General features: G+C 39.6%; 1 protein-coding gene across 2 annotated transcripts; it reads right to left on the reverse strand.

The window, feature by feature from the left end:
* Positions 1-2,555: 2,555 nt before the first annotated feature.
* On the reverse strand, positions 2,556-48,638 carry KCNJ16 (potassium inwardly rectifying channel subfamily J member 16). 2 transcript variants are annotated; one of them, XM_058675944.1, is made up of 2 exons: positions 48,504-48,638; positions 2,556-3,924 (listed from the first exon to the last, which is right to left on the reverse strand). In XM_058675944.1, exon 2 carries the CDS (start codon positions 3,827-3,829, stop codon positions 2,570-2,572), a length of 1,260 nt encoding a protein of 419 aa, XP_058531927.1. In that variant the 5' UTR covers positions 3,830-3,924; positions 48,504-48,638; the 3' UTR covers positions 2,556-2,569. The 2 variants fall into 2 exon arrangements, with proteins under 2 accessions (XP_058531927.1, XP_058531926.1); XM_058675943.1 differs by lacking the exon at positions 48,504-48,638 and adding an exon at positions 8,691-8,830.
* Positions 48,639-72,089: the final 23,451 nt, after the last annotated feature.

The following is a 72,089-nucleotide window of genomic DNA, read 5'->3' on the forward strand; positions in this document are numbered from 1 at the left end:
ATATTGTTCCAAAGATGATGGTCTTTAAAAAAACGTATTTCTTTCTCTCCTTCCTCTCTTCCGAAGCCACGGCATACAGTGAATCAATGTGTTGATGCCACAATTTGGTTTTCATTGAATTAACTCCACTAAATAGTTTCATATTTTTAGCCACAAAGTAATTGGCATAAGGAAAAAATATTCGATCCTATTATCAGTGAAAAGGCATTTGAAATTGGAAATGCCATTTTGTACCGGGCTTTCTGTAATGCTTACATAAGCAACTAATTGTTATTTCAGCTATTGCTGTTCTACAAGCTGTTAAAAACAGATAAACATGGTTTAAAATGCTACCTATGTTCTAACTCTATGAAGCAGCAATCTCATTTTGGGTGCGCTATCCTCAGTGCTGGTTAGATGAGCTGCAAGAATTTATGCCACAGGGATAGGAGTAGAGACACACATCTTCTGCATTGTTTTAAAACCCTTTATTAAGTAGCTAATTGGGAGGTATGTTATAAAAAATACTATGCATCTACATAGGAAATGGAAGATGAGTATTGTGAGTGACTGCTGATTTTGCACTCTACTGGTAGCAGGGAAGTGGGTGGTGGAGGCACTTAGCACAACGGGATGTGTTCAATTCAGCACTGGTGCCCTTCTCCGATATTGACAAGGCAAGCATGCTGGAGAGCAAAGCCTCAGGAAGCAAAGCAAATCCATGATGAAGCTAGAGGTGAGGGAACAGCCAACCGAAGGCAGAGAGCCTGCTTGCTTATGGTCATGGCTTGTGTGACTGCCTGGGAGATTGCAGTACTGTTGACTAACAGCATTTCCTATTGAACTAAGTAATTGTTCACAGACCATCTAATTCTATGCATGTATCGTTTTTGAAAATGGACTCAGAATTCTTGCCGACAAAAATGCAGATCTGCGGTATTAATCTTGAAGACATTTTAACAATCTATGATCCAAATAAATCTCTTATTCGTGAAATAGTATGAAAAAGATGTGTAGACACGCACACACAGTGAAATGCAACTTTATTCCTGCAAGGCAAAAGAAAGGGGGAAAAATAAGAAGAGAGAAAGGTGGGGAATAAAGAAGATGGAGGGGTTGGAGCTGGGGAAAGAAAATAAAAATATAAGTGTTTTTATACCCACATATTTTACTTTTATTGGAAATCTTGGACTATCAATTCAGTTTACTTGTGTGGTTAATTTAAATTAACAGGCATGCACACAAAGAGAGAAATTTTCCAGAAAAAAACAAACACCTGCATATGTGCTTGTGTATATTTAAATAAAACAAATAAAAACTACAGCATATAATTACTTCCAGCTTGATAACAGTTTCAAAAATGCACCAATAAATTTCAGTGTATCTAACAATACCTTGGTTTAAAAGCTTAAAGTGGCTAATGATTGATTGGATTTTTTTGCTTAAACAATTGATTATCACCTCTTGATATTTATACATATTTATCTCAAGTCCTATAATTTAAGCAATTCTATCATGCTCAGATTATCCAACTAATATACGTTAAAAACTCACTGATTTTATTACAATTCACAAAATCACCACAGTTAAATTTTATTTCAAGTTCAGAGTTTTTCAAAATCTCAAACTCAAGTCGTTTATGTTCTCTTAGGTGAACCAAGATTTAAAGTGTAAGTCATTGCTTCTGGGTATAAATAAACGTCTCCCTGGCCCACCCCTCCTCAATTATTGAGCACATAAGAACATTCTATCCTTTATTTCAGAACACAGGAGAATAACATTTATTTTATCAAAGGGTCTGAGAATGCTGATTGCTATCTCCAATCCCCCATTCTGCCTATGTCACCCTGCCTCTTGGAAGTGTGGGAGGTGAACACAGACAACGGATAAAGGTTATCTTTTCTCTGCAGTCCATTTCTTGGAGCCCACGCAGACTTTTAAGGGAGAAACACTGCTCTAAGCAGTGATGCCGACTTCTCCTCTCCTTCTTGGATTAGAAAACGAGGGGAAAAAGCAGCTTCCAGAAGTTATTGAGTGCAGTGTGGACAAGAGGCAATGGAAACTCACCTGGTGACACTGCCAGTTTTACATAATTACTACCTCTTTGCTGCTAGATAATGTAACACTCGGAAAGGGAAACCGAATTGCTTGAATTGGCCGGTAGCTTTTACGCTTGCGAACCCCCACGCTATTAGCTACCAAATGTATAATTTGCTTATCTTGGTTACAAGACATCGTGCTTTCTGTGGGCTATCACTCATCATATTATTAATTTTGATATATTTAAAAGTTTACTATTTATACTTTGTTTCTCATGACTCAATATTGCATCTCTAACTGAAGATACATATATATCCAGGAGATAATAAAAAGAGCTGAAATTTAATCAGTTAGGCTTCTTATTATGATTCCTAATATAAAATTTGCTAGCCAAAGCAGATTTTAGTGATTGACAATCATACAATTTTAGATGACATTTTACTAAGTTTAACCTGCTCTATGTAGCCATCATCCCAATAAAACATAACATGCCTTAAAATGATTGGCAGGAAGGCAAACTGATTAAGAGCCCGCAAAATGATCATTTAAGCTACATTTGGGATTCTACAGAGATTCTATTTAAAGTCAGGACAGCTTTCTGATAAGGTGGTTCCTTACATTCATCCGCAATAGAGGTGGCGGTCTCGTCTGGGTTTTCACAGCTGCTGACAATGGCCACTGCATTAAATGACCTTCGTCTGACCTTGGTGTCTGTTGCGCAAGGTGCTCGCGCTGGAGGGGATTTGGCCATGTTGTTGAGCTGTTGGTCTTTCCAGTCCAACTGTTTGGCACTGCAGAAAGGGGCATATACTTCAACACTGCCCTCAAACTGTAGGCAGTTCACCTTGTAATACTTCCTCTTAACTTCCAGGACATCATGAAACCGATGGCCCCACAAGATTTCTCGGGGGACATAAGAACTTCTAGACTGGTGGGATGTGCCGGTGGAATCACCAGTATAGATAAATGTCACTAAGATCTCAAAGTTATCTTTGGCCACTGCTTTTCGGTCCAGGGCATACAGAGGACTCTCCTGGTCAATTTCATGAACGATAGTTACTGGTGTGACCAGGATAATCTGGTCATTGACTAACTTGAGATCTTTAAATGCCATTGTCATCCTCCCTTCGCTGTCTTCTGTGTAGCGGAGAAGCTGGGCTCTCACCGTCCCTTCTACCACATGGTTTGGCCGGAAATCACCAATTCGCCACATGAGGCACAGCTTCCCGTCTCTCATACCTATGAGCGCAAAGTAACTGAAACGAATGGTCTGGGCTCTCTTCCGAGCAGTTGCCATCTTGGCCAAGGCAGCTCCGATGATGAAGGTGTTAATGATGCAGCTCAGGATGGACTGCAGGATCACCATGAGCACGGCCACAGAGCATTCCTCCGTGACACAACGGTATCCATACCCTATGGTTGTTTGGGTCTCAAGGGAGAATAAAAACGCTGCCGTGAAAGAGTGGACGTTGTCAACACACGGCGTGATGTCGGGATCATTTAGCAGATCTCCATGATGAAATGCTATCAGCCAAAAGATAGAGCCGAATATCAACCAGGAGAGAATGTAAGACAAAGAAAATATCACAAACATGTGGCGCCATTTGGTGTCCACCAGAGTGGTGAAAATGTCAACCACGTAACTCCCCCACTCCCCAAAAATATGCTTGAAATACACATTACAGCTTCCGTCTTTGTGAAGCAGTCTTCTCCGCACCCTCCTCTTCTGGGCAACGATGTGCTCTGGGGGATAGCCTGGGTATTTGGGGTCCACGTCTACCACATGATAGCTGCTGCCGTAATAACTCATGCTTCCTTGTGCCCTCTGGGCATCAGGCTAGGTTTGGTATCAGGAAAAACTCAGGGTGTGCTGGTGTTTGCGAACCTGGGCTTTTCACTTAAAACCTACAGAATAAAACACATAACAAATTAACCGCACTTTCACATTCAGTTTCCATCTTTGCAACAATGTGCCAAATTTGGAGTAATCTTATGCCATCTAAAAGAGCTAAGACTCCATTTGAACCATGGAAACACTCAGTATTGATTGCTCATTTCAGTTTAGAATGCAACTCAGTCATTACAGAGACAAAATATGCAATTAGAGAAAAATAACATTTTTTTCTATATGCATAAGGCTTGAGTAAACACTATCATTATCCCAAATGATGCCTCACTGCCTTTTCTGACCTGACATAAATAAAAACACTTGCTTTGCTTTTGTAGACTCATCTCGTGGGAGGCCACCAGGAAACATAGTAATCTATAATATAAAAAGGCAAAATAAGATCCAGCTCATTCTCTAACATTCATACGGACTTTCTGATCATGGAAGCTAGATGGTGTTGTGTCAGAGAAGGCTCCCATCAACAGTTTCTGCCTCATGCTATAAGGGAACCTATATACTGGTTTCTATGACAGGTGGTCCCTCACCTTGAGCACCTGCTGGTTCCTCGCTCATCTGTAGAATCTTCTCTGTATTCTCCCGAGGACAGCAGAGAACACATAGCAGTACTTACCCCAGAATAACTCCTTTTCACCTGGCTCCACTTTTAGAATTCAGTGGAATACTATCTTTCTTAATCCCAGAGGAGTTAAAACCACTCCCATGTAAGTTTTCAATCAGGTGTAAAATTGCATCTGTCTTTGTGTCATGCCCATCCTTTTTCTACTTGATACTGGCAACTCTTTTCTTTCTCTTTGAATAGAAGCCTAAAATTTGCCAAAGTTGCTAATCTTGTTTTGCTCTTAAAGGGAGCATACAGCAATTGGACCCTTCGCTCTGGTTCTTCAATGTTTTCTTTCAGCTCATGTCTAGGCAAAAACAATTTCTCCCCATTCAAATTCAGTCTTGAAAAGTTGAGGCTAAACCACACATTGCTTTTCATGTTTAGCATCCTCCATACAGGTTAACAATTGCCTAACTTAAGTCTAAAAGTAAATTTTGAAAAAGCAATGTCAAAATCATCTTTAATCACTTCAAGGCAAATAAGAGAGAAAAGTAACTACATCCCAATTTTAATGGTTTTGTAATGATTAAACTTTCATGTCCCGCATACTCTACCTGTGCCAGACAAAAAAAGAGGAAGATAAAAAGGAGAATTTGGGCTATAGGATCCTACTACTCTGCTGCATAGAAAATTCTGACATGGAAACTCCCTAGAACCAGCTAGGGAAATTAATGACTGAATACTTGTCCAGCACCTCCGTTGATATGAATGGGCAGAAAGAGTTAATTTTTCTCTCCTGTGAAAAAGAGTCATTTTTCTCCTCCAGGGATCAGGCCCCACTTTACAATAAGCTCTTTGTTTAATGGACCACTTGCCAGGCTGGACTCTGCTTACAGGCAAAAAAAAAAAAAAAAGATGTCTGTGGAGCATGGGTGGATTTCTCTGTCAGGCCTCCTACCCTGAGGCCATGTCACCTGCCCATCTTCCAGTTGGGTTTTGAGCAATTGCAGCCCCTCTTTCATCCATACCTACACTGTATTTCTAGGATATGTCCCACAGCTGCTGAAATGCGTACTAGATTGAGGAATAAAAAAATATTCCCTCAGAGTTGTCTATGACAATCATTCATTGGAGGTTCCTATACATCTTACTGAACAACAATTGACAATTGGAAGAAGCTGTAGGAGGATTCTCAGTCCTCACACTTTGCACCAAATTCCGCAAGGCCTGAGAAAGGTACAAATCATACTCCAAGACAATATGACTTTAGACGAGGAGGCAGATTTGGAGATAAAATTGGCTTCTTGTGAAAGTCTTCCAGCCCAGGTTCTCAAAGAGAGCCATACAATAGTGGGAGGCAAAGTTCGAAAACACATTTCGGAAATCAAAAGCTACTGTGTGACTCTGGTCTTTCCCATGCCAAGAGAAAGAAGTTTTTCTTTGAAATAGCATTCAGTTGGCATCATTTTGAATCCCACTGGTGCCAGCAAATGTTAGAAGCAAACAACTTTTATAACACCTTCCCAAGTGTGCTAATCACTGAATGAATCTTCAGTGAATGTCAATCACAAGGTGAGGAAATTGGAGTATGTGGAAAATTTGTCACCGACTAGTATACCCACTCCACAGACACAAGTCACCACTGTGACGATTCTGCCTTCAGTTCATCACATCTTCTGATGTGTTTTATTGTCATGAACATTAATTCCAACTTATCCAGAGACAAGAATTCAGGTTCTGTACAGCGTCAAACACTTGTATCTATTCTTTGAATCTCCAACCACGTAAATCTTTACAAAGCAAACTCAAAAATCTTTTAAAAACATCAACTGTCTTTAAGCTACATGCTAGATTATAATCCAATGTATCATCTTACTCATTTTTCAGTTTACACAATGAGAAGAATTTTATAGAAATCCTTTTGTCAAGATGGCCATCCATAAAAAGCTTATTAAATTATACTGCACTAACACGTGCACTTTTTCAACTGTTTGCCATTAATATATAGAGAGTAGTGTTTACGAGTTCACTGGAATCGTATATTTGATGTCTATATTTCTTAGTATTAAAACTCAGTCTTAAAAGTATCTTAGCACTTTCAAAATCAACTTCTCAGCACCAATCACAGCAGGGGAAAACTTTGGCAGTATTCCTGTTTCTGGTTGGCACTTTACATGTTGTTTCCTAGAAATGATGGGTAGCATAGATTGCAAAATTGCTTTTTAAATTCAGAAGGAAAGTTGGTGAGCTCCAGTTACAAAGTTGTGGAGTATAAAGTAAAAGGTAAATGCTGAATCCGCTAAAATCCATTTTTTTTTCCAGTTAAGAAAATGACAGGGCACAGTGATTCCTTCACTGTGACATGGAGTTTCTTTTACAGGTAGAGTTAAAATCAGAGGCAAAGTGTAGCATGATGATGAACCCTCAGCATGGACGCTTATTAAAATGTCCCAACTCGCCTACAAAGTCATTCAAGTTCCCCTGGACATCACTCCCCAAGGAGAGACTGAAACAGGAAAGGTCAGAAGGGTTCTCCAACCACTCTAATGATTGTCACATCACCCTTCTCTAGCCATCATATGAAGTGCAGATATAAAAGCATCTAAAACAAAGGACTTCAACTTGCGGGATATGCTTTTAAGTTTTGGCTTTGTAGGACTAAGTATGGATTCAGGGAGAAAGTTTTACTGATGTAGCACATTTCAAAAAACAGAAAAGAACATTTTGCAAAAAACCAAATCAGCCTCAGATTCCACGTTTTTGTCCCTGTTTCTTACTACATAAAGCTCGGATTCATCAATTTTGAAGCACTTCTTTTGCCACTTTGCAACATCAGGTATGTATCAGGTAAATTACTCCTGTTGATAGCAAGCTTTGCATTTTCATGTGGAAGGTAAATACTTGACAAAGTTTTGTGCCAATCATGATAAGATTCAATCTTTCCTCTAGCAGCTACTTTTCATATTCATGTATATATATATATTTTTTTTTCATGTATATATATATATATATATATTCATTGTCAACCTTGTATAAGTTGAGATGCATCAAAAACGAATAGCCTAAATTATTTCCGGTAGAATCCAATTATTCATGTGTACAGATTAGGAGGTTAAACAGTTCCTTCTTCACCATGTAAAAGACCTGAGGTGGTTAACACATGAGGTCATCAGGAATCAAGTTACTTGCCTGGTCGCTGAGATAAGTTTTGAAGGAAATGTGAGAGCTGATGTGGCAGAGGGAAGAATGGTCTAGTTCCATAGGCAGGCCACTATTCTGGAGGACGTTCTTGGTGTGGGTGTCTGTGCGGAGCAGAAAGGAGGTGGTGAGGAGTGAGGTCAGGAGAAGATAAAGTTGGGTGGGCTCTGGAGAGAGAGCAATGTTAACCTCTCCCTAAGTTAGACTATTTTGCTGTTTTGTGCAAAACCTGTTCCACAACGTCTTGTCTTGGAATTATACTGGAGCCTTATCTTGCCTGGAATCCTCTGAAGATATTCAGGTCAACTTAGGTGGAGCTCAGCATTCATCCAATGACCTCCTGTTTTACCCAGAACCTGCCAAGTGCTTACTGTACTTCTCCAAATTCCTCTGACCCCATAACTCCTAACAGGTCCTCCTTTGTTGGAGAATCTCTGGCATTCTCAGGTTTCCCTCTCAGCTGCTCTATTTCCAGAACAGGCCTGGGGATACCTACAAGTTTTCTTTCTCTTATGTTTTTTTTTTTCTCACATGAGCCTACTCCAACATCTCAGTGATAGCAGAATTTGCACCTGTCTGACGATAGTCTTATAATTTCTCCTCACATATCAATGTAAGGACGTGTTAGGCCAGTTCACTATGGAAGAAGTGCTTATCATCTGTTAAGAGGAAATGATGGAATAGAAAGCTGACACTGGGAGGAAGCAGAAATCAGCCTGATGTCACTGGCATTTGAACCGGTTTCTAGCTCAGTTTCTCTTTGACACCTACAGCCTCCCCATAAACCCAGCTTTGCCACAAACACCACTGTGCTCCACCAGACAGAAGCGTGGAGGCTGAGCTGGCGTTTATTTCCCAGCTGCTGAGGCTGTGCCCTCCATGGCCCCTATTGTCTTTCTACTAGTTGCTCAAATCCCTACAGTCCAGGCAAGGTGCATTTCTCACAACTGTGAGCACATTAAAGGTGGCCCTGCATGCGTACACACACACACACACACACACACACACACCAACAAACTGTACCTTCAAATTCCCAGTTTAACACTCTCATTGAACTGCTGGGGCTGTGGCAAAGCAGAAGCTGCTGGCTCTGGTGCCATCCTCTCTCATGGCTGTATGTTCAAGTCCTGGCAGTTCCAATGCCAACCCAGCTCCCTGTTCCAGTGCCTGGGAAGGCAGTGGAGGAGGTTCCAATTGCTAGAACCTCTGCACCCACGTAGCAGACCCGGACGACGCTATTGGCTCCTGGCTTTGGGCCAGCCCAACTCTGGATGGTGGACCATTTGGGGAATGAACCGGTGGATGGAAAAAATCCTCATTTCTCCCTCTCTCTGTAACTATGCTTTTTTTTTGGAAAGAATTTTACTGCTGTTTACTCTGTTGAACTAGCCTAAAGGAAACAAGACAGACAAGCTTGGCAAAGTTTTAACAGGTTAAAAAATTCACAGTCATTATCATACCTAACTCTTTGTCTTAAACTGTGTGTACATGTTTCACTAGGTGGTTCTGAAGGTTCCCTTGTTCTTATCTTGAAAATCAGCCTGCCTGCCCTTTCTTGGTTGGATGCTAGCCTACCTGGCCTGCGGTTTAGCTCCAAATGAAACTGTTCTGATTACGGAAGTCAGAGATCTTATGATTGCCTGTTGCTTTAAAACGAAGACCACATTTGCATTTCTCTTCTTTGTAGAAGGAAAACATTTCCCCAACGACACCTTAGCTTCCCCATCAGAGAATTTGTTACTAATTTTGCTCATCCTTATTTTATTTTTAGTTTATGTTTTTAGACTGAGTGTCTGCCATGGGCCAGATGACTCACTTCTAAGTACTCAGGACAGTAAACCCACGCACATGGGGTTTACATGTTAGAGTTGGGCATGGAAAACCATGAAACAATAAAATGAGATGCCCTTTGATAGTAGCAATAACCATGGAGAAGGCAAAATACAGTGCTATTGTGCAGAAGACAGAACCAAATGGGAGGTGGCTGTTTAACCAGCAGAGACCGTCTGGTCCAATACCTGGGGTTCAAGTTGGGAGTAAGTTGTTCACTCCCAGCACTGGGTAGCAATGCTCTTCCCTCAGACCTGTCCTCCGTCATGTGTTGTTTGTTTGAGGCACAATTGCTATCTGGTTGTTAAGGCCCTCGTGATTTATAGGCAGCATTTGGCTGCTGTGTTCCTTGTTCTCAGCTAAGTCTAGAGATGTAGTTCTCATCAGAACTTATCATTACAGGAACTCACATGCATTTTTATCACAGAGTGCAAGCTTTCCTGATCCTTGCTTCATTTCACCCGGCTTACAAAGCAGCTTTCTCACTCAGCTCTTGCCTCTTCTGATCCAGTATGATCCTTCCAATCCTGACTGTAAGAACTGTGGACGTAGTTAAGCTTCCTATCTTACAGCAGAATGGGTAGAAGTTGACAAAATAGATGTAAAACTCCAAGTCTGTTTCAGATTCTGCCACATTGTGGCTGTGTAATTTCCCATATACTTCAAATGGTTTTAAACATCATTGTACGCATTTGAAAAATTGATTCATTGATTTATCTCAAAATGCTTTGTGAGAAATCAGTGTTACCATATGAAATGACATTATCCAGCACCTTATAAGCTCTCTCTCTTTTCTTCTGTCTATAGTTCTCCATGAATACTTAACTTGAACAAATCTCTTCTCTGATGACTTGTCACAGTAAGTCTTTATCTAGTTTGGAAAAAATGACTGCTCAAGGTGTCTTCTGAAAGAATAGGAGTCACCCAAGTATTTCAAGGAAACAGCATTTGTAGTCTTTATGACTCAAAGAGATATCGGGCTGCTTTCCAAAGAAAAGTCATGGGCAGGCTTTGGTGCAGGAAAACAAAGCCTACACAGAGAGATAGGCCACAGCATAAAATATTTTGTTGTAGAAAGAAAGATTCGGGTCTGTTTCCCAACCCCCCTCCCCAGGAATAAAAGAAACTATTGTAGAATTTTAATTAAGGATACCAATGATAACTTTTGCATATTGAGATCACTCAGACTCTCTATGCCTGCAGAAACTGGGGAGTAGAATGAAAGGTAAACCAGGAAGCTCTTTCAGTGGTCCTGTAGGAGGTGATGGTGGCTGGGTGGTTCTACTTCTGATACAACTTCCTGAGTGTGGCCTGGGAAGACAGTGGAGATTAGCCCAAATCCTTAGGCCCTGGACACACGTGGGAGAGGCAAAGGAGACTCTAGGCTCCTTGACTTAGATAGGTTCAGGTTTGCCAGTTGTGGACATTTGGGGAATAAACCAGTACATAGAAGATAGCTTCTATTTCTTTACTCCTGTCTTTGTAATTTTGCCTTTCAAAAAAAAAAAAAAGAAAAGAAAAGAAAACAAGTAAAGTCTTTTTTTTTAAGCAGATGTTATTGTATCCACCAACATACGTGTAGGTCATATCTGGTCATAGATCCAGGCAGGGCTAGTTCATACCATCTACTGGCAGATCTGAGAACCAGGAAAGGGTGTAGGATGGGCCATGTCAGAAAGCAACACCAGCTAGTCTACATTAGAGCTGAAACTGGATATTTGCTGGGCCAGGCTAGGTTGTATTACCCACCAGCATGAGCTGGAACTGGAAGTAGGCTGGACCGAGTTGGGCTACAGCACTCGCTGGTAAATGCTGAGGTGAGGCAAGCCATGCTGCCCTGGGTGTTGTGGTTGCCAGGTCCGTGAGCCACAGGACTGGGGGGTCCAGTGAGACATGGATGTCCTGACCCAGGTCTTTGGTCCTGCTTACACTGTGGGTGGGCTATGTCACCAAATAGACATTGGAAGGGTTGACTCATCCTTGATCAGTGAGATCAAGAGCTTTTCAGAACTATCAAAACCACCTGGACAGAACCCTCAGAGCATGGACCACATCAGGACCCTGGATGGATATTGAGTGGTCATTACTCATTCCCGGGTATTGGTGCAGATGGGAGGCTGGGTATGACTTTTCTCCTTATTTCCCTTCTTCCCTCAGAAACAGAAAGAAGAAATAGAAAATTTGGAAACAATGTTTACCCCCACTTTTCAAAAAAATAAAACACACAAAGAGTAGGTATTGAATCTAACCACTTTCTACTATTGTCCAAATCGTCATGTTTTCTTGGAGCCAGATGTTTGGGGAATCACAGGAACAAATACCCAAGAGATCATCTACCTTTGCCTTTCATATACCTCAGTGTATTTTTGTTTGTCACAGAGCAGACATTACGATGCTTGCATCTTGCATCAGAATATGGATTCTGCTTCTGGGTCCTGACTCCAGTGCCCTGCCCAGGCAGACCCAGAGAGACAGCAAGGAGCCCAAGTAATGGGGTTCTTGCCACTCACATTGCATTTCCGCACCCCGACTCTTGCTCTCAAGTGAACTGAAAACACAGAAAGAAGCACAAGCACGTTCCAGAGACTCCTGAAGCATAGCTGTGAGATCTGCCTCTTGCACCAGAGCGCTCCAATTGGCTTCCTGGCTCTGCGTTTCCCACGGTGCAGATGTAGGGAGACAGTGCAGACAGCTTGGCTGTTGGATTCCTGTCACTGCGTTCTCCACCCCTCGCTCCAGCCCAAGTCGTGCCCCTCGTGTTGTGTGCATTGGAGGGGTGCAGCCACATCTGGGAGCCCTCTTTCTGACTAGCTGTTTCCTGCTTCTCACCTCTTTCCCTGATGCTTCCATGCATGTAATACATCTGGTTGTGTCTTCTCTTTTTAAGCTTCCTGTCTTCAGTTTTTGTCACAGACTCAGTGGTTAAATCCTAGAGGACAGGGAGAAGTGTATTCCTCCTCTATCTAATGCACCTGCAGAGTTGAGTAATTTCAACAGAGACCATGGGGTGCACAAAACATATTTATTATCTTAACTATCTTATTTCTTTACTTATTTTTTTATTAAAGATTTATCTATTTTTATTGGAAAGTCAGATATACAGAGAGGAAAAGAGAGACAGGAAGATCTTCCATCCGCTGATTCACTGCTTAAGTGGCCACAATGCCCAGAGCTGAGCTGATCCGAAGCCAGGATCCAGGTGCTTTCTCCTGGTTTCCCACTCAGGTGCAGGGTCCCCAGGCTTGGGCCATTCTCAGCTGCTTTCCCAGGCCACAAGAGAGAGCTGAATGGGAAACAGGGCTGCTGGGACAAAAACTGGAGCCCATAATGGACTGTGGTGTGTTCAAGGCAAGGACTTTAGCCAATTGGCCAGGCCCAACTATTTTATTTTCTTTGACTCTTTAAAGAAATGTTTTTCCACCTGCATTTGCACACAAAGATGTTCCCCCAATGACTGATTTACTTGTCAGCTCGATTGCCCCATGAAATCAATCGTGCACTTCATGAGAAAAATCTCACAGTAATGTGATTTGCCAATTTATTCCCCACAAAAGGCAGCACATAGGAATTTACAGTATACCTTGAATGAATGAATGAATGAATGAATGAGTAATAACTGAGAAATGTGAAGATGAAATTTATCCTCAAGGAAATTTCAATGCCGAAAATTTTCCCAACACAAGCTCTCGGCTCCATCCATGAATCCTACTTCTTCACTCCTTTCCTTTCCAGTTAATAGACATTTAATTACCATCTATTCTATTTGTTTTTGCTTAGCAGCTCACTTAGGCTTGACACCAGATTATCATTGTTGCTGATATATCTGATACATGCAATCATGATGAAAAGAAATGTCTGGGAAATTGGTGTTCTAAAAAAAAATGTGTCTGATATTACCAAGTGTTTAATTAGGGCAGGTATGTGATGGTGTGGCTTAAGTCCACTGCCTGGGATACTCCCAACTTATATCAGAGCATGTTGTTCTGCTTCTTGTCACTCCACTTTAGATGCAGCATCTTGCTAATGCACATGGTGGTAGCAGATGATGGCTGGAGCACCACGCATGAGGGAGTCCCAGTTGAACTTCCAGGCTCCTGGTTTCAGCCTATTTCTGCCCTTACTCTTTTAGGCATTTTGGGAGGCAAATCAGCTGTATGAAGATCCCTTCCTCTCTCCTGCTCTTTCCTGTCTCTCTGCCTTTAAAATCAAATTAAAATAAGAAACCTGTGCAGAAAGCATTGAAATGATTTTATTACGTCTATAATGGAATTCTTAGAAATACAATTCCTGAGCCCATCGGAGTGACCTAGCAGCTAAAGTCCTTGCCTTGAATGCGCTGGGATCCCATAAGGGTACCGGTTCTAATCATGGCAGTCCCGCTTCCCAGCCAGCTTCCTGCCTGTAGCCTGGGAAAGCACTCGAAGATGGTCCAAAGCCTTGGGATCCTGCACCCTCATGGGAGACCTGGAAGAAGCTCCTGGCTCCTAGCTTCTGATCAAATCAGCTGCGGCCATTGTGGCCGCTTGGGGAATGAACCAGCAGATGGAAGATCTTTCTCTCTGTTTCTCTTTCTCTTTGTATACTGCTTTTGCAACAAAATACATAAGTAAATAAAATTTAAAAAAAATTTCACGGATGAAATCAAGGGCCTGACTACATTTAAGTGTACTTGTAGTGACAACAGTTGGCTGTGACCAAGCCGTCTAATAAATGTAAACTTGGTTACATAGGTAATGGTATAATCATATAATCATACAGTTTCTGTCTGTTAAAAGTCATGAAGTAGAAGGACAGAAAAAAATCTTGAAATATGTGGCTCAATAAAAATAAAAACGGAACCATAAAATATCTGTCCAATATAATTTTTAAGTTTGAATATACTTAGATGCAAAGAAAAGACAGAATGATATTCAATAAAATACCAACTAAAGTCCTGTGTGTTTGTTTCATCCCTCCTCCTCTATTTACTTATCTGTATTTTTAACATTTATTTATAAGAAATGTTCGTGACTTTCACAAAAATCAAAACAGCTATTTTCACTTAATACTCTGAAGTCTGCCCAGGCTGAGGCTCCATAAACGGAAAACAAACCAATAGTAATCTAAGAGCATTTATTAGACCTTTTTAAAGGCAGCTATAAATAGCTCACAAAGGCAGACATTCTCACAGACGTTTAAAGTCAGACATGGATGCTGTAATTTTTGCTGGAACAATTCACAGAAACAAATAGAGTGACATTTAATTCATCTAAGTAAAACCAGATCGCATGTAAAATGAGGAGGTGGGGCCAGGAGGGAGGCAGATTAGATGTGGCCACTGGAGACCAATGGGAGAAATCAGCTGCTCACCAATCAAGGCTGTGGAAAGCGGGGTTAGCCTTCAGCAGGCATCAGAACCCAGGGCCCCATTTGCAGTCCCTTGTCCTGCCCCATTCCCAACCATGTCCAACTGCCAATACCTTCACTTCTTGGCTTGATACCGAAATATCTACTTTAGGAATCTTTTATTTTCGTTTAAACTTTGGAAAGAAAATGTCAAACACCGTGATTTTTGCACAAGTTTATTACTTGAAGGTCTACATGGACAGACTTTGAAAACCCAGGGACATCATCTTGTCAACGGATGAACTCTTAGAAAGGCAACTGTGTACTTTTAATGCGGATTTACCTAAGTAGCTGGGCCTAGCCAATCTTTACTAAATGCATGTTTAGAAACTCCCTCTGGTACAGCAGTAGCATTATATAACAGTGTTTTTCTGTTAAATGTAGTTGGCTGATTAGGGTTTTCCTGAATTCTGGAGATTTCCCAGGTTTCCTAGGTTTTCAGCTTCTACCTATGGACCTCTATTTGGTCCTTGTATCTCTTCAATATTGAGATATGCTATCTTAAATTTTTGAGGAGACTCCGGATTCCAACAGACATGTATTTGAGTGCAAATGCCTGCTCGATCATTTGATTATTTTTGCACAAGTTGATCAGCTTCTTGAAGTACTTATTTGCATATCTGAAAAGTCGCAGAGTCACATCTCAGAAGCTATGGCCTGGCCCCTTTTAGCGACATTTAAGCAGCCAAAACATGCTGGATTTCTATGAGAACAGAATAAAGCTGTGCTCCCAAATTGTCTCTCCCAGAACCTGGTAGTTCAATCACTGTACTGTGGCTATGAGTGCAATCTCAATTGATTCCGAAAACAAGAAGTGCAATCATCTTATGCAGATCCGTGTCATCATCCAAATAGGAATTCAAAGGCAGAGCCAGCGAGAGAAAAAGAGAGAATTGTCATTTTTCCCGGCATGATTCTGAAATTGGCCATTTCCCAGACTTGTTAAAGAGTTCCTTTTAGTATCTCGTTGCCTTGACCTTGGTAGCCCCTTCAGGCAGACCAAGAGTCACCCAGAAGACCTTCAAGGATTACTAAGAGGTCACTGTACTAGCTGGCCACTTTGCTTTCTTCAGCAGACTGACAAACACACATCTCCTTATGATCCTAAATGCCAGATTGACTATGACTGGTGTAGAATAGCTCCCATGTAGATTTATTTAGGACTTTCTTGGGTTAAATCTATCCATTTATTCCAAAACAAATGTAATTTATGGAAACCATATGTGTCATGACTTTTGGCCTTCTCAAAGTTTGGTATGTGTGGTATTCCAATGGAGAATCCAAATTCTATCTATTCATTGCTGTTTTCCTGTTTGTGAGAATTTACAGTCTACTTACTAGTCTATTCTGTCTGCTGGGAACTCACAGTTGTGATTTGCCTGTAGGCCAGGAACTCCCTGGATAGTGCCTACAACTTCTTTGACCTTTAAATGATTGAATTTCTGCTTTCAGCTGTCAAAACAAAAACTCGGTACATCTTTATTGAGGAAGAAAAATAAGGCAAGTGTTATTGCGTGTTGGCTCAATTTCCATTTTCTCTGTGGATCCAGATAAATTGAAAAAGCCTTAAAATACAACACAAAAGGTCTTCTTCAGAAGATCCAGGTACACAGCATTTTTAGACAATACCGTAAGCTGTATGCTATGGTGCCGTACAAGATTAGCTTTCTATTGGTGCATTTTTCTCAAGGCCATTTACCCGGGAAGTATTGCCACATAAAGCAGATAATGGAAGATTTAAGTAGCTCACAGGAGTTAATGTATTTGATAGACTCTTGCATTTCCACACATCTAATTTTGTATGCTTCTCTATCCACTATACTTTTGTTTCGACAACAGTACTATAGAAGAATGAATCATTCTGCCCTGATTTGCAAGGTTTGAATTTCATTATCTATGAATGCCTATACAAACAGTGGCAACCCAAGATAGCAATGCTTTTAGGAACACTGTTTCCAGTGTTACACTGACTGAAATACTCATTTTGATGAACACCGGGGAGTTGAGTTATGGCAGAAAGACCTTTTCCCTTAAATCACATGAAAGAAGTTTAAGCCTCAGCATGAGAGTCTCTGTATCATTTAGTTTAGTAGAGCAATGCCTGTAATAATTTAGGAGAAGTCATGGAAACGAACTCAGGGCTTTCTTTAATGCAATGGACATTTTATGATATCTGAGTTCTTGTGAAATTTATGAGTAAAGATTATGAGAACTGTTACTTGGCTCAATGTTTGGTAAACTCAGTCCTATCATATCTTCCTCTGAAAATAAAGTTATTATTGGGATATTACAGAGGGATCTAAGCATCATGCTATCAGAACCCTCAGAAAAGTGACTGGGGTGGAGACCTTTACTAACATTTAAGGAGCAAAGAAACTTATCCAGCATTCTGTGTTTGAGGTCTTTCTTTCTTTTTCTTTTTCTTTCTTTCTTTCTTTCTTCCTTCCTTCCTTCCTTCCTTCCAAAAAATTTATTTATTTTTATTGGGAAGGCAAATTTGCAGAAAGAAGAAGATACAGAGAGAAAGATTTTCCATCTCCTCTCCAAGTTGCCACAACAGCTGGGGCTGAGCTGATCTGAAGCCAAGAGCCAGGAGCTTCTTCCAGGTCTCCCACACGGATGCAGGGTCCCAAGGCTTTGGGACATTCTCTACTGCTTTTCTAGAGCACAAGAAGAGACCTGAATGGAAAGTGGAGCTGCAGGGACATGAATCAGCATCCATATGGGATCCTGGCCCTGCAAGGCAAGGATTTAGCCACTAAGCTATCTAGGAAGAACTCTATTTCTTGATTTTCTAAATTAACACAATAGGCAACCACAAAAGAAAAGTAGTAAGATATGAATTTGCGTTTGACCCAGAAAAAGTCATATTTTTTTTAAAGAATGCTCTATTACTGCACATTGTTGCTATCAGAAATCTTTTTCCATTCCATGCTATCAGAACAAGATATAACCAAAGTGACTTTCTGTATAGTTGAGGAAAAGTCAGTTTAAGACTTTTAATTATTTGGACTTATTAGTTCAAAAGACAATTTCCCCAAGGAAGCACCAGTGGTGCTTGTTTCAAACAAATAGATTTTCTACATCCCGTTCCAAACTCTTTCTTAGACAAGAATGTACAAAGCATAGAAGTTGACAAAAATTACAATATATTTTGAAAACTCAGTAATTTTTAGCTGCTGATTTTATGAAAATTATTCATAAAAGTTTTCAGCATAGATCAGGAGGTTCCTACTTTAATGTGTGTTGATATAATAGGAAAGGGAGGTTAGACACATTTTCCCTGGTGATACAGCTACTTCTTGCTTCAAACTAATCAAAAGGTCATTCTTATACCCATGAGGGGTAAGTAATATTTATGAAGAATTAATTTGACAGATAAACCATTGTAAAAATCCAAACTATTAATGGAAAGTTTATAATATAAGCTAAAATGCATTTTTTCCCACTCATAGCTACAAAGTATAAACAGCACTGGCATTCGAACTGCCAAATCTCATGTTATTTTGCTGCATAAAAATAGACCGTATGTCCCAATTGAGAAAAAAAATTAGAAACTCATCTCAAAAAAACAGATATACAACAATTTGTGAGTATGTCTATGCCAGTTCCCACGCCCACAGACACTTAAGAGAGAAGAGTTCTAATGGAAGGAGTTAGAATTGGGCCTGTCAGAGTTAGTATTAGTGCCTGAATGGCACTAACATCTCCAAAGGAAGGTCCTGTCCCGCATCTTCTGTCCCCCAGAGCCTTCGCTTGGCTCGTCTATACACTGTAAGGCAGATCTCTACCTCTCTCCAAAGCAGAGCCACTCATCATCTCTGATCTCAGCGGAATCCAAAGGGCTCTTTGTGGGAATACAATGCATTGAGGAGCCTAAACCCCCTTCCTAAAGATTTATTTCTTTTTATTGCAAAGTCAGATATTTAGAGAGGAGGATCTTCTGTTGGATGATTCACTCCCCAAGTGACCACAACGACCAGAGCTGAGCCAATCCGAAGCAAGGCTTTGGGCCGTCCTTGACTGTTTTCCCAGAACACAAGCGGGGAGCCGGCTGGGAAGTGGGGCTGCTAGGATTAGAGTCAGTGCCCAAATGGGATACCAAAGTGTTCAAGGCAAGGACTTTAGCCGCTAGACCACCACATCGGACCCTTAAACCCCCTTTCTTGGGGTATGTTTCCCTGGTTCTTTTACTTAAGGAAATTTGACTGTCTGTTCAGTATAACAGCATTAATAAAAATCTCAATTACCTAAACAGTAATGGCCCCAAAGTTGAAAAGTGTAACCAAGTATTTGATGGGATACATGCTGAAAGGTCCAGCTGTTAGACTGTTAGCGATGCTAATCTAGGTGTTGCCATGTGCTCCAGACACTTTTACTGACACTTTCCCTTCATCCCAGAATCATTTCTTCTTTCAAGCACTCATGTTGTGCCACTCTCCTCTAATTCTAACAGCAATTCTGAAAAACAAATACTATTATATCCTTTGTTTTTGCAAATTAACAAAACTAAGCCTTAGGGAAAGGAAACACTTTGCTACTTACTATACATTTGCCAAGGACATAGAATTTCAACCTGAGTTTCTATAATTAGATTTTAAATAATACATAAAGATTAATATACCCTTAGATATAGATTTCTACAATTAGATTATATGATAGTCTAATAATTTGAGACACTTTGGATAGATTTCAAAATTTCCTGATATATATAGACTTGATCTACCAACCATACCAAGTTTTAATAAATGCGATATAGTGAAATACAAAAAAAAAAGTGTCAGTCAGGAAAGTATTATCAAATCAAATCACTAGGGTTCCAAAGAGGCTAAGAGAAGCCAAAGCTTGGGAAGGATTATAATTAATGAGCGTTAATTGGCAATGCATGTTCATAGAGAGGAATGTACACATTGTGAGATTATACAGCTGGTGGCTGGGCTACAGTGAAAACTTGTTGTCTTCGGAAGTGCCTTGGAATTTGGCCAAAGTATTTTAACACAAAGAGAAAAACAATGCAGTCTGAGTGATGTCACCGAGCATCCTGAGGAAAGCAGCAAGGATAAAGCTTCCTTCTGCATGGATCCAATGTACACAGAATTATCTTGGTATTATTCCCTCTGCAACCAGAAGCTTGGCTCTGGCGATAGAATCAGCCCTAGTCATTGCTGCCAAGGACAGCCTGTGTGGTTGCAGTTCAATGAGGCAGAGATAACCATTCAATCTCTCCTCCATATAAGCTTCAATTTATCACCGAGATGGACAAAAAACTGACTTGTTCTTGCCATTGTCATTCTAATAAAGTGTGCTCAGAAAATTCTCTTCTAATTGCAGTGATTATTAGATATGAGAAGGATGACGGCGGGAAGGAATGAGCTAAAAATGAAAGGAGTGTTGTATCAATGGCAGTTAATGAAATAAAGAGAAGTTCACCAATCACAAGTGGCTAAAAATGATCTGTTTGGCATATAAAATTTGTTGGAAAAAATGTGTGTGGTTTGTGTCAGTCAAAGGACACAAAATTTCAGTTAGGTGGAATGAATGATTTCAAGACTAGTAAATAACACAGTCAGTGCACTTAATAACTATGTATTCTTGGAAATTGCTAACAATGGGTTTCTAGTGCATGGAAATGATGCATAAGGTAAGTGAGGTGTTGCAGGTTCCAGCGAGCTCTATTCAGCCTTCTCACAAAGAGTATGTATTATACATTAATATGTGTATGCAATGAATGTATATAACATTAATTCTCAAATACAAAATCACCACTGAGTAAGTAAGTGAAATCTAAGGCTTGGAAGGGAAAGGCACATTTTCACTTTCATTTCCATACATATTCTGAGGATAAAGCATGAATGATCAGTACAGCCCACTGAATAACACCTTTGGTGGAAGCACTGACTCCCTGTGTGCTGAGGTGTATCTGCCGACATTATAGACAGAGGAGAGACTGCTCGTTCAGCCCTTGGGAGCCCATTGCTAAGGTTGCACAGGTCATTGATCGTTGACTGCTACTCATAGCTTTTTGTAGCTTGTTGGCCTGAAAACCAAAGAGGATCCCAATGGCTGGATACATTTATTTAGGAAGAAAATTATGCCTCTCTAAGTATAAAACTTGCAGTGTCTGGATGAACAGGAAATGGAACACTCCGACTACTAAATTCCAAAGCCAAACTGAAGGATTGTCATCTGGAGTGTGAAGTGCTCTGGGCTTGGGGTAGGTTGAACTGTTACTGTGGAAAGGCAGAAATTCAACTCTGCTTCAGCAGAGTACTATCGGGAGAGAAGATAACCAGGGTTTTAATGAGTCAGCTTCACAGACACCCAGTCGTAGCACTAGGGAAGAGGAGGAAGGGATGATAACTTAGTGTTGGGAAGTGACTGTAAGTGGCACATCGATACGCAGACAGGCAAGCATCCCACAACAGGGGTTCTGGCCAAAGGCAAGCCATAGTGCAGTAAATATGGAGCTGACTTTTAGGATCTGCATTCTTAGAGAGGAATAAGGACCAGGTACAATTCTCAGCCAGTGAGCAAACACTACGCCCATGATTGTGTGTGATTCGAGAACCAAGTATCAATATTATCTCCATTTTAATGACAAAGAATAGACGCTTAATTATTTTGAGAAATTTGTTTGGGGGTCACGCAGGCAAGGTTTAAGTCCTAATGAGAAAAAGCATTGTTGGAGGCAGAGTCAGGACGAGGGTAAATCTTTGGACCTGCACCAAGAACATGAGAGGATCCAGTCCCAAGACTAGGGCTCAAGTTAGCTGGGAGTCCCACTGGCTGTGTCCCCTGCAATGTGTTTTGGAGCCCCTTACTTAGGTGTTTAATGAAGTAATCCATCTCAGAGCCTGAAAAACAGAGTTGGTCTGTGAGATTAGGCATCAACAGTATCTGGGATTAGAGCAATTCACAGGTAGGTACACTTAGGGAATCCATAACTCTAAAAGCTAATTAGCTCACAAGCCTAGCAAAGGTGAATAGCAAGCAACAAAGGCGTAGTGCATGGAGTTAAAAATACATCTTTCCAAGAAACTGAGGGCAAAGATTCAACAGAAAGCAATTTTCATACACATAGAATTTCCAGGGAAATGAATAAAGGTTGTGTTGTTTTTCTTTTTAAGAAGAGGCAAGAGAAGGAAACCTAGAGTGAGAGAAAAACTTCCCAGTTCAATGATTTCCACCCCAAACGCCCACAAGAGCCAAGGAGCGGTTAGGCCCAAGCCAAATCCTGAACAAAGTCTAATTCTCTGAACTGGGTGGCTGAAACCCAAGCATTTGTACCATCCCGGCCTTCTTTTCGGGCTGTGCATTAGCAGAAAACCGGAGCGGATCACAGAGGGAGGAATTGAACCTGTACGTAGGTCTTCGCTATGGAGCAAGATGTCCAACTGGCATCTTAACCGACAGACCAATTACAGACCCTGCAAGTTTGTTTCACTGGAGATTTCCTTTGTGAAGTTTGGTGCTTGACTCTCGGTAGGATCTTGCTTGCAAGGGAAAAATCGATATGTTTATCAAGAGAAATTAAGATGAGAGAGCAAGAGATCATGCAGATAAGAGAAGGGAAGAGGAACTATTTAAAAAGGTATTTAGTCATGTATTTAGAATCTTTATTGAGCATGGTCTGTGTTCACTAGGTATGCAGGGACACTTAAAACAAGACCCTGTTCCAAGTAGCTCCACCCTGTAGGGGCGGAACACCCAATATTCATGCAACGAAGATGAGATCCTGCCCAGTGATGCTAGTGGTTGTGATAAGACTAAGATTTGCTTATGAAATTGTAGGTTTAATATCTTCATAAACAAGGATGTTGTTACCGTTAACATCTGTGCTGATGGAAGAAACAATTCATTGAAGATAAGGACTATTTACTCAGAAATTGGTAATCAACTGGAAGAATTTACGTAACAATTTCCTGAATGCTAGCACATTGAACTAGGTAACTCTGACATTTAAAGGGCTCCTGGCATCTTATTTTCATTAATGAGTAAATAGCATTCTCTCCCATTTATGAGTGGCAGTGAAAATCCATCCTAGATGGTTTAAAAGTAAGCCAGGTCAAAACAACTTCATCATCGTCTCACTATGTCACATCATGGGAGCCTTCTTCTTCTTTTTTTTTTTTTAATTAAATGATTCTTTTTCATGTCAATAGCAAAAGATCACCTTGTTTCATGTTTTCATACTACCCAGGCCTTTCCTTAGCTCATACATTTTTTAAGAAAAAAACTTTAACTCATTTTTATTGTCACTTTTACGTCCTGTGTGTTCAAATCTGAAACACAAATCAACACAAAAATGCCTGTGACAGAGTCATGGATTTGGTGACAGTTCAAGGAAATCCAGGGAGGTTTCTATGGATACCAGATGTCTTTGGCCCCGTGGGTTGTGTTATAAGGTGCACTTGAGTCTCCCTGCAATGTTGGGTGCTGCTTCGTTGGAATAAAACACATTCAGATTATGATGGTTTGGAATGAATTAGGACCTTCCTGGGCTCTTATCGTAACTTGTCATTCCAGATATACTATTTGTGTAATGACACCATGCTTTCATCATTGAGATGTGATTTCTGGAGTCAGGGTGATTTCTGTCTGAATCTCATCTCTGCTGTTTACACAGCTGTGAATGCAGTTCTTTCACCTCTTTAATCTCCATCCATTTTAAGAAGGGCAGTTATGAGAATTAAATCAGATAACATTTGCAAAATAGTAGGTGTCTCATGAATGTCTGCAGTTTTCACCTGAAGCCGAATCACTCAGCCCAAACAGGAACTTCTACTTCAGAACTGACTGGAATCAGCAACTGCAACAATGGTAAAAGAGGACATTGGAATATAGCCACATGAAGCTAAAAATCAAAAAGATTGAAATGTGAAATAGCCGATGTGTCTTCATTAAACTATGCACACACACACACAAGAATGTCCTTGGCCTGAATTCTCTTCTGACCCTCCTTACCCCTCATGCCAGCCCATCCCAACATAGCTTTCCTGACCTCAGCTGCTGCCTGCAGACACTAGGCTCAGCAGAGGGGTGAGGCTCAAGGATGGAATGTAGATGTTCAAAAACCAAAAGCTGAAGCCACTGGTCAGAAAACCATGGCAGACACAGGTCAGGGCTGGTATGCCTTTCCTGAGCTACCTCTGATATTCCAACTGCATTCTACCTGCTTTGTTAGAGAATTGCAATTGCCTTGTGTCTTCTTAAACCTGAGAACAAAACATGTATTCCTTGGATGTGGGCCATATTAGGCTATTACTTCGAGCTTAGCTATTAACCCACTATCACTCCATATATCAGAGTTTTCCTTCTCTCTAAACTAGAGCTAATATGAACTGTCTCCAATTAGTTTATACTCCTTTTGTGTCAGACACCATATCAAGGTAGATTAAATAGTATCAAAGAGATAGATACTACGAAGTGATTAGGAAAAGGCAGACAGAGGCCAGGTTGCCTGGGAAGGTCACAGCACTGTTGGCTAGCCAGCTGGCTCTGCCCTCTGGACTGTGGGCTCCTTGTACCTATGGGAATGATACACTTAGCCCACTATGAATGCTTAGGTCTATTCAGAGTCTCACAGGAAACAAAAGAAATATAGAAGAGCCTTTAACCAGAAAAGCTGAATGATTTAACCAGTGATACCCTTATATTTAAACCTATGGTTGTGCATCTATAGGTCTTAGAATTTCCACAGATGAGCTATATTCGTTCAATTCTTTCATTACTAGGGAAATGAAAACCCAAAGTTGTAAGCTATAGAAGGTGTTAGTTCCCACACAGCAGCAGTTCAGGTGATAAATGAGAAGAAAGCAATAAGTAGAAAAACAACAATAAAAGCTGTAAATTCAAAAGCAGCCAAAGATTTTTTTTAAAGCGACCTTTCAGCAGTCATTTCCATAGAGCAACTTTGTAGTATTTCAGCCTGTATTTTTAGTGGTGACGCTATAGCCCATTCTAGCCTCTTGCACACTTCAGCACACAATTTCCAAGTCTTATGGCAACTCTGCTGTCAATTTGGGAGGGTGGAAGAGACATAAAGAGCAAAAGATGGTTTTTACGAATGACTGTTTCCACAGGAAATTAAAGATTCACCTCTTGCATGTTGTCCCACGTCAGTAAGTAATACTCAGCTGGTTAAGTCATCATCCTTTTGCTCTCTTTCTCCCTCCGAATGTTACTTCCCTTAACAGATCTATAAATGGCACTGGCGTTCTTAATCTGTTTCGTTCAGCACTCCCCAGAGATCATATGAGAGAAAGAATAACCGTTCCCAGCCATGGGCCGCACAGCAGTAAAACGTGACAACTAAGCCAATGGGAGCATCAACAAGGTGTCCATTAGCAGGCATGCCCTCAGAAAGAACGAGAAGATGAGCCATCAGTTCTTGTTGGGATCACTCTGTAATCCACTGCTTCGACTTACCTTAGTCACAGGTAGTGCCGTTTAGACCAGGACCCCTTGTCCTTGTCATCTTGCAGGAGTACCACACGCGGGCATCTCCGGCTCTCGTCTCTGTCCTTGGCGAGTTCTCTTTTGAGGCTGTCGGCACCTACCACCATGGAGATGAGAAGCCCCACAGCGGAATCTCACTCCTCTTTGCCTTTCCGCACACATTCGCCACAGACAAAGGCCACTGAGTTCTTAGCTTCACGCCAGTGAATTGACACTTTCTTTAACTGGTTCCCATGCCTACACGGAGTAGACACTCTCTCCAGTGGCGGCTGACAGAAAAGAACAATCAAGGAGAACTAGCCCTCCTGGATCCTCATTTACATCTTCATATGTTGATCCAATCTCGGTGACCTTATTCAGTCTCATTCAGGAAACTCCCCAGGTCACAAAATAACAGCGATTGCTCCTTAACTGTTTGCCATCCCGGAGGGCTATATTTTTTCTCTCTGACAGCTACATGGCTTGTTCAACTTCTACCAAGCATATTCTTAAGCGTCAGTATTCTATTAGTGTCAGAATAAAGATTTTTTTATGCAAACACACACCCAGACTGACTATGTAATTCTACACCTCAAGCAAACAGCCTCTTGCTCAACATCATTTCATCTGGGTCCCAAGGAAGTACGTACCCCTAGCAATTCTGTCAGTAACCTCAAGGGCAAAAGTTAGTGGGTAGCTTTTGCTGGCAGCTTTCTGTTTGCTTTCCTTATATCTGGGATAAGATAAATAAGAAGTAATTTTGTTCAATGCCTGTCTCCCACCTAGCCAGAGACACTATAGCTTAGAATGAAGTAGTCGTGAAAATGTCAACGTTTTTAATTGTTAAGTACCATCGATTGAGATAAGATTGGATGAAAAGGAGTTTGTAGTGGCAGATCCAAACGTTGACTTTGTGTTATGGGAAGTTTGATATGCTCTCTCAAGCCATAACACAAATGTCACGGAGGCAATACATTACTGCTATTGAGCTCAGGGGAACATTCTAGAATGGCAGCATAATAATGGAAATTATCAGTTCACATGTATTATATTTAAAATTAACAACATGAGAGAGAACTGTGCCAATAACCAAGGTCTGGGACAATTGAATCTGGGGTTGAAAAGATGGGCAGGGTTTCAAAAAGATTACAGAGAAGGGCAATTGCCTGAAGTAGAAGAATTACCACAAGATGTGGCATGAAGAAAGTGCTGCAGGAATAAGGAAGGGACCGACAGTGCAGATGCTAATGGTAGGTCAAGATGAAAACGTAACCTTCTATCAGTGTTGATCAAATGTGGTGGTACTGGTGACATCAGTAAACGATGTTGTACACTCTGATTAGAATAGAAACAAGTGAGAACAGGTTGACATGAAGCCCAGAGAGCATCCACCAATTGTTGAGTGAGTTCTATCATCAAGTGGATTGAAAAATGTAGTAACATGTTGGAGGAAACGAAAGGACAAGTGATTTGAAGGCCTGGCCCGGTAAACTACTAGTTAATCTCCTTGCTTTGAATGTGCCGGGATCCCATATGGACGCCGGTTCTAATCCTGGCAGCCCATGCTTCCCAGCCAGCTCCCTGCTTGTGTTCTGGGAAAGCAGTCAAGGACGGCCCAAAGCCTTGGGATCCTGCACCTGTGTGGGAGATACGGAAGAGACTTTGGGCTCCTAGCAGCTCTGGTCATTGCAGCCCTTTGGGGAGTGAATCATCAGACAGAAGATCTTCCTCTCTATCTCTCCTCCTCTCTTTATATCTGATTTTCCAATAAACATAAAACAAATCATTTTTAAAAACAGTGGTTTGAAATAGTTTCTTCCATTTTAATGTGCAAGATTTAATTTGACACTGAAAAATACTGCTAGCTTCCTAATGTTCAATTAAGTAAATATCCTGTGTTTATTTTTGTATGCCATTTTTATTATTTTAAGACAAGTGTACCATGAGGGTTGGTGTTGTGTTGCAACAGATTGAATCCAGTCTACTCCATTTATCCCCCGATTCTCTCTCTGCTAAATGTGCTTGGGAGGCAGTAGGTGATGAGCCAAGTGCTCGCACCCCTGACTCCAGGGGTTTGGACCTGCCTCCTTCCTGGTTTTGACCTGGGTTAACCACAGCTTTTGTAGCCTACCATCCAAATAACCAAATATTTTTTAAAAAGAAGAAAGAAAGTTATATGGTAAAAAGAAATACAGTAATTAACAATACAAGGAGTGGCCCAGAAAGTGCCACTCTGCCCACCACGTTTCTGTTCCTAGCTGTGAAAGCAGCTGAAACAATGGCAGGCAAAAGGAACCATCTAAGCACTTGTTCAGGAAGTCTCCTTGGGAGATGTGAAGAGAAGTACTTGGACGTTGGCAGATAAATAAAGCTCTCCAGGTGATAAAAAGGCAAACAGAATAATGAAAGTACTGGAGGAACTTAACATGTCTGAGGGATTCAAGGTGTGAAACTGAAAAGCACCGATCTTGGAAAAAAGCCATACAAATATTCTTATCATTGTGTGCTCATCAAATTGACTAATTCAGTAACGTGATTGGAAATACAGAAAAAAAGCCTGTCTGATTTTTTTTTTATGAATGCAGACACTAGGTCATGGACAGAATATCTAATTGTATTGAATTGCTCATATGCAATGAAAAATTGCAAGTTACTGCTTACAAATGAGTCTGTGTTAAAACCATGACTTCAGACAGACCAAAACAAAGTTCACAGGTGCCATTTTGGCTGGCCTGCAGACTTCCTGTTATTCTAACTGCCTGGCAACCATAGGATATGGAGGAAGTGTCTGAAGCTGTCACCACTAAACACTGCCTGCCTTCTGAAAGTCTCTTGCGCTATTTACAATTCTAAAGTAATGTGAGTGTCACTGATGCATTTTCCTTCCTTTGACCAAGCTGTGCAAGAGTAAATTATCCTAATAGAATTCAAGACCCGAAACCATAAATAAATAACAAGATGACTAATTTGTAGCTCCTCTCAAGCGTTGTTTACAACTGAATAGTGAGGTTTCATCAGAGTCTCTGTTTGGGGAAATTTTTGTTTGTTTGTTTGAATGAATGATTTTCCATGCTGGCCATTGTACTAACTCACAAACATATTGCCAGGCAAAGACCCTCTAAGAATTCCAAAGGGACTGAGTCAGACAATGCCATGAAAAAGTTCAACTTGAAATATTGCTCATGAGAAGGACATCGATACATCAAGAATTCATTGCTTGAGCCCCTCTACCATATTACCTTAGGTGACTCTGGGTCTTGCCCTGATCACTCCCAGCAGTCACAACTCTGGGTCCCTTTGACTTCCTTTCCTTTTCTACATTGTCTCAACAATACCAAAGAGGAAGTCCTTCCTTCAACTCAGATGAAAATGTGTCTCCCTATACCTTCCCAAGACTTGTCTGGTCTCATGCTGTTTCCTAAAAGTCCGCACAATAAATCTTGTATGACTTCCAACAGCCAATTCTTTAGATGGACAGTGAAAGGAATCTTGTAGTTGTGTCTTGAGCTATTCAGTCTGTTCCTTGAAACACTTCCAGCTTCTCCAACTATTCCCAATATCTATCACGATTAGCTAACTTATTAATTTTGATAGTGAAAAGGTAGAGATAAATGGTAAAATAATGTGTCACTAGAACAACCAGGACAGTGAATCGGACTACTGGAAATGTGGTCACCTTACTCAGAAGTTAACTCTGGGGGTGAAAGGATTGTTTTGTAGCTTCCTGTGTCTGGGGTATAAATATCTCAATCATGGTTAATTATAATTTATTGATAAAAAGTCTGGGAATGTGGAGTTGTCAGAAGTATACAAAATTGGCTCCTGAGACTTAATGTTGGCTCTGATACAGCATTGCAAATCATGTCATGTCTTAGAATTTCCTGAATGTTCTGGTTGATCTCAGAAAGCTTCTCTTAAGATGTAGTGTATTTTAATTCCTAATTTTTGGCTTGGTGTTTGAATATTCAAGCATCAGATCAGATTTCATTCAAAATTCCACTAGCAAAGTCCAGTTAAGCTCAACTTAAAAAGCTGTTATGTAAGGGGGAGAAGTATGCAAAGCCACAGAGCTCGCCTCTAGCTTCTAGTATGTGGACCACAAAAAAATGACCTTTGCTGTCAGTACAAGAACTAAAACTGGGCAGAGTCAATTTATCTTTGGATAGTTTCACTATGTATACTTTAAGCAAATATTATACCAAGCTAAGTCACAATTCATGCTTTTTTGAAGTGAGAGAAAAAAACAAATTGAACTTAAACTGTTGTTTTCTTAAGAATGATTTATCCTAGTTTCATACAAATCAGTAAGCTTTTAAGTTTTTATAATTTATTAATCAAGTTCTGTGAATATTCTACTTAAACAGTGCTCACATACAAAAAAAAAAAAAAGAAAAAAAACTTGCTCTCCTGCTTAACCTTTTCCACTTCTGGATGAGTTCCTAATTTCTTAAAAGTCTTGAATCTGTTTGTTTTTATTCTCTACTGAATCCATTCTACAGCAAATAGTTGTTGAGCCACAGTTTCCCAAGGGTGCGATTTTCACCCTTACTCTATTCACGCTGAATGAAACTCCTTCAGATAAACCATTCACAATGAGTAAGAGGTAGGTTGAAAAATAAAAATGTAGATTTGTTTTGGTTATGGGATCCAAAATGCAGAGAACTACAAGACAGAGATGGGAGGGGGGAGCAGCACCTATTAAGTAATTATAAAGAATTTGTATCATTCTGGAAAGTAGCATGGTTGGATCAGTACCAAGATAAAACATCTTTGACGAGCATTTTAACATTATGATGCTGGTGATGAGACTGTATGGAGCAGACACAAGATGGGGAGGGTGGGGAGATTATTATGCAGTCTCAGGAAATAAACACACAAATCCCCAATCTTCAGAAATCCAAGGTGGGGTGGAAGGTGGAGGGAGGCTGCTGAGATGCAGGCCCAGGGCAGAATGGAGTCAGCTGCAATCAGCTGTAGGTTGCTATTGTGAACCACAGAGAGTTGGTGTTTTTTGGGATGGAGGACACCGTGAAGGTGTGAAAAAGAACAAAAGATTTGTATACTCACTATAGGGTAGTCAAAACTATATGACACGAAGTACTCAGAGTTGGGCTTTCAGTTGTGTTTCCTCAATAATCACAAAACCTATGTCTGCTTAACAAAGCATTCCGGGTGCCCCCGAGTCTGACCTACTCTTTGAATTCCTGCTACTGAAACCCACCAAACAAGTATCTTTTGATTTAAGAATTTTAATATGGAAATTCACTCCAATCCATTCTTGATCTCCAGTTTGGTTACCAAACCACCTTTGAGACAAAATAGAAAAATTCCCACACTATATTTGTTTGCTAAACGTTTTCTTGAGACCTCCTGGAACACATTGCTGATGGCAATGATGAGACCAGAGCTCGCAGGCAGGGCAACTGACCCGGACCTTTATGGGCATCCTGGCAATTTACTCAAGGAACAAATTCCAGTGAGGTCATGTCTCATTTGGAATTGAATGGCTAACTCCGCTTCTGTGATCCTGTTAACAAAAATGCACATAAATTGTCCAGAACTTTTCCTTTGTTTGATTCACAAATTCAACTGCTTACGTCACGTCTGCCACATGAGCATTGCACTATGTCAGATTATTTCTGTTACCACATGGGGCTCGAGACAGACTTCTTGGACTGTGCCATGTGAACCCTCTTGAATTATGAAATACCATCATTTTTTTTTCATGTAGAGGAGTCTGGATCCTCACAAGTAGTTTATACCTCAAAACCATGAACAAATACCTAGCTGTCACCTGCTCAATGACCAAAAGTCAGAACGAGTCCCTTGTTATCTAACATCAAATCGTTCCAGTACTGAGAGGCCTCATTCCCAAGAGCAGAAGGTTGTCATGACCTAAGTTATAATGACAATGTTTTCATTACCCTTATCATTTCATGCTTATGTTTTCTTTTAGCAGTTCTACAAAATGCCCAATAAACTCTACAAAGTTACCATGGTATCAGATTTTCCAAATCTTTACTCTGAATGTCTGGTCACATGTATAAAAGGTTGTTCATGTAGAGATATAAGTTACTATTTTAATGTAACAATAATAATAGCAATAATAACAAGCTATAGGCTATTGAATAGATAGTATCTATTAGAATCATGGTGTTTATGAATGGTGTTTATGAATCATGGTGTTTATGAAATGACCTGTTTTAACTCTTAAACAATCCTGTAAGTAAGATACTAAAGGTACTTTGATATTGAAATCAGCAAATTGAGACTTAACATACATTAACATATTCATATAAAATTAAATGATAAATGAAAATGATTGGCAGAATTTGAATGGAAACTCTAAATAGCAGAGACAAAGACTTCCAAGTTAAATAAGGCAAAAGACCTTAAAGCCTAAATACTTGGGCCTGCTCCTACTGTTTTGCCCAAGGTGCAAGCTGGTGGCTGTATTGGAAATGGAGCAGCCAGGGCAGGAACTGATTCCCTAAGCGATGCTGGTGTTACAGGCAGTAGTTTATGTGCCATCTCACAGCGCTAGCCCCAAATCTTTATGATCCTGATGAAATCTATTCTAACAAATGCTCAGTGCTGACAGTTTTGTCTGGACACATGCTGTGGCCTTTCAATACAGGGGTTTAAAGAACAATACTTTCTACTGCCTCTCAGGGTTGGTAATCCGTTGCAAGCCACAAGTATCATGTCCTGGCACATGACATTTTTTCTTACTTAGCATTTATTGGCAAGTGTGATTTATCGTAACACTTACAGAAGCATTGGAATAATGCAGTCCAGCCTTGTTAAACCTAGCCATTGTAGGGGCTGGTGTGGGGGCTAAACGGGCTCTACCTTCAAGCGTCAGCATCCTATATCGCTGCCAGTTTGTGTCCTAACTTCTCCACTATTGATCCAGCTGCTTGTTTATGGCATGGGAAAGCATCAGATGACTGCCCACGGCCTTGAGTCTCTGGAGGAATATATTCTCAAGATATTAAGTAAAAGTATTTTGTTATGTCTGTTGATAAATCTGCTCACTGTATTTCTCTATCACATTCATAACCACCAGCAATGCTTATGGTAATAGAAGTAGTTCCCTTTCCCTCTAGATGTCTCAATATAAAATACACACATTCACTAATTGCTAGCCACTCAAGTTCTTTCAACTTCAGATTAGCAAATGCAACATTGATTGATTGGTCAATAATCTCAGAGTGAGCCTGTTTCTTCGTAGAACATTCAGCGCATAGCCTCACCTTTACAACCACCTCCTTGTCTCACTGCCTAGAATATTCCCGTTGCTGTCATGAAAAGAAGGACCAAAAGATAGTCTTGGCCAAAATAATTGAGTCACTTATTCCAGAGACACTCCTTAAGGTTTCTTCTATTTTCACTTTGACTTTTTCCAAAGCCTTAAGTAAATGCAAATGTTCCTATTGTTATTTCTCTTTAGGCTAGGAGGTCTGGAAAATATAGAGGAAACTTCAGAACACAGGACTGTCTGGAGCCCATGAGAAGTTAGGGAAGAAAATCTGAGTCATGAGCTGTTGCGTCCATATCCAAATCCCAATTTTCTTCATGTTTATAGGATAACTATTTTTGAGAATACTGCATGCCTTCACAACTTTCACCTTTTCCCAAATCACGGTTAATTGTTCCGTTTTTTTCCCTTTTATTTGGTCTTTCCCTTCCTTTTTGTGAGACATGCTCTTCCATTTTATTATAAATACTTAGATTGTCTGTTTGCTGCCAGTTAATCAAGTTCGAATAGTTACGGGAAATTACGAAAAAGCCAGGACGTTCATGAAAGAGTCGCACAGTAAGTGGAAACACACGTATTTTCTCTTGCATTATCTTGAACCCTGAAACATGTAAAAAAATAACCAAAATAGAAAAAATCATTAGCAAGAAAATGAACATAACACCATTCCTCATTTCATTGTGTGTGTGTGTGGTTTTTTTTTTTTTTTTTTACTAAAGAATATTTTGAGTCTCTTGCTTTTCTGTATCATGGTTTGTGATGCAGCGAATGTGGAAATGCATCTTCGTAGACTTTACAAAGTTAAAATCAGGTCATCAAGATGGGCCTCAATCTAATATCTAGTGCCCTTATAAGAAAGAAGCCTGGCCACCACCATACACCTCGAGGATAAGGCAAGTGCAGCTGTATGCACAGGTGGGAGATGCCTGCACAGGTACCTGCATGCACAGGTAGCAGCTACCTGCAGCCAGAAGTAAGTGAATGTTTAGAGGTACAATGATCTTGCCAATACCTTGACTCAAAGTTCTAGTCTCTTAACGGATCAGAGAATAAACGTCTGAAGTGCACCTTGCTTAACAAAGCAGGTTAAGCTGTTGCCTGTGATGCATCCCCTCTATGCCAGTGTACTGGTTTGAGTCCCTGCATCTTCATTTCTGATTCAGCTACCTGCCAGGGTGCATCCCAAGAGATGCCCAGTGACGACTCAAGAGCTTGGGCTTTTGTCACTCATGTGGGAGACCTAAATGGTGTTGTGGGTACCTGTCTGGAGCCTGGCCTGGCTCTGGTTGTTGTGGGCATTTCGGCAGTGAAGGGGCAGATGAAATAATCTCTCTTTCCTCTCTGTTTTTTTTAATGTCATTTTGTCCTGCAAGTAAACTAAACTGCATAAACACTGAAAAAGAAAATGTCTGCTTTGTTAAGCCGCCCAGTGCTATATACCTAAATGAAGTCCCCAATTCAAGTCTGAAGAGTCACTAGAAAAATAATCCCCGTATAAACGTATGAACCTCAATCACTCAAGCATAGAACACCATTTTATCCAGCTGAAATGTAACAAAGGTGACCTGTTTTCTCTGAGCTCAAAGTTTGTATGATGGCCAACAATGTTTTTAGGTAGACTTTCTTATCTGAGGGCTTTCCAGCGTGTAGATTCTTTTCTTTAAAGGGGAGAAAAAAAAATACAGAACAATGGCCACCATTCAATTATAAAATCACCACATCAGCCTTTCTCCCACTGACCCTTTGGACAGAAAGTAGAAACAGCCAGTTCTGCCTGGATCAGGTTGCTGTGTTTTACCAGCACAAATATCTAGGCAGGAAGATAGGTAAGTGATTAAATCCGAGGTGCAGTCTGGAACATGAACGCCTGGGCAAATAATTGGACAGCATTCTTGCTCACCAATGAAACAGCTGAGGCCGGGCATAAGTGGATTCTACCAGTTTCCCTGTCAAGGTCTCCTTGTGCAAACTACCTGTGTAGCATTTGGGACTAGACCCACAGTGATGTAAGCAGGTATCGCTAGGGTTGGGAAGTATTAGCGGTGTCCCAATCTACCTCTGCCCTGAGTGTGGTGTAACCAGAGATTCAGTGAGTCAGAAGTGTGTGTTCTCTGTCAATACTGGAACAACTTGCTTTTACTCTTTTTATCTACATATAGATTTAATAAGCAGAGATGTGTTGACCATTTGAAAAATGTTACGTGCAGTTGTAAGTCTAGTTTATAGCTAAATATTTTCACTCCTTTCCAGCTAGTTAAGCTAATTTAAGGGTATGCCCTGGGGCTGTAGACTGCCACAATTACAGAAACCCTGTAGTTTCACACTTCAGGAATTTAATGTGTTATGTTTTTCCCACTGTCTCACCCCATGTCAGAAGCACAACTTTGAAATAAATAAATACAAAACGCCTTGGGGTGGTTGTTCCCTTCCAACTTCAGGAGACTTGTTTGAAAATCAGAACACATATGCTCATTTTTCTGGTGCCTACAGAAAATCATATAATAATAATAATCAATAATAATAATAATAATAATAATAATAGCCCTTAGTTGGAGAAGAGATGTGTCTTGGGCCTGCTTGATTCTGATATAGAACATCCTACCATGAAAACGAGGTGAGGCTGGCCCCAGGAGCCAGCACAGCACCTGGCCCAAGGGAGGTGTTTATTTAACACCTGCTACTCATACTGCAGCCTTTCATGGGTCCAAGAAGACAGCCAGGATGGTCAGGGCAAGGTGGCGATCAGCCTCTGTACGCCTCTACTCCACATACGGCAGCATGAGGCCAACGTAGCTGGAATACAATGAGGAGAGGAAAAGAACTTTCAGATGTTTCAGTGGGAACTAGATGGTAAAACTTTTTATACTGTTTATCGTTTTATTCAAGAACATTTGTTTTTTCATCTAAGGAATTTAAAACTGCAGTATCCTAGTCAAATAGACATAGTGTCAATAATTCAAATCCTGTGACAGAAACTGGGCGTTTGATAAAACTGCTGTGGCAAAAACAGCCAGAATCCCATAAGTTAACAGTAAACATAAAGGTGGAAGCTTACAAATAGCACATGCATTCTCCCATAGATTCCCAAGATTTCTTGGTTAGAAAAAAATAATGTAACTGACTTATTTTCTTTTTTTTCATAAATTATTTTTTTTAGTTTTAAAACATATCAAATTTTATCATTTGGCCACATTCCCTTCAAATGTAAATATTATATAATGCACAAATATACTATTTTTCTTAAAAAATGGGGATATAATTACCAGAATGTGAAGGATCTGTGACAATGATCATAACATGAGAAAAAAGGACATATTGTCATGAACACGGTAGGATTAGTGAAGCAATATTTATAACCATATACCAAATAATATGACAATTGTATTTATACGCTATATGTTAACTTGCACAAATAACAGACACTAGGTAATATTTGTGTTCCTGGGTCTGGTTTACTGCATAATGAACCCCCAGATATGTCCATTTTGTTACACCCATCAGGATTTCAGGGTTTCTTTCATATAATATTTCATGGTGTATAAACAGCACATTTTCTTCATCCGATCACCAGTGACCAAACATCGTTGATATTGTGAACTGGGTTGCTACAAATATGATATCTCCTAAACATGTTGATTTCACTTCTTACAGATTTATCCAGAGTAACGTAGCTGGATGGTTTGGTAGGCACATTTCTATAATCTAAATAATCCTCATGTTGTTTCACCAAGGGTTGTAGCAATGTGTATTCCCACCAATAGTGTATTAGTATCCTTTTCTCCTCAATTTGTATGTATTTTGTTTTCACTGACTGCTACAATCCATCTCGAATGTGTGTTTGTGTTTGTGTCTGTGTGTCTCTGTGTGTGCGTTTCAAGAAGTTTGTGGAAAATGGAGTTGAGACCTATGTCTATATAGATGGGAAAACTGCAAATTTTTTCAAACCAAATTTTCGTGAATATTTGAGCATTTTTATGCATATATTTCAAAATTTTTTTGCACCAAAATAAACTTTGGATTCGATTTTCCATACTTTTTGAAATATCATATAGCCAAAATGTAATCATAACTTTTCTACTAGTAGACTTAGACATCTCTACAAAGTTTAGAAATAGTGTTGTCTTGCAGGGAAAATGATCGCTTTTCCCACAGACAACCAAACTGAAAGAATGATGTAGAATCAATCCTGCCAAGAACCTTTAGTCATCTAGGCAGGTCTTCACTTTTTAAGTCCATGACACATGTGAGCTGTTTCACATTCATTTTCCTGATCTTCTGTGAGCTTTATATCATTGGTACCATGAATCCTACTTAAAGAAAAAGCAGAAGTTAGATGGGGTAAACTGCCTTGACCTACATACGTCATTTCCAATTAGCCATGCAGAGAGCAGAATCAGCTGGAGGGTTTGTAATAGATACACAGGAGCCTATCTCTAGACGTCCTAAGTCAGCAGGTTGCAATTGGAACTTGGCCATGTGCATTGCTTGCCTATTCAAAGGTGATACTGCTGCTAGACTTCCACCACACTTTAAAACTGTTCAAATCACACAGCTCCAAAGTGGTAGAGGCGAGATTGGCTCTGAAACACATGTTGGTGTTAACACTAAGACGGTGCTAGAAGACGTCCCCAACGCATCAAAGAGAAAAAGAGGTGCTATAGTATTGGGATGGTAAACCAACGAGACATGGATGCTGGAATCAAAACCCTTCTGAGTCTTTCAAGTACTAGCATCTCACTAACTTAACTTTCCAAATCACTTGTATTTTCATCACTACGAAAAGAGATCTACTACTAAACTTGCGTTACTCTCATATAATTGATTATGAGCTAACATGTGCCAAATAAGGTCAAAGATCTCTCTCAGTTGAGAACTGGTACACCAAACACTGTTTGTGATTTTCATTAGGAACCAAATCAGATAAGAAGATGAACAGAGAAAAACAAAAATATGCCAGGGAGTGACCTAAATCTTTGGTTCAAAAGCTGAGATTACGTAAAAGGAAATGCCAAACAAAACAAAGACGTTTATTAGATTTCAGGAGTTCATTCATCTAAAAGATAAATACACTAACAGTTTTTAGCATAGGGAAATCACTGACTCTGTTCCGATAGTGTATGTTTGGAACTTGAAAAAGTAAACATACGGTTTCTTCAAGAGGTATTATTTTGAAGAAGGTTGAAAATCCACTACTTAATAAGCCATCAGTTTGATGTAAATATTTTTTGAAACATAAAAATTGAAATGCTAATAGCTTTCTTCCTCGGGAAATGTGAAAATATTTTATACTTAAAAATACAATTTCTCCTGGTGACTACTGGCTTTTGCCCAATAATCTCTCTACAGTCGTACATTTGACTTCATCAGTACTAGATATTTTGAATCAATGAAATGCAATGTTTGCTGTGCAATAAATGGCAAACCATATTTTACTAGATGTATCACATCACTACTACTTCTTATTAACTAAATGTAATAAAAAGTAAAATTACGATTGACTCTATTTTCTCATGAAAGTTCTCACTGTATATATCTCCTGGCACCAGAAGTAACTTTAAAACAAAAATCAACATTTGTATAGTATTAATATACTCTTTCATGTGTTAAGGATATTTTTCATTGTATACTAAGATATCTGTTGAGGCCCATTGAGGTGTGATTTTATCTATAACTTCCTGCTCAAACATGTGACATTCCAGTTCAACATGTGACAGTAATGTCAACAGAATTCCATGTGTCATTGGGAACGATCTTCTCCTAACACTGAAACATTACTTTCCTTCGGTTATGGATTATGCTTGCCTAGGAAGTACAATCATTATTGATCTGTGTTGTTAAATTTCTGTTTGTGTTATTAATCACCCATGTTGAAAACAACAAATCTCTGTGTTAGTGCTTCTTGGGTTCTGCACATTAAATACAGTACAGTTATCTTTTCTATTTCTGACTTATATGTTTTTATTATTTAAATACCTTATTAAAGAAACGGTACTTTAAGATTCGGTGTGCAAAATAGAAATACTTCATTTAATCAGTAAGAAGCAGAAAATAGGATAGTGGTGGAAATATTTGATTCCGTCTTCTCATAAAATCCCTGAGCATTTTTTGGTGATACCTACATGTTATCCACAGAGGTTTCTTCACCTGTGAGTGCACAAGGATACTTCAAAAGTTTGTGTCCAAAATTTTGTAATTCATAAACATTTTCTTCATAAGGTGTGTTTTCCATGTACTTTCTGGATATTCCTCACAAAATTCAAATTAAGTGGTAATGTAACTTCCCCAACAGACATGGATTTATTAGGTATTGAATTTCTGTAGAGGGCGAAGGTTGAAAGCTAAAAACAAATGCTAGAGGAGAACCATCTGGTCACGTAGTGATGTTGTGACCTTCAGTGCATTACATGATCTCTCAGTGTCTGTATTTCCTTGTTTGTAAAAGAAATCTGTGATAACGATTGAAAGATTAATACTTTTAAAACATTTAGAATAATAGACAACAAGCATTAAGCATTCTTTCTTTGTGCAATAAAAATACACAACATCTACCCCATTAAACATCATCGCATAAGTGAAAATTGAGATGCTATTGCTGTGAAAAATTGGTCAAATATATTCTAATAATGAATTGGAAGGGAGAATCTACATTCAGCAAGTGATTTTCAAATAAAGTTTTGGCATAACAATAAGAAAGTTTCGGCTCATTCTAATTTTTTGACATTCAGACAGAGATAGAGAGATCTTCCCTTTGCTGGTAAACTCTCCAAATACTTGCAACAATCAGAGTTGAGCCAGGACTGAATTAAGAGTCAGGAACTCCAGAGAGAGAGAGATAAGGAAGAGAGAGAGAGAGAGAGAGAGAGAGAGAGAGAGAGAGAGAGATCATCTATCTGCTGATTTACACTTAAACACTCAATGGCCTGGACTGGCCAGGCTGAAGCCAGGAGTCAGGAATTTCTTCTGGGTCTCTTATACAAATGCAACAGCCTAAGGACTTATGTCGTCTTCTACTGCCTTCCCAGGAGTATTAGCGGGGAGCTGGATCAGAGAAGGGGCAGTCAAGAGTCTCACCAGTGACCATACGGGATGGCTGGCACTGCATGTGGGTTATAGTTTAACCACACCACAGCAGCTGACCCTAATCAAACTTCAGAATATATGATTTATGTAATAGTTATATATTTATATAACCATTTCTTAATATATCTCTTGTTTTTTTCTCAGCTTACAAGAAGTAAAAGCTATACAAAGTGAGGTGTGTGTGTGTGTGTGTGTGTGTGTGTGTGGTAAAGTGGTCTCTGGCTACTGAAAGCAGACATGATTCTGTAAACTGTTGAATCTGGTTTTGTGAGCGTTTTTGGTTGCTATCCATTCAGCACCATGCCTGTACTAAGTGAAATAAGGCAAAGATCAAGCGACCTTATAGAATCAAAACCATCTTCTGTCAAGCCATTCCCCGATGTTTGTTATAAAATGGAAGTCATCTAGCATCAGATATTCAGAACAAAACTCTGAAAAGCCACTAAAACTTGAAAACTTGTGAAACTGGTTCAACTTCACTGCTCTCATCAGATACTCCATACTGTGTCAAACCAGTTCCATTACCTTCCCCAGAGGGGTAAATTAAGATGGTCTCCAACCATTTGGTGGCAGAAAACATCTCAATCAATTGTTTTTTCTTCTGAATTGGAGTGTCAGATGTGATCTATTTTTGCTTTATCGATTTATATAAATTGGCACTGATTATACCAGAATCCTCTCCCTTCCTCTTTAGCCTGGGCTGAAGAAGATGCTGATGCCAACATAATTTTCAAAAATAACACACAGGAGATGAGCATCTTCAGAAGAAAGAATAATGCTGATAAATAAATATCATGTTATTTGATTCTAGTTAGCTGTACAGTAAGCCATTCTTTGGGATATCTGGCCTATAAAGTTTAGCCCAACAGTCCCACGCCATGCAGAAGAAACAAATATGTTTGGAAAGAGTGAGAGGCGCAGTATGACCCAAATACAGAACTAGATCTAAAAAGGTTCCTTCAATATCAATGTCATTTTGGATAATACAACACAGGAAATGAACAACTTTAAAAGAAAGAAGACCCTCAGTAAATAATTGCTACCTTCATTTTGAGATACTCCAGTTCTTAGAAAAAATTTTATTTGACCAGTTCTTAGAAAAACCTACTTTGCATCTAAACAAAAGTGTTTTCTACAAAGTAGGAAATCAGATGCTTTAATAACTTACTTCTTCTCCACATTTCCTATTTAATTTTTCCCCTTTCCCCAAATTAGTCACAAGGAACAGGTGCAGGAGTTCAGGTTTACAACTCCAGGCCCAAGCAATGTGGGATAGAAATGGTGAGGGTATTAACACACCTTCACTTAGGCTATACCTTCTTTGCTTAACTACTCTGCTTGCACATTCACACTAAGAAGCACATTCAGAGCCATTCTGAATATCTTGTGCTTCTTCAGACTGTTAGCTTCTTTAGAATCAAGAAATCCCTTTTTCTGTCAACTTGGTACATTAATGTATTTCATTTCCACCCCAAGACTTTCTTGACTCCCCAGGCACAGAAGGAGTTCCGCCAATGCTTTCATCTGCTAGACCTTAACTTTCACCCCAGAAAGGAACTGATATATTATTGTCATATACTTAGTGCCAAACATAACAAGCCTTAGTGTCTCTGCTAAGAAAGAATGAGATGGCACTTGTTCAATTCCCAAAACCAGAATAAGAAAGGTAGCATTCTGTTGGCTGAACTCATCATGATTACTGAATGTTTTCATATCTGAATTAGTCCAGGTTCACAATACTATCATCATCGCAGTCATTATCTTTGCATTATTTTAGCATAATTGATATATTTTGCACACACAGACACACACTCACATCAAAGACACGGTGACTGAAGTTTGGATTTCTTTCCTTCATAACTGACAGTTCTATTAAATCTGAACCCATAGGCTTCTTCCACACACAATGCACCAAGATATAGCAGCCCGGTACCATGCAGCACTGGAGAAGCACATCCGCCAGTTATACACCCTAAAGACAGGAATGATCTCACACAGCTGTTCAGGAGAAGTAAATCGAATAGTTTGTAAATCGAATAGAAGTAAATTGAATAGTTTGCCAGCAGAATAATTCATGGACACAGTGTCCCAAGCAGAAAACAGGGATAATTTTGTAAATGTTTGGCTTTGGTTGGGTCAGTTTTTTGAAATTTTATTTGGTTCATTTTTACTTTTCTGAATGCTTCTTTAGGTTTTGTATACCCAGTACAGGTGGTATAATCTTACCTTCAGCTCCACTTTGTTATGTACTATGTTAAAGAAGAGTTTTGTTTCAAGGAAATAAGATTGTATGCCCATAAAGTACAAATTTAAATATGTGTAGCTCAAGAGGTCTTAAATGATTTGCTTATATGAACAACATGGCTTTCTCATGTGTCATACCTAATCAGCCACAAGTTGTCCCAATTCCAACCTAAAAACGAAAGACAAATTACACATACAAAAGGAGCAATTGTGAGGTGACAATCCTGGTGTATAGCTCACAGTCTAACATTCTGGCACCTTCTCAAAGTTTAGTTGCAAATCCAGGAAGGATTTCACCATGTCACATAAAAAGAATACCATAATCCATTACAAGAGCATTGAAAGTTCAGTTAATAACCTAATTGGCTTATCAAGAATGGATTAGTGAGTCTTTCAGGTGCTAGTTGGTGGAGATGTCCAGTTCTTGTTCAGCAAATCTATTGTGCTGCCCTTGGTATGAGATTAACTGAACAATTTTTTATCTAGCCATTAGGCCAGGTACCTTGTGTGATAAGTTTACCTTGGATTATTTTCCCAAAATAGAAACAGAATGTTCTGAATTACCCATTGTTTGGATCAGTTTCCCATGAGATGAGAAAAACACGGAGTCGGGAGAAACTTGACTAAATTTGCGGCTGAGTAGATATTTTTCTGGAGCAGAGCCAAGTAACTAATCAAATAGTAACCAAATCCAAGAACTTTGTCTCATAAAAATATTCCTCCGGTAGCGCTTCTCAAAATTTTCCATTAAAAAATATCTCACAGGGCTGTCGTGAGCAGCATAGCTAGCTAAGCTTCCACCTGCTGCATTAGCATACCGTATGGTACTGGGTCAAGTTCCAGCCACTCCAGTTTCAACTCAGCCCCCTGTTGCTCCAGTGGTTAAGTTTATGCAATCCCTTGGCTTATGGTGTTGATTGAGCCCCAATCCAGGATATCTTGGAGAAGACCCATGTGCGATGTGATGAGCAGTTACCTGCAGCAGACTGTGTACAAAGTCCATCACTCTTCATCATTGGGTGGGCTTCATTCAATCATCAGAGGACTTTGAAAATCAAGACTCAAATTTGCTAAAAGAAGGAATTCTTCGAAGACTTCAGTGTAGTTCTTCAGTCTGTTTGTTACCCTGCAAATTCAGCCTCTTCACTGCAATATTATCTATTCCTAGAACTTGACAGCTCCATAGCCAAACTTAAAAAAAAAAAATCTGTTCTTCTCCACCTCCTCTTCCCTCTCTCTCCCTTTTTCGTCTCCTCCTCCTTCCCTTTTGCTATCCCTCTTTTTGGCTTTCCTGCCTTCTGCTCTGGGTGCACTCTGCTGCTCTTGTTTCTCTAGAGAAACCAGACTGGAATACACAGTTACCAAATCACAGGAGGGAAAAGGCAACAACTTTAGGAGAACTGTCAGCCTGAGCTTCTGCCAGTGGAAAATCCTATAACAGAGTTGGTGATAAAAGTAGTAGTGTTGCATTTGTAAAAAGTTTTGGATTTCAAAAGCCGAAGCATGACAGCACCAGCACACCACGGACTTGCTCACCTTCCTGTGTTCCTGGAAACAACTGCAGCTTGTTGGGGAACTCGGCACATTTCACGTTAGGATAGTAGTGGGCCATTCCACTGTTCTTAATTGCTTACAGATCTGCCCTTTTCTGCCAGACACCCGACAGACAAGATCTTGATTATCTTTGTACTCTTAGTATGGAATACTGTAGGACTCAGCAAATAATTATTGATTGCATAAAAACATGGTTCTGATTTAGAATATAATTGATGGCTAAAATGTGACAAAATATAGTCTCATGTCTGCTGAAAGCGTATCCTTTTCTATGAAGTAAAGCAATAGCTAAATGTTTTCAGCTTGAGGAAGAACAAATTTTATAAAATGTCATCTAAAGCCATGAAACCATATGAACTCTTCAAAACTAAGCTAATATAACAAAAATGAAAAGCTGAATGAGGGTGATATTTCCAACACATTAAGCTGAAAGTCACCTTCTTTATGTGGAGCTGTTGGGCAAATCTAATTCAGTGATATCTCTTATCTAAATAATTGACTTTTAAAAAATGCTTCTTTACACTTCTGGACAATTTCAGATCCCTGGGAAGAGGTAAACAAGATGACCTGGGAAAACTATATTTTCTAATGAAAAGCCTCTATTAAAATGAGCCATCTATCTTAGCATTTGCATCCTTGATTTTCGGGTAAAACTTGGGAGCGAGAGGAGGAATGAATTGACCTCTTCTTTCCACTTAAAATCAGATGCGAGAAAGAGTCATCCCCACAGTACACTTAACAGTGTAAAACAGCTAATTATCCCAGTTCACAAAGAACCTAGAAAGTTATAAGAGAAAAATTGTGCTCTCAGTCAGCAGAGCTGAGCAGATTGGCATCAGTCCAGCACAGGGATCATTTGAGCACGCTCTTCAGAGTGCAGAAGATTGTTTTGCTTTGTTTTCTTTTGTTCCCATGAAGTTGAGCTCTTAGGCACAGACACTTTAACCCAGTCTCTTCTTTAGGCTGCTTTCTCTGGTTTTGCTTTTTCTTTCACAAACATCTGTTGATCTGGAGACCTTACTCTCAGGATTTCCAACAAAGGAACCCATTGGAGATACTTCAGCTGCTGAATATGTGTACCAAGTTATTTTTCACTAAAACACGAACAGAATGCACAACCTAATCAGGAGAGTCACCTGGAGAATTTTGTTCACTGCCAAAGACATCAGCTTCCACTTTGTAGTTGCGCATCTGTCAGTACATCGGGATGAAACCGAGGGAGTCTAGTTCTGTCAGTGGGGTTTGTGTGTCCTGTACACGTCTCCTGCTGGTAAACACACCAATAGCCTCCTCACATCTTTTCATGACACCTTTCATTTCTTCCCTTGGGCGTGCCAAAAGTGCATGTCTTCATTTCCGCCCAATGTATGTGCTAATCCAGCTCATTCTCAGATTTGTAGTTTGTTCTTTTGCCTCACCTGTCATGCACAATATTCTCTCTTTATATATAAAATCTGTCTTTCTTTCCTTGTCTCCCTTCTTCCCTCTCTCCTCAAATGGTCACCTCCTCTGATATCTTCCAGCCTCTTGGAAGCACTCTCTGACACACCTGGTTTGCAAATATTCTTTCTTCGATAAAAACAGCAGACTCACACAAACTCAACCATGACAACTGTCACTCTTGCAATTTTGCTTGTCATACTTTGGCCTCCGTGCTCCTTCTTAAAAAGCTCAGAGGTACTTCTGCATTGGAGCTGTTCTGTCAGCCCAAATTAGTCCACCAAATTGTCTCTACCTCTCACCTCCTTGTCACCACAGATCTTGGATCTTCATCCGTTGGTGAAGCCTTTTTTTACAATCCTATTCATAAATGCAAATCTATTATAGGAGACTTCGATGACCTGCAGATACTCATGACTTTGTGTAAGACTGTAAACTCAACTAAAGCAATTATTTCCACTTAGCAGAATATGGCAAAACTGAAGGGATGCCACTTTCATGGTTAAATTGGAAAATTACTCAATCACATCCACCTTACTCACTTGCCATCATGGAAACCAGTGAGCACATTGTGAACTGTTCTACAGAGAGAATTATGTGCCAGTGAATTGATGGCAAACTCCAGTGAGATGAGCAGTGATGAGAGGAGGCCCTCATTCAACTGATCTGGAGGAACCAGATCTGGTCAGTGCCAGTGAGGGGAGTTGAAGGATGACCATCTCCAGGCAAAAATGCAGCTGCCTGCAGCCCCTGCAAGCACTTGACAGCATGGATGAACCCCAAAACATACCCCCAAACAAGATGGCAAACATTTGCTTTTCCAAATTACTATGTGGGGCAATTTGTCAAGCAACCACAGAAAAGGGAAAACAATACTAGCATAATGTTCCCAACTCTAGCTCCAACAAGACCTTCCCTTATTTTATTTCCCGACGTATCACCATTTAGTATGTTATTTATTTCACCTGCATTTATTTAATGAGTCTCCCCCAACCTCTACTAAGATTCACAAAAGCATGCTGTTTCATCTTTCGCTATTCACCAATACAGCCTTAAAGTCTAGTCAATGCTTGGTATCAAGTCGCCAGTCAATAAAGACCTGTTAAAGAAATCAAGAACTATGTTGCTCAATAACAAATCTTTAAGTTTGCATTCTTAATACATTTGTTTCATCAAAAGATAATGTTTCATCCACTCAAGATTTAGAGATTTTTATCAGATATAAGTATTTCCCAAGAGGGATAATGCAGGAATAAATTAGCAGAAAATGTATCCTAACTATAATACCAACCAAATAAGGGCAATGAATAAATGACCAATTTCAGAGCCTCACATTGATTGAGGACTTGAAACTACGGTGAGAAAAAAAAAAAGCCATAGAAATCTTACATAAAATTTACATCCTTGCTCTCTAGAAGAAAAAAAGAAACATTTCATTCTCATGATTAAAAAACATAATCACAAAAACATGAAACTTTCACCGTTATGAAAGCTATCACTGCATCAATGTGCCAGTCATCAATGCAGTGTGTAAGCAGTCGTGATGGGGTCTTGAAACCTGTGACCTTGGCTGCTTTGGAGAGGTGCAAGCTCCAGACATGACAGGCACCCAGCCTGTTTGTTGCATCTAATACCTAAGAAGAATGTCACCCAGAGTTTCACAAGAAGACTGTTGCTGCCCTTCCGTTTTCCCAGGTCCATCCATGCTGGATGAGCTCCGAGGAATCTGTGTGTAGCTCTTCCTCTGATCTCTGTCCATGCGCTAGAAAATGTGGGGTAGAGTGGGACAGTGGGAAGCACAGCCAGTTGTGAATTCAGACAAGAATAAATTTGCATCTTGGAGAAGTTATATGTTTTTCCAAGACTGCACAGCCAGACAGTGGAAAATCTAAGCCTCATGTATAAAATCAATGTGCTAGCAGCTCCTTTACAAATTTGAGGTGAGGAGGCAGTGAATATGGCATTTTAAGCAGTTCAAGGCCTGTTTTCTCCCCTACTATGTAAATATTTATAGTCCATGTGATGCTTGAAACACTGACCTTCTCCACTGGCAAGAAGTAGTACAAAATGCTGGAGCATAAGTCTAATGTAAGACAAAAACTGAATAGTATATTCAAGGATTAAGATTTACACACAATAAAGAAAATACACAGGTCATTTGGGATTGAATATTTATTTTCATCTAAATGTTGTGTATTTTTTTCCTCTAAAGAATACTTAATTTTCAACTGAATCACATCTAATTCTTGTATTCTCCACTAACTTACATAATAGGAGAAAGGTTTTTTCAATGTCCTTGAAAATGATTTTCTCTCAAGTAAAAATACTTATTCAGAAAAAAATGCATTAAAATAAGATATCAAGTGTCCCTCCCACTCCAATTGTTTCTTACACTTTCAACTGTTGTCATAGTTTTGTTTTGATTGGATTTATCGTGATTTGTTCTAAAATAAACCTAAGATCATATCTCTCCACTACTCAAGTTCTCGCTTTGCCTTTCTTGGCCCTTACTCTGTCGTGATTTAAACTGAACTCCAGACATTGTTCACTTTTAAACTCCTTTTTGGCCTGATTTCAGAAATTCCTTGAGTGCATTCTATAAAACAACTGCGGCTTAACTACTTCACGCTGTTTTATTGGTTAATATCTGACATAAAGAGCAACACTCTACATTTCCCATAGTAAAGTAGCAAAGATATATCAATGGATTCTTTTATTCTTAAGGATCTGGCTCTTTGCCAGCTGTTAGGTAATATTCAGCAGAGCTATTGCAGTCCTCTTTTTCCCAAAGTTCTTTCAGTCCATGCAACCCTATACGAATAAAATAACATGATCAACATTCATCAGGTTTACAGAAAATTTCTTGTTTTCTTCCAAATCCATCAAAAATGGAAATAGGTCAATTGTATATGTAGGTGAATTCATATCATCCAGAGAGCAGACAGACAAAATTCTAAGTCTTTACCCAACAAAGGAAAGAAAGAAAAAGAAAAAGAAAGAAAGAGAAAGAGAAAAGAATAAAGAAAGAGAGAGAAAGAAAGGAAGAAAGGAAGAAGAAAGAAAGAAAATCTTTATAAGGATCATAGTGTACACAAAAGGGGGAAATCTTTGGCTTCCAATTTTTGTTAAAGTCTAGAAACATGGATGCTTTCTTGTCCTTCACAGTATTGTGAGGCATTCTAATGAAGCATTACTCTATTCTTGTAGATTTTATTGAGCTGTCACATTCTTCAGTGTTGACAGTCACATATTTATAAACACATGCACACAGATCCATCAATCTGATTTTGAAAAAAATTGCAAGATACATCATGTGGTATGAGTATGATGAAGCCACTTTGCAGATGCTGAAACATATGCAAATGATGTAAGAGCTGCTTCTCTGACTTCACTCAAAACTCTAAAATAACTTAAATACTATGATACAACACTTTGTGACTCCTGCTTAAAACTCCTGAATAGGAAAATAAATGAACTTGACTGTGTTTAATTTGGCCTATATATCTGCATCTCTAACACAGAGTATTACTGTACCTTCAAGAGATCATCAGGAGGAATCCTAGGCTGAAGATCTTTATGTAATAGAAAAATGAAATAATGCTTACCTTTATGTATGTTTCCCAAAGCAGATCTGTCAGCTGGGTGCTCTCAACTGGGTAATGGTAAGAATGCTGTGTAGTTAATAATAAAGGAAAGAAAAGCCTGGGGGACCAGGAGCCTGAGTTAACCATTGACACTGGTTTGTTCCTGCAGCTTCACCCTGGGGAAGCTACACAGGTGGCCCTGGCATCTTATAAAGCAGGCAATAGCCAGTCAGCTGAAACAGCATTACCTCACTGCCTCTGTGCCTCTGGAAGGAACAGGGTGAAGGTCATTCAAGTATACCCTAAGTGCAAACTTAGAGATATCTAAGAGGAAAGTTTGCTGGACCAGAACTATGTGCAACAGTGCCAATAAGTGACACAAATATTTACAAGCACAGTGACTGGAGCTAACCTATGGAAGTGCTCATGTCAATCTGAGTGGTGCAACATAATGCTTCCCACCAGAACTTTCTGTACACATTTTAGCAGGTGAGTGTTTGACCTGCCAGCCAATGTAATTTGAGTTAGGACTAGAAAGAGCTGAATTCATGCACTGTCTTACTCGACATGACTGATTATTTGTTCTATACAGCACAGTTCTATAGACGTAGTAGTGTCCACAGTCGTTTAATGTGATCAAGTGGACCAAAATTACTCTGCCTAACAGTAAGTCCTAGTACATGAAATCCCTATGTTGAGGTAGTCACATGGTCAAGTGACCTACCCAGAGGGCAGAATGCTGAGTGATAAGCAAAGAAGTGAATTTAAAATGCTATAGTTAGGAGAGAGTTTCAGAAAATGAGAAAGGTAGCCACAAGGAAAATTTAAAAAGAAATTATAACCTCCAGCTCTTCAGAACATGCATGAGTTCAGAATTCAGGAGAGTACAATGCAAATATTATTCTGACAACCAACCAGCATTTGCTTTTCCTCTAAAAAGCAGCAGCTACCAGGGACCCAGTAGATCACAGCTGGCTTGGCTAACCTTCCATATCTATGTTTGCAACCCTGGGGTTGTTCCATTTTTGCATTTTTCAAATGAACTTTGATGTTATTGCTATTCCTTCCTAGCTTGTCACTGAGGAAGCTGTTCAATGATTCTGCACCCCAGTTTCTTCATGTGTACAATGAGGGTTTTAAAAACAGTAATAGGGGCAGCATCCACCCCCTCAGAAACGATCAGTATTCCAAACTGCAGTCAGCCAAATTTTCACATTCCGATGGGAACACGTGCTTTGCAACTTGCTAAACAATACCTATAGAAGAGGATTCTAGCCCCTCCACAAGATCCATCGCCTGTGAATGCCAAATAACCACTGGACAGACATGAACATTGTATTTTTTGGAATTTTTTTTGTAAGAGTAGATAAATTGCATCATTTCCATAGCAGTTAGAACACCTTTCGCCCTGAGTTGCCCATAGCAGTCTGGCTTGCCTGGTGTGTGCCATCACTTGCACGGCTTGTTTGAAAGCTTCACTCTGTTGATTAGTGTTCTACATCGAACGACATCTGAAAGCGCACATGGAGACCAGAAGGATGTTAGGGACAGTGGCTCTGTTTGCCTGAGCATTTTGATTTACCTAAGACGATGAAACAGCTAAACTTAGCATAATGCAAGATAACAGGGAAGAGCTGGACTGGAGGTGAGACGGTGAAATCGGATGGCTTCCCAGCTTCAACCGAGTCAGACAGCCGTAGAACGGCTTCGTTCATTGGTTGGAAATAAATTCCGAGACTATCAGATACACCCAAATTCACATTGAGGTAGGAAAACACTGTCTAGAGCCAAATAAAAAGTGGTATCTGGATAAGCTTTTTTGTTCCATGTTTAACACTTATACACTGTCATCCTCACTGAAACAGAAAGGGAAACTGAGGCACACTGAAAGAGCATGTTTGTTTTAAGCTTTGTAAAGTAGCAAAGGAATGAAAGAAGGCACGACTGAAATGGAAAATGGGTAAATGATCACCCATGCACGCTTTCACAGATCTGTGCTTCTTTGTTGTCCAGTGGCCAAAGAGTTTCTGTTACACTGAAGGGCTACCGATGACGCAGGCCTTCCGCACTCTGGCTTAGCATCGGCACACTGACTCAGTTTGATGGTGACTAAGAGTGTTGCCATGTTTTTGAATGTGAGACAGAATTTTTAATACAATATTGGCTGACGTGGAAATCATATGAAATTCAAACTTCAGTGTCCATACTTAACATGCATTGGAACACAGCCGTGAACAATCATTTATATAGTTCTAATGGATATAAATATGCCAATATTAATACATATAAACACATTTGTTATAAATGGTCAATATATCAATATTATACTTAACACTACATTAATTCTAAAAGCCAATCATAAATAATTATTAGTTGTTAATTAATACATAATTAATTGTGTAGATTATAATAAATTTAAATATTAACACTGTTAATGAATATTTAATGCTACAGAACTCTCAAAGTCTAAAATATTCAGTGTTTGTCCTCTATAAGAAAATGTCAACCTCTGATCTAGCTAAACCATGTAGCTGACTATTTGCTATGGTAATCCTTCCATTTCTCATTAATGAAATTCAAATCAAAGTGAAGCATACATCTATCATTTAAAATCCTGTCTTTTTTTGAAAATTTCTTTTACCAGATTCTTCCTTGCCAACTATAAGAACCAATTAGTAGTTTTATTTTAAAATATAAAAACGTTTAAAGCTTTTTAAGGACACTATTCCTTCCAGCCTATGTGTTATAGTTCTTTGTTACACTTTTTATTCAAGTACCAATCAGTAGGGATTCACTGAGTCACATTTTTTAATTTAATAAAGTATCTAAAAATGGGACCCAGAGCAGTAGCCTAGTGGCTAAAGTCCTTGCCTTGCATGCCTGGGATCCCAAATAGGAGCTGATCTGTGTCCGGGCTGCTCCACATCCCTTCCAACAACCTGCTTGTGGCCTGGGAAAGCAGTGAAGGATGGCCCAAAGCCTTGGGACTGTGTACCCGTGTGAGAGACCCAGAAGAAGCTCCTGGCTCCTGGCATCAGAACTGCTCAGTTCTAGCCACTGCTCCCACTTGTGGAATGAACCAGCAGATGGATGATCCTTCTCTCTGTAAAATCTGACTTTCCAATAAAAATAAATAAATCTTTAGAATAGGTATCTAGAAATGAATGGCATTAAGGAATAAATGCCCGCTTTTCTCAATTAAGCAACATCCCATATTTGGAGAATGTTATTCTTGTACTCATCCATCCTCTTCCTTGGTTTGCTTTTGCTTTCTTAATGAGGTTTCCAGTCATTCTTCGTCCATCTTTCTCCTCTTCTGTAACCCAAGGACCTCTCCCTGCCTGAATATCCCACTGGATGTCATGGTTAGAAGGCTGTGCTTGCTTTAGCTTCTCTTGTCATGGCTCCTTTAAAGCATGGCTCATTTCCACTTGAAGGGTTCTATGTTCTCAAAACATCACGTGTATAAGAGGCAAAAGAGGAAAAAGGGGAAAAACTCACATTTTCTTTCTCAATGAACTATCCAGCTCTATGCTGTCATAAGACAACCTATCGTACACTTCAACACTCACTGAAGTTGAAATTGTTGAAATTGTATTAAGCAGGAGTCTGATGCATTGACCCATATTACTATCTCAAACTGCATAATTTTGCTTAACTGTAAAGGGATTGGAAATCTATCATTAAAAAACTCTTCTATAGATTATATTTAATGTGCTTGGATTTCAAAAATGTAAGTTAAATTTATTTTTAATTCCACTTTTCATTAACTTTTCAAAGCCATACCCTATATGTTTCTTGTAGATGCTTGAGTAAAACTGCAAGGAAAACAAGGACAATTAAGCAGCAGCCTCGATTTCCATCAGCAAAATTACGTCCAGTTTTACCCCCTACTGTTTTAGATCAAAATTGAGATTTAATTTCAAGTGCGATTTTGAATGTTGGTTTTCAAATCTTTGCAAGGAGCTCTTGATTCAATATAGAAGATTGTATTTCTAACCATGGAAATTCGGAGACCCGGGAGGTGCCAGGAAATCTTTTATAGCTGTTCTATTTGTTCTGCAGTACTCTCCAATCACACCCTCGTTTACTGAAATGATTTAGACTATGTTATTGTGATTAACTGGAACTATGCCTGAAAGAGCTTTAAAAACTATCAAGTTATAACCAGCTCAAAAAAAAGGTAAACTGTATACCTCTGTGACAAGTGGCTACCAATTGAAAAAAAGTATCCATCTCTACAACGAGAACACTTTTTGTGCAAAATGAAGCTTCCACAGGGCAGCCAATGTGATTTCAAAAGACACCCTTGAATTTAAACACTGGTTTGCTTTTACAGAATCTTCTTTGTTTATCCAGGAGGAGATTTTCAGATGTTTCAAGCCTCAAATCTCTGACTTCATTACCACATTGATTATTTCATTAAGAAGCACTTGAGAGAAATTGGTTTACCTGTGCCACTTCCTTAATTCTTTACTTTCTGTAGGTGGGTTTGATCCTTCTCTTCCCAATGTATGCCTCTTTCAACATTCAGGAATGGAATATTAAAATGAAGGTCCTTGCAGCCCAAGTAACCTCTAAAACATGTTTTTTTTTCCCGAAACTTTCCTTTCCCCCATAACTAAGAATCAAATGGGAGATTTCTTTTGACAGCTGGTAACTAACCGTACTTCAGCCGGAAGGAGAACAGGAAGCCAGCAAAGGAATTTTCCATGCCTGTCCTTTTCAATTTTTTTTCCACATCAGGTACTTTTCAAAAACTAGACATTTCCAGTGACTCTGTATATCTTCTTGTTTTGTCTATGAGAATCAAGTGTTCTTTTTTTCCTGTGATGATGAGAAACCTGACCTAGCTTATGTTTGATTTTGTAGGAGGGAGAACTTGAGAACTTTTGACACTCCAAAGGGAATATAACTGAAACGCGGTATCTCTGCTGATGCAGGTGGAAGATTAAGTTCACACAGCCAGCCCACCAGCCACAAATCAAAAGTCTCCTATTATGACAGGAACTGCAACTAAGATTCCTACAGTAAGTCTCTCTTCAACCGTCTTTTGCCTGCTTGACTCTCCTCCTGTACTTCCCACCCCCCCTTCCACCTCTCCTCATTCTCTTCTTTCTTTCCAGGTTAATTACTACAGAGCTCCAAGCCCTCCAGGATGTACGTAAGATGCAAAGTAAAAAGGAAACAGAAGATCAACTTGAAGTTGTTTCTTCAGAATCATTCCATTTCAGGGCCACACAACACATTTCAGTGAATGATTTTTAAAGTGATGAAATTGTATTTTCCTAAAGCAAGTGGTTTTCAGAAAAGATAAATGAAAGGTACTTGTGTAAATTGATATCACTTCAAGTAAAAGTGTTTATCTAAGATAATGTCTCCTGCAACTCATTGAATCCCATAGTTGTGAATGAAGACATTGTTTCAACTCAAGTAGACTTTTTCTGTAATGTCCACCTGGCCCACACATTGCACCAATGAGAGTGAGGTAGAAAGAATTGAAGTCAGAGGGCCAAGGGAGAATTGTGCAGAAACAAGCGGAATGAAATGGCCGTGCTATTTAGCAACTGATAAGCCATAGGAGAAGCATAAGGAGTCAGTGATAATTCTGAGTTTCCGTTACCTGATTATGTGGGAGGAATTACTCTGAAGGTTTTTCAGTTCTTAATGAGAAGAAAGTTCCTCAATAGCATGGACTGATTAAAAGCTCTCAAGTTCAGAGGCAGCAGCATCAGAGAGTCCGTTGAGAAATCAGTTTCTATTTCTGGACTGATAACTATCCAGAGGTGTGATCCGTGACCACACGTTATTTCTTTGGGGCTTAGTTCTCTAATGTATAGAATAAAAGTGCTATATGTCCTCTATTATCTCTGCAACTCAATTTTGTTCTTAGTCATTGTCACGAAATGAAACTATACAAATAAGGACACATATTTGGTGTTCTTTTCTATTATATCATTAATGCTCAGCAATTTGTCTAGTCCATAAAACTTGTTCAATAAATACATGTGCAAGTGATGAATGAATCTACAGAAGATTTTACATTCATACCACGGCAAAAGGATTTAACACTGGTGGTTGGATTGAGTTCATATAAACATCATCTGTAAGACCACAAAAACCATGATTACATACACAGTCTTACAACTTAAAAGTCGTTTGTTATGGTTCACCTGCAAATATTCTCGGCAATCATTAGTTTTCAAAATGGAATATTCAGACATATTATGTACATCACTTATTCCTATTGTTATCTATACAGGATATGATTAATGCACTATATAAAATGTAGATCGTATAATGAAAAATTATAATATTCCAAAGGTTCAGATACATTGCATTTGATTTTGGAATATTTTGGTCTTATTTGGAAATAAAAATTTCATCTATAATTCTACTTGTGTTTCCAACAATTTGACAGTCTATATTTGTAATGTCCAGTTCTTTCAACATCATGTAACTGTAATTTAGGAAGTGACATATTTCAAACAGTTGACCTCAATTTATAGATAGTAGAAACAAGGACTAAATTAAAATTTTCAGATTTATATAGACAATCCTCAATATTCAATTTATTCCAGAAAGTTGATTTTGCATTAATGACTTCTTTTTTGTTTTGTGCTTTTTTTGTTTATTTGTATTTATTTAAAAGGTATACAGAGGAGGAATAAAGAGAGAGAGAGATGGGGAGGGGAGGAGAAGAGGGAGAGAGGGATGGAGGGAGCGAGAAAGAAATACTTTGCATATGTTAGTTCTTTCTACAATAGGCAAGCCAGACAAAGGTGAAATTAGGAGTTAAGAACTCTTTAGAGATCTCCTGCATGAATGTCAGGGGCTCAAGTACTTGAGCTGTCACCTGCTACTTTCCACGGCACACATTAATTTAGACTGTGGTGGAAGCAGTGCCAAGATCCCAGGCACTCTAAGATGGGATGAATTATTTTCTTAGATATGTTTGGGAAATAAAAGATCAAAAAATCATAATCTGTAGAATTCAGAAAATGTAACACTCTCTCTGCCCCCACCACACACATACATACATGTGCCCAAACACTTATTCGATGCTAGTGTTTCAGATAAAGGCACAATATAGGTTAGCTGAATAAGATACTAAGTGTATGTACCTTCAAATCACATTAAACATTAAATTATTATAAAATTCTGTGTTCTAATGCTAAAGCATTTTTTTGTCTATCAAAATCAAAAGACATACATTGTTTCAGCAGCTTCTAGAACCAAATTTCAGAAAACAGAATACAAGAAAAGAATATATAGGACTCCCCCAAAATATAGCAAAACGTGGGTGAGGTAACAACATTCAATGACTTGGGCAACCCAGCTTCACTCCCTTATGGCCTCAATGAAAAGACCAGTTCATCTAATTAGAAAATCAGTGAGATGAATCGTAATGAAAACAACATGAAATTCTGCCAGAACTTAGCAAAGGCCCTGAATAGCCAGTTTAGAAGTTGAATTGCTTGCTTTCCTTCCTGTGTGGTATTCTGAAAAGGCAAGAAAGCAGGACATTTCGTCTTTGGAAAACCCAGCACAGTGTAGGAGATGCTGCCAACTGGTTAAGTTCATCCTAGGTGAACAAAACTATACATACATTTGGAATAAAATGACAAGGGGTCAGGTTTAAAATGAAGAGATTTTTATCATGTTGCTTTGCTTGCGAGTGTAGTGATGGGAACGAAGAGGTCTTATTTCCTGGGAAATAGCAGCAACAGGGTTCAAAGTTACAGCATATCAAACAGCTTAGCATCCCAGACACCCATCACGCATACTATTCTCATCTGTACATACTGATCAGAAGGCATTTTGCCACGAGCTATTAGAATGTGATGTCTTCTGTTTCTAAAACCATCATATCATGCATCTGTTTCAATAAAAGGCACTTCAAAGAAATTAGCTTGAAGCTCAGAACATTCATATATCACCAGTTGCGCATGCATATATTATATATATATATATATATATATATATATATATATATATATATATACCAGTTCTACGTGGGTGGTAAGAGTTAAGTCCTTGCCACCCATGTAGAAGACCTAGTTTGAATTTCTGGTTCCCAGTTTCAATGTGGCCCAGTCCTTGATGTTGGGTACAGGTCAGTAGTACTTAGTATGAAACTCTCTCATGATGTTGGGCATAATGAGAAATGCCATACTCCCTGTCAACCACGTTGTCATAAAAGAAACAACTGATTTCTCTGCAAGGCACTTCCACTGAGCTGTGATGTTCAGCACCTCAAGACTACTACGGGCATTGTTGACTCCTAATATTTTCAATCTACGACAAGTTGATCAGAATGTAGCCCCATCGAATTAGTGGAGTGCCTATATTTCACTGTCTTGGAACAACACAACCCAGTTTTATAAGCCTTAGATGGCCAGGGAGTCACTTTTTTCCTTTATTCTCCATGAATATAAGGTATTACGAAAGCCCCAAATTTGATTGTTGTAGAACTGTCTCAACAGTCTCAATAGTGCCCACTTGCTTTTTGAAGTTTGAAGCAGAGAAAGGAAATGTTTTTAAAAATCAGATTATCTTTAAAATGAGAAACCAAATTGCCAATGCCCAGCCCTTATTGAGTTACAGTTGTCATATGCTGTGAGAGACGTTTCACATATGATTGTAATTACCATGATACCCAAGCTAATGGAGTATGGCATCATGGCTGGCCTGTAATATTGCCTAAGGTGATGCATTTAAAGAAAGAGAGCTACAGATGAATGAATCATAGGGATTCCAAGGCAGAAACTTTGATTTGTGCATGTATTGGATTTGGCAGCATAGTCCCAAACCCACTCATTTGAACCAGATCAGGTATCGGTAACCGGAGAACAGAACCCAGTGTAATCCTTGAAACTACCCATGTCTGATCAGTCTGTGACAGGTGATGTGCTGTATAGGTTCTTGGGGTAGACAGGCCAACAAATGAGAGTTCAATGGTGGGAAGTTACATGAAACTCTCAATGTGAGTACAAGTTATTTGAAACTAAAATAGAAGAAAAAAGAGAGAATATGTTGAAGATAGGTGCCTCTGCTTAATAATTTCTACTTTAATCATTCATTTCTTTATTTAGACATAAATATTCTTGCTGATGGCTAATTTTTCCATTGCCTCTCAGCCTTGGCAACTGATATGTCTACTCTTCAGGTTGTAGATGCACTCTCTTCTTTGGACACTGTGATCTGGAGTGATTTGTGCTCTGCTGCTGTCTAAAACCTGTTGGTGCTCCATCTTGGCTGGACTTCCAGGTTTCAACACTTGCCACGATAGTGCGTGAGTTTTCTCCCCTCTTTTGGCCATCATAGTTTATATTGGTGTCCCCTTCCAAATATCCAGCCACTTACTAATCTTTGACCTTGAAATGTTATGTAGCTTACCTTAGTGGCAGTTTTCATATGTGAAATTAACATGACTCATGCATGATCACGTTTGTATTATGATCCTTCCAGAGTAAAAATTCTATATTTTTGGATTTATTCTTCTTACATTTGTATAATTTATTTGCAATTTGTTTGCTTGTAGAATTAACTTATAACCTTAAATAGACACCTCTTCCTCTTCCCTTGCTGTTTTTAAACCTAGAATCAAATTACCATACAATTTCAAATTTAGTGGATTTGAATGAAATTAGTTTGTCCTAAAAGGACTGTATAATTTAAATCTGATATTCAGTAATATTGATGGTCTGTGACATGCTAATTGATCCAGCTCTGAAAATCATACGTAAATCCCTGTTCAGCCATAGATCCTATCCTGTGACAAACGATAGGGACTATTAATGCAGTTATTTGGAGTGTTTTGGGTTTGAATATAAATAATTCTAAGTGGAATTTATAACCTATATCTAAGGCGTGCTCCATCCCAAAGGTGAAATTGGATAGTTACAATGGTACTTTGGACTGTGGAGAAATGTGTGTTCTTCTGAAAAATGGAGAAAGCATCTCCTAGAAATACATCTATCTTGACATCTGGATTATGATTTTTGCTCATGATTATTTGTTACTTGTTGAGTTGATCAGGGGACAGAGGGAGGCTATTACTAGTCACATAGGATGTTATGAACTTCATGAAGCATGAACAACAAGAGCTTTATGTACAAAACCACCAGTGCCAAAAGCAGACTGAAATTTCTTCAACCATGAAACTGTCATCTGTCTGTCATCCATCTATCACCTATCTGTAGACACAGATAGATCAAGTCTTACATTAAGCCTCCAAAAAGCATCATGTACTTGGCACATATAAGGAATTGGTATTTCTGTTAGTATCCAGGCAGCTTCAGAGGGTGGAAGGATAGAGTCGCTAAACTGCAATCACTAAAAGGGTCATTCTAATCTCCTTTTTCAGCAAGTCAGGGTATCTGCTCTCTGGGGAGCAGAGTACTCCTGCTCAGATTAATCCTAATAATTATAGTAGCATGGCAGATAAGACCATTGTCTGAGGCAGCAGCATCTCATCCGGGTACTGATTTGCCTCCCAGCTGCTCCACATCCGATCCAACTCCATTCGATGCTCCTGAGAAGGCATTAGAACATGTCCCTAGTGCTTGAGGCCCTGCTATCATTCATGGGAGACTCGGAGGAGGGGGCTCATGGCTCCTGGCTTGCCCTGGGTTAGGCCTGTCTGAGACCTAGCCATTGTGGCCATTTGAGCAGTGACATAGTAGATCTCTCTCTCTCTCTCTCCCTCTCTCTCTCTCTCTCTCTTTCTGTTTCTGTAACTCTGCCTTTAAATAGATAAAATAAATAAATTGAAACAAGCCATGAACTTAGTAAAGAAGGAAAATAGTAATATGCCTTGCCCTAGTTCTTTGGCTTATTACCTTAGATAATCAGTCATCCATAAGAAACTTCTCATAACACAACCAGGTTTCCTTTGTCCTATGTACTTTCCAAAGAAAAGCTTATCCCACGACAAAGGAATACAAGCTAGGTCTATATTTGTATTTTTTCCTTATTTTTTTCCAAAATAGATTCTATTATTGCCATCAAGTTAAAAGAGAAAGTTAAAGAAGAAAAAAGTGGCGAAGAAAACCACCAGCTGGAACTATTGATGGTATCTTCTGAACAGCCATTGCGAACGTCTCGACAACTTAATAAGTGCTTTATATTGTTTAATCCTCACAACCTGGAGAGCCATCATGAAATGATCACTCCCATTTCACAAAGAATAGTATTAACCTGGGACTGACCTCAAACAAAAGTATTAGCCCCAACCTGACCTCAAGAACAAACAGTTCATTACAGGTACCAGCATCTCTTTATCATTGGCGCCATTCCCACTCACATTCTTTTGCAGATGCATTTGGGAAAAACTAAAATGACTTTGCAAGTTTCTCTAATGTGAGAAATTTCCTCTGGATTTAAGATTGATTCCTTTCCGGTGTTCTAGCAGGAGGAAAATGCCCTCTGGCATGGCCCAGATATTGACTGAACGTTAATTGCCCTAGTTGCTAGACTTGTCTTCAAAGTAAAGCTGCTAGTGTATAAGGAAACTTCAAAAAGTCAGTGGATAATGAAATCTAAACTGTATTAATTTGGACAAACATATTTCATAGGTTTGTGTATATAATGCTTCTCCACTCATGAATGGCTTGAAAACTCCTCATACAACAAATTTGCTCTTCAGTCTCATCTTCACCAGGAGGGATGCACTGCAGTGTGAGTCACTTTTCTTCACTGAATTCTTACCATTTTGTGAAATACCTTTCTTTCCACTCTAATGGCAGAGGCTTATGTTGTCAAGGAAGTGATTTGTGAAGCTGACCTGAGATGATACTAAGCTCTCCTGATCCGGACACACGAACCAGAGGTCAGGTGGGGCAATTTGTTTATTTCCTGGAGTTCCTCTAAGCCTCTGAAACTGATCATGATCGGGATGTTCCTGAATGTGCTGAATATTCAAACTACAGTGTGATCGTGAAAAGTGAAAGTCATGAACTGGTTCTATGGGATTATTCTAATGAGAGTGTTAACCGATGCTCTAATGATCAATGCGAAATTCAAGGACTTGAGAGGGTGCCAAAGAATTATAATGATGGGGAGTACGATCAATCTAACTTCTTTTTTTTTTAATTTATTTATTATTTTTAATTCATTAATTACATTGTATTATGTGACACAGTTTCATAGGTACTTGGATCAATCTAACTTCTAAATCCCTCAGAGTTATTGCCTACCTTCATTTATTACTTTCACTAATTTTAACAATGAAGAGCCTGAAACAGTGACCGACTCAGAAACTTATTTCCACTGAAACAGAATCATTTCTGAAGTTTAAATCACACTAGAATATTTAGCATTCAATATTGCAAGTCCTGCTGCTTCATTTCATTGCACTCATGGGAGTGTCACCAAGTTTGGTGAGGGAAAAAAATCATGATATATAGCCCAACAGAATGTTTCTGATGTATGAGTCTATTTCCAAATAAAAATTTAATTATCCTTTTAATGAATAACCTTTGCTGAAAAGGATATGAGCAGACAGAGACCCACCACCACAGAAAACTTGACTTCCTGCTTACAGGACTTCCCTTCCAAGCAAGAAACAGAGTCGCCATTTTGCGAAAACCTTAAAGGTTTTGCCAGATCACTAAGCTAACACTGAAAAAGAAATAAAACACAGGGAGACAGGAAGAGACAAATGCAACTTACTCTCACTTTAGCAGTCAGGAACATGTTCAACATTTACACAGTGAGTCAAAAGCATTATTTACGTTCAGTGATATGTGAAGCTACTAAATATGATATTTTGAAATCCATGTCTCAAACTTGGTTTACAAACACAAAACAATGGGTCCAGCGCAGTAACTTAGTGGCTAATGTTCTCACTGCATGTGCCAGGATCCCATCTGGGTGCTGATTTGTGTCTGAGCTGCCTGCTTCCCATCCAGCTCCCTGCTTGTGGCCTGGGAAAGCAGTCAAGTATGGCCTAAAACCTTGGGACCCTGCACCTGCATGGGAGACTGGAAGAAGCTCCGGGCTCCTGGCTACGATCAGCTGAGCTCTTGCCTCAACAGCCGCTTGAGGAGTGACTCAGTGGACAGAAGGTCTTCTCTGTCTCTCCTGCTTTCTGTATATCTGACTTTCCAATAGAAACAATAAATAAATCTCACAAAATATAAAGTATTCTTATTTATGAACTCATTAATATACACAAGAAACACTTAGAAACTAATTGAAGCCATGTAATCTGTTATCTGTTACTTGAAAGCGCATGTAGAATACGGGAAAGAAAAAGGCATGGTGTTGTCCCAGGTGTCTTTAGTAGTTGCAATCTAGCTTCACTCCAAATGCTTTCAATTTTTCCTTCTAGGTTTTTTTTTTTTTTTCACAATGCTTTGGTCAATGGTTTTCCAAGAAGATGGATTATAGAAATCAGCAGATACAATCAAATCTGCAGAGGAAGAAGAGCCCAGTGGACAAAGAGAAAGAATCCACTCCTTGTTGGAGAAACTGTTGTTTCCTTATGTTTTCTTCTTGTTTTTAAAATCTTTTTCTGCCCAGTGATTTCTCCTTAACTTACCAAATCTGGCACAGATCTACAAATAATTGGAAAACACACACACAAGCATTGGTAACAAGAATAGAATGCTATGAATACCAAATGAAGTGTATTTGTTAAACTGTGAGTTAAAACATTTCCAGAGTTCAAACTTTTGTTGACTCTAGCTCATCCTACATACCTAAGAAATGACTGACATCAGCCGGTACTCAGAAGGCCATGGAAATCTAGAGCGTCACCATTGTACACCATCTGTTTTTCTCTGAGCTTACCTTTCCAAGGTTCGACCGGGGTGCTCCGCCATGAAATAAGCTATTATCCACAGGGAATAGGACAATTATGTTTACTGTGAAAGTGCGCAAAATTTAGGCGAAGTAGCTTGTGTCTCTTACAGAACAATCAGTTTAGGGTCAGTTTACTCACTGGAAGACATTACATTGTTCTTACGATCCTCTCCTATCGGTGTCTCCCGTCCCGTGGAAGAAATCACCCTATACTGGAGAGCGTTTCAGAGGCACTTTTATTCCAACCTTCAGTTCCTCCTTTGGGGCAGAAGCCCCTGGCTTATATATCCCTCCTATCCGTTAAATCCGTTACCCAGAAGCCTTCAGTTAAGTCAGTTATTTCCGTTATTTCCGTTACACAGAGAACCTTCTCACCCCTCCCCCAAGGCCCCTGGCTTATCCAATCAGCTTATACGCCTGAGGCAAGCAGTAAAGGGCCAATCACAGGGCACTTCCTGAAACCTGTCTCCAAGAGGAAGTAGGGTCCAGGCGCCATCTTAGGGCAGGGCATTGTCAGTGCTCCCAACACTCTCCTTCCCAGGAAAACTGCTTTCCTAGCACTCTGTGACTCCATTATCACGCTTGATATAGTACATTCTGGTGTTTTCTGGGTGTTTCTCTTTCTGTATCTACTGTGAACTTCGGAGGCCCTGTCTCTATCATCTAGGCATCTCCTACCTATCCTGCTCTATCTCTGCTGCCCTTCAAAGAAACAGAGAGAGAGAGAGAGAGAGAGAGAGAGAGAGAGAGAGAATGCACACAGGCATTGAAATAAACGTGAGAGCGAACAAATAAAGGAACTTTGGCGGTTCTTTATGTGAATCAATGCTTCATTCCCGAGGAGAAATCACAGCGAGCATTATTCTGCAACTCTCCTTTCTAAGAAAGTAAGTAGGCATCATGAACTGTGGATTGCTTTCTCATTCGCCTCTAGTCAATTGAAGGAAAAGCTGTATGCTAACCGGAATGCTAAGTGGCAGGCTAAATGGCATGGTTTCAACTGTATTCTGCCATCTGCCTTTGGTTCCCTCCTGAATCCCTTGCCACAAACACCCAGCTCCAAAACTTCGGCAAAGTTGCATTGATATAAGGAAGCCCTCATTTTCTAGCCTGTTAAAAATGACCTTTAGTTTTTATTGACTCTATTCAAAATTAATATGCCTTTGAGACATATTAAATTGATTTTGGTATTCAGAAAAAAAAATAGGCCCACAACTAAATCAATAGTGCTTCACAGTGACTAGATATTTCCCAAGACTTGTTTTTAACCAGGGGACGTCAAAAAGTTAGTGGGAAGCTAGAATTCAAAGGAAAGTTTAAGTTGGAAGAACTTGTTTTGAAATCAATGCATATTTGTTCACAATGCAGATTTTCTATGAGCTTTTTGAGCATCACTCATATCATTTATATGAAGACTAAATTTTCCTTAGAGCCCAGGTAGAAATGTCTTAACTAACACTATTTTTTTTTTTTTTTTTTTTTTGTGGCCAGATGAAAAGGATGAGATACTCTGGATTTTCAAAGTCAATCACCTTCAGTTTTTCAGGAACGCCCATGAAGGAAAAATGCTGTCAAGGTCAGAGACTTGTGGCAAGAGGACCAAGTTGTGCATCTAGTTTCAAAGACACCCTGTATCAACCCCCATGAATACGATAGCTAATGACAAAAAAAAATGGCTTCGAGTAAGAAGCTGGTTTTCAGGGAGCAGGAAGAGCAAGAGAAATGAGGCAGCACAATGCAATCGTCTTTTGCAACTTTGAGGCTGAACTCACAGCTGAGTAAGCACTAGGTGAAGACATGCAAAAAAAAAATTTAAAGACTGAATTGTGAGTACAGCTCTGTCAAAGGGCTTGGAGAAAGATAGAGTTTATTTTCTGGTCATGAGCTCTTAACTCCAGCAGTAAAAACTTAGAAATCATCAGTATATCTAATAGCTGAGGAAATCCGCCTCTTTGGCACAGTGAAGACAGTCTCAGACCGAGGGAGAACGGTGGATCTCAGAGCTTTTAAGTAGGAAAATCCTTGAAAAGAGGCGCTTTTGGAGGTTGAAGCCAGGCTAACTGCCAGAGCTCTGTTCTCACCAGCACAGCAATGTCGCCAGGTCTTCCGCAGTGGTAGAAAAAATAGACCCTAGCCAAAGATCACGTGATCCGAGAGGCATGGGTACATTCGCAGATTCCATCACCTGGAAGCTGATAAGCTATCAAAAAGGAACAAAAACAAATGAACAAAATAGCTATAGACCACAAGTGTTATCCTGTGTTCTTTTTTTTTTTTTTTTTTTTATTTATTTTTTTTATTATTGTATTGTTGTTGACAATCTTTACATAGTTAATTACAGTTAAAGGAAAAAGAAAAAAAAAAGAAAAAAGGAAAAAAAAAGGTTCAGGGGGATAGGAAAGTGGGCAATGCCATTATCCGGGACTTGGGGTGGGCGGGAAACCGGGTGGGGCTTCTCCCTCAATGTCCCCCTTTACCTCAGATGCAGGATGGAAACAATATCCTGAGTTCTTAGATGCTAACTCACTTACTCCCTTTATGTTTGTTTTTGTTTGTTTTGTTGCTGTTGTTGTTGTTTTTCTTAGCAAAGTGGGTAATGCAGACAATAAACTATAAGGGCGGGGGACAAGTATTTGCCCTAGAGATTTGGACACCTATTGAGATGTCTGCATCCTGTATTTAAAATTCCATGTAACTTGTATGTACTACTCAAATGAAACAACCATTCATTACGAACTACACACACACACACACACACACACACGCACATTGTGCACTATCCGTGTTCTCAATAATCACTGAAGATTAATACCTCATCAGAAACTCACCAAGGCCTTGTGCAATGACTCAATTGGCTAATTCCCCACCTTGGAAGCACTGGGATCCCATTTGGGTGCTGGTTCCTGTCCCAGCTGCTCCAGGTCCCATCCAGCTCCCTGCTTGGGATCTGGAAAAGCACTAGAAGGCGGCCCAAAGCCTTGGGACCCTGCATCCATGTGGGAGACCCAGAAGAGGCTCCTGGCTCTTGGCTGTATATCAGTTCAGCTCTGGCTGTTGTGGCCATTTGGGGAGTGAACCAGCAGATGGAGGATCCTGGATTCTCTTTCTCTCTGTAGAGATGCCTTTCCAATAAAAATAAATGTATCTTAAAAAGAAAAAAAGAAGCATGAAAATTATGCCAAGACACTTTCAATAGAATGCGAACTTTTAATTGATGTAATTCCTCATAATCCCCTCCACTTCCAGCGATTACTCTTCCAATCCATTTTACCCTGTTCTTAACCCTTTACCCATCATTGAGTGAACTAATGCTGCTTGTTTAATGATGTGCTATATGAGTAAGAATTTTTGAGAGAGCGAGAGACAGAGTGAGCACAGGCACTCTCATCCACTGGTTCATTTCCCACATGTCCATAAGGGCAAGAGTTGGGCTGGAGGCAAAGCTAAGGGTCAGAACAACAATAACAAAAAGCTCAACTTGGGTCTCCCTATATTGGTAGCAGGAACACAGCTGCTGGAAACATTCCTTCTGCTTCCAAGGGTAGCAACTAGAAGGAAACTGGAGCTAGGGATCCAACCCAGGCACTGTAATGTAGGATATACAGATCTCAACCTCTAGACTGAACACCTGACCCACCACCAGCTTTTGGAAAATAATTATTATCTTCTTTGCTACCCAAGGGACAGCAGGGTCATTCAAAATGATCAAGTCTGAAATTTAGCTAAAACTCAGACTTCCATTTCTGGTAATAAAATACAAAATGCAGTTCTGTAATACCAGTTACTTCTCAGCAGAAACACATATGTGACTCAAATGCTCATGATTGCAGCAGGCAGGGCCTCTAGCCCTAACCTGACAGCCCTAGTCTCGTATCTTCCTTCAGCAAACCTGGCAATAGAGACACAAATGTGAAAAGATTTCTCTAAATTCTTACGGATAAAAGGCAGCAGTCCTAGAATTCAAACCACATATTACTCTTACATTCCTCTTGGAAACTCATACCTTTCTAGTAGAAAAGATCTAAATTTGAGCCTGACCAAAATATATATGTGTGTGTGTGTGTGTGTGTGTGTGTGTGTGTATATAACAGGGAGGAACACTGAATTAGGAATCATTAGAGATTTCTGATAGCAAACCTTTAATCAGTTGTGTTACTTGAAAACAATCATTTTGTTTCTCTGACCCTAGTTTCCTTATAAAATGAGTATGCTTAACCAAATAATCTTTAATTATGATATTGCTCAACTTGAAATAAATTTTTAAAATATTGATTTATTTTAATCGGAAAGTCAGATTTACAGTGAAGGAGAGACAGAAAGATCCTCTCTGTGCGCTGATTCCCTCCCCAAGTGACCGCAACAACCAGAACCAAGCTGTTTCCAAGCCAGGCGCCAGGAGCTTATTCTAGTTCTCCCATGTGGGTGCAGGGTCCCAAGGCTTTGGGCCATCCTTGACTGCTTTCCCAGGCCATAAGTAGAGAGCTGGGTGGGAAGTGGGGCCACAGGGATAAGAATCGGCACCTATATGGAATCCTGGCATGTGCAAGATGGGGGCTTTAGCCATTAGGCTCCCACACCGGGTCCCAGACACAATCTTTATTAAGGTTCCTATCAAAGCAATTGATAGGCAACATACTTATGACTAGGTATTTAGATCAAAGCTGATAGCACTAATATAACTCTATAGATAGAAAAGGAAGTGTTTACTAGTACTACAAAAAGATTAAAGTTTTGTCCTATGCAAAGGCCAAAAATTTCTTGCTTTAGCTTCTCCTTTAGGTTTCTGTTGTTATTTCCACCTCAGCTCCAACACTTTCCAAATCCAGCTTAACCCATTATCTTCTTTTATCAGAATCTCAGTCTGTTATCAGTGAAGTTGCTCTCTTAGGGCACTGAGATATCTATGAGGTGAAGCCAATGACACAGGGACACAGTGCTCAACAAACTTTCTTTCAGACAAACCCACACAAAGACCAGCCATACAGCTGAGAACTTCATAGGAGCTGGAAGTATCCCAGAAAAACCTGGTTGTGACCTAAAGCTTCATCCCCGACCCACTCTGAGGGTTACACTTCTGCCAACAGGGGCTGCAGACCGTTGTTAAACGGAGCAGGCAGCCTCAGTTTCTTAGATTGTCTTAGGAGTCCCTTGTGGGCTTTACATGTTTCCCCTAATTGGTGCAGAATCATATACCATGTTTTCACACTGTCCTTCACCTCCCCCCCAAAACTCAATATGTTCATTGCCGACTTAGAATCCTGGAAACCTTCTCTGCAATTCTCTGTACTTGGCTTCATCAGCAGTAGCTCCTTTGGAAAATTGACTGAATAACTGGCTCTTACAGTCCTTGTCATTTGACCTCTACCATATTGCAATAATTAAATTTTTTACAAGTTTATCTCTCTTCATAGCTCAAGAGAACCTCAATGATAAAAATTCATGCCTGAGTTTTTCTCTAAATTCTTCATGGAACCTAGTGGAATGTATGGCACACAGGAGGTCCAGATAAAATATTTATGGTGTCATTAAATGCACAAAAATCCAACTCAACAACATGTCATTCTACTTTCAAACAACTTTAGACTTGAAGAGATCATTTTTCCTTAACGCTCTTCCACAGTGTGATTTTGTATTATTTATCCAACTATCTGTTTGTTGAACACCTACTTTGTCTACTAGCATTTTTAGGCTCTGGTTGCATAAAAAGTTACTCTATGGGGCATTACATGTTTAGGGGAGAAAAAAAGCAGTACAAGAAAAATAGATGCTACTACAAAGTGAGAAATCCCATAAAAGAAGCAGAGAATTCATGTGTCAGGTTTGGGGTAGAATAGGGTGGTCAGATGAGGTTCATGAATAAGAATAGTTGCACAAACAATAACAGCAGCAATGAGGAGGTGATGAGGAACAGGAATTGCAGGAGCAACAAGGATAAATTGTAGCTACCACTTTTCTGACTCACAATTTCACATAAACTTCCTGGAGTCCACAGTGACTTATCAGATCGGCCCACAGCTCATTTTTCATATTTTAGCTCCTGGATATAACAGCAACTATTCCTCCAAATGTAAAACGTAACATCCAGCAATAGAGACATCAGTCTTAGGCCATTAAAGAGATTGATGTGCCAAAATAGTCCCTTGGATGTGATGAACCTGCATATTCTACTAACACCTCTGCTTTTGTAGGGCTCTGTATTCTGGGAAGATCTAATCTCAGGTTACCTGATATTGTTAGTGTAGCAATAACAAACTGCCAAGAAGCTTTCTTAAAGTGTTAGTTCCAAGTGGATGGCGCTTTAATTGTTCTGAATAATTTGGTTTAATGATGATTTCATTATTCTGAATAATTTAACAAGGTGGATTACACCACTTAGTATGGGCAGCCCTGCACACCTGCAAATAAATACATAGTCATGTAATTCGTACATAATGTGGCACCTGCAGACATCATAACATTCAGCAAAGACAACCAGGTTTGGAGAGTGGTGGAATGCAGTGGATATTGCTGAAAGCAAATACTTTCAGCCAGTAATGTGTCCTTACCTTGTCTGTGGAAAACGGAAACAAATGCCTGGAGAAAGTCACAGCAGATGTTACGAACTATATTTTTTTTGAGTGAATTCTCAAAGCAGTGGTGTGATTTAGACCCTCTTACTCCACTTGAGAAGTATGGAAGTGGAAAAAGAACAACATTTAGGAACTTGCCTCAAGTCACATGAACAGGCAGTGGCAAAATGACCACATGAACATTGACAGGCTAATGTTAAAAGCTCTGCATCTAAACATATACCAGCTAAAAATATAAATAAATCACACTGGAGAGGAAAAGTTAAAAAGAAAAGAATAAATGACTCAAGATAGAAATAAAGCATTGAAAAAGGAGCAATATCAGAGGATAAAGAACGTGAAAGAGTTGAATTTCTGAGACTGTTCATAACTCACAAATGTAACACTGTGATACACTGTTTTAGAATGCAAATCTATGCAGATATAGTTTGTTTTCCTCTATAAGTGATCACACTTAGAACTAGCAAGAACTTGGGAAAAGATCACTTGGACATTACAAACTTCTTTCCAGAATTGACACACCAATTTACACTCCCAAGTGGCAAAAAGTAAGAAGCCTTAAAAATATTTATAGCTCTTAATTTACAAATTCCATCTCTGGGAATCTATTCCAAGGAGAATTTTGGAAAAGACAACACTGGAATCAAAGAAATATTTGCTGGAACTTTTTTTTGCCGGATTAGGGAAATTTCTGTAATAATCTAAGTGCCCATTAATAAAAGAATAGTTGAGTAAACTATGGGATACATCCAAAAATATTATATTATGCTATGTCATAGACCAGGAATAAGAGAACTATGGCCCATAGGCCACACTCAAGCCTACTAGACCTCTCTTTGTTTTTTCCGCTTGGATGAAAACTTTAACATTGTTGAAGTTTTGCCGGAACACAGACCATCATTCCATTTACAAATAGCTCATGATTGCTACCATGATGCGAGGATGGAATCTATTGCTCTGAACAGAGTGGACCTGCAAAGCTTCACAGAAAAAGCTTGTTAGCCCAATTCAATTATACAAAGAATATCGAATGTCAAAATCAAATGTGACATGTCAGATTTACTTATTAATATGATACTAACTTAATAATGATGCCAATGACAATCTAGTTATGGTACAAAAACAGTGCAAAGGGGGGGCTTTTGTCCTATTGGTTACACTGTTTTGGACATCTGCATAGACCAGAGTGCCTGGATTCAAATTCTAGCTCTGCTGTCTGCTTTGGCTTCCTGTTAATAATATGCCCTGAGAGGCAGTGGGTGGTGACCGCAGGCGTTGGGTCACACAGGAAATCTTGATCAAATTCCCAGCTTCTGCCTTTTTGGAGTGTCCATTCTTGCTATTCTAGGCATGTGGAGAGTGAACAAGTCCAACAGAACACCCCACCCCCTGCCGCCCACACCCTTTCCCAGTACTAGTAATGCCTACAATATGGAGTGTATCTTTCCGCCTCTATGCAACCAGAGCTGCACAGACATTCATCTGTGATAATTTGTGAAACTTGAATCCCCAAAGGCCAGTAAGGCTTCAGCCAATAATTATGTCATCTACTTTATCCTTAAAGGGCAAATCCCCCTCCCCTTAGCTGATTTCTTGATGAAATAATCACACTTTTTCACAGTGCATCAAAATCTGAAATGAGCCGACTGACCTATTGGGTAACCGTCGCCTGGAAAATTAGGTCACTGTACTACTCAGTCTGCTCTTAGGGTCTTTGCAAATTACAGTTACGAGTGTGGCCATCCCTGGCTGCTCCGCCTTGGAAAATAAACAGTGTCTTCCAGTTAATAAATCACGAGGAAGAAGCTGACAGGACAGCGATCTGCCTTCACTTCGCTGGGTTGTTTTTGTCTGGTTCAGAAATCATTAGCACCTGATAGTGGTTTCCACGCTCACCCCACAAGGAACAGCCAATTCCAGGCCAGCTTTCTGTCAGTTTTGTTAGACAATACCTCGGAGAGGCAGAAAAGCCTGCAGACTTTCAGATTATACCCCAGTGCCTCGATAAACCCGACAGCTAATGTAGATTTTGCAGCTGAAATTATATAACAACGTCACTTTCCGAAAAAAAGAATTAATTCATTTCTTTTGGATTTACAGAGGTACAATCAAAGAATAGAGTTGTCTGAAGAGGCACTTCTGTGTTTGTTTTTATAACTGCTTCCACTAGGAATTGGAGAGTCAAAATTGGCTGTGAAAACGAATATTAATTCTGGTACAAACCATAACCATATTTGGAAATAGAAGCTACAATATATTTGCTAGGCAATTGTCATGTTTCAGACATAACTCCATTTAAAAAGACAATGTGAACATTATTAAATGTTTATGAGATTGTGGTGCGCTTTCTTGATGCTTTTTAACATCTTCTTATACTTTTCTTTTGTAAACTAGGTATACCACAAATTTCAATGGGTTTTATGAAGAGAAATATATCATAGTCCCAGTTGCAAGGAAAATCCAGGCACAGAGATGCGGAAAAGCAAAAAATAAAAGTTGGGCTGGAGAAACAGACGCTGAAAGGAAAGGTGTGGAAAACTTCACAAGGGGACAAGAAAGTGCTTCTTGAGAAGAAAGGACGAATTTGGGAGAACAGAGTAAGAGGGCTCTTCAGGAGAGCAGGGGCTGAAGGTGGGGCTATGAAGTAGCCCCCGGGAGCCAGATTCCACAGGAATGGAGAGACAGGAGTACAAAGAAAGCCAGAATGCTATGAAACCTAAGATCACAGAGCCCTACACACCGCAAGGTGGTTGACTGGGTTTATCCTTCAGGCAGGGAAAAAACAATGAAGCTATTTCTAACCTTTGAAGTGCCAATCCAGCAACAGTGGAGAGGATGGCTTAGAAACAAGATTCCTCAAATGGGACTCAGAACAGGGGCTGGTTGGATGCCGCAAGACCAGACAGGAGAGAGAAGCCTGTGAGTATATTCAGCAGAGATGTTTGGAATTGCCCAACAGAATTACAATAATAGTCACATATGTAAGCTTAAATTCCCCTGTGGCCACGTTAAAAATACAAAGTAAGAGAGCAGATGTCTGCCTTAATAGTTAAAATGCCGCTTAGGGCATCCGCATCAAAATGCATGGATTTAAATCCCAGCTTTGGCTCTTGACTCCAGCCTCCTGCCAATGCAGACCTCGCGGGGAGGTGGGCTGTAGTGATGGCTCAAGTGGCTGGGTCACTGCCTCACACACATGGCAGACCTGGATTGCGGTGCTGGCTCTTGC

Source organism: Ochotona princeps, chromosome 17, assembly GCF_030435755.1.
Source record: "Ochotona princeps isolate mOchPri1 chromosome 17, mOchPri1.hap1, whole genome shotgun sequence".
NCBI classification, from domain to species: Eukaryota; Metazoa; Chordata; class Mammalia; order Lagomorpha; family Ochotonidae; genus Ochotona; species Ochotona princeps.

Coding starts and splice junctions, on each gene's coding strand:
- KCNJ16 (XM_058675944.1), bottom strand. CDS start 3,829: ATGAGTTATTACGGCAGCAGCTATCATGTGGTAGACGTGGACCCCAAA.